The 72,089-nt window shown below is 39.6% G+C and overlaps 3 protein-coding genes across 3 annotated transcripts; 2 read left to right on the top strand and 1 right to left on the bottom strand.

The window, feature by feature from the left end:
- Positions 1–17,064: 17,064 nt before the first annotated feature.
- Positions 17,065–20,321, bottom strand: srek1ip1 (SREK1-interacting protein 1). Its single transcript, XM_083911108.1, has 5 exons — positions 20,204–20,321; positions 19,763–19,810; positions 19,402–19,548; positions 18,320–18,395; positions 17,065–18,112 (listed from the first exon to the last, which is right to left on the bottom strand). The coding sequence occupies exons 1-5, from the start codon at positions 20,214–20,216 to the stop codon at positions 17,881–17,883; spliced, it is 516 nt and encodes a 171-aa protein (XP_083767234.1). The 5' UTR covers positions 20,217–20,321; the 3' UTR covers positions 17,065–17,880.
- A 14,514-nt stretch (positions 20,322–34,835) lies between these two features.
- On the top strand, positions 34,836–45,104 carry alpi.1 (alkaline phosphatase, intestinal, tandem duplicate 1; the record flags this gene model as incomplete). The annotated part of the gene is made up of 11 exons (XM_083911299.1): positions 34,836–34,977; positions 35,682–35,807; positions 37,714–37,829; positions 38,791–38,965; positions 40,789–40,961; positions 41,229–41,363; positions 41,453–41,528; positions 42,626–42,760; positions 43,047–43,238; positions 43,556–43,672; positions 44,830–45,104. Exons 1-11 carry the CDS (start codon positions 34,884–34,886, stop codon positions 45,102–45,104), a joined length of 1,614 nt encoding a protein of 537 aa, XP_083767425.1. The 5' UTR covers positions 34,836–34,883.
- Positions 45,105–48,584: 3,480 nt separating this feature from the next.
- alpi.2 (alkaline phosphatase, intestinal, tandem duplicate 2) lies at positions 48,585–54,949 on the top strand (the record flags this gene model as incomplete). Its single annotated transcript, XM_083911435.1, has 11 exons — positions 48,585–48,660; positions 49,186–49,302; positions 50,722–50,837; positions 51,241–51,415; positions 51,905–52,077; positions 52,266–52,391; positions 52,491–52,560; positions 52,905–53,043; positions 53,211–53,401; positions 53,526–53,636; positions 54,678–54,949. 11 exons carry the CDS (start codon positions 48,585–48,587, stop codon positions 54,947–54,949), a joined length of 1,566 nt encoding a protein of 521 aa, XP_083767561.1.
- Positions 54,950–72,089: the final 17,140 nt, after the last annotated feature.

Genomic DNA, 72,089 nt, shown 5'->3' on the forward strand with positions numbered 1-72,089 from the left:
ATCCCTGGTCATCTTTAGATTTTTGTCTTAAATGCTACTGCCAGTAGTTGGATGAGGAAAGAGGTCAAGCCCAAAGGATAGAGGGTAACGCCCAAAACACACCGAGCAGTGGCGCTGTGTGGCAGGCGGCAAGCTGCCATGCAATGTCTCTGAAAACCTGCGGTGTGACCTGCTTTCTGCGGTGAAGTGTAGCCAAACTAAAAGTTGGGGATAGTTTTAATTAATAAGATTTTTTTTTTAAACAGCTTTTCAAGCCTTGATTATATAGAACAGGCAGGAAATGGGGTGAGAGAGAGAGGGGGGGAGACATGTAGCAAAGGGCCGCGGGTTAGACTCGGACCTGCGGCCCTTTGCTGCCTCAAGGCTCTTCAGCCTCTTTACATGGGGCGAATGCTCTAACCACTGTGACACCGGCCGCCCCCTAGTTTAACTTTTTTATCACAAAATGCGGTCAGATAATATCTTCAGCTAATCAGTCCTGTGACTCCTGTCATATGTTGACCTATGTTTACAAAAAATTTCTTCCTGCTTGAAATGAACACACCTCTCAGCTGCAGAAAACTTTAATTATTGCGACAAGCAGCATCCACCATTTGGTATGTTTTTTTTGTAAGGATTCATAATAGGGTTAAAAGGAGGAGAGAGTTTATGTCCACAAAAAAACAAGAATGTAACAAAGCATTATATTCCTATGCAAGTAAAATGACAGACATACTTTGACTTTCCCAAAGCCTTAAATATCTCTTACATTACAGAACTACTGCTGATATAATTGTTCACTTTCCCAGGGCAGTAATGGAAAAGCCTTTGTTCTTTGGCAGTTAAGATGGAAAGCTTGACAGATGTTGACTTCATGATGAACACAGAGGCCTCAGGTGAATGAGAACAAGGGGTGGAAGTTGTAGTGTTGGTGCAGGCTTGCAAGAGGATCATCCAGCACCATATGAGGTTTCTTTAACAGTAGGAGATAATTACATTTGCCTTATCAAGAAGAAGCTCTCCTGCATAGCACATGGGGATGTCAATCAAGTTAATTGTGACCTTTTAACTTTGCAAGCCTAAAGTTGGAGCAAAAAATGCCTGCTATTTCCTCTACAGATGCTACTACTGCCTTCATTTCTCATAAAAGATGCTAACTAGAAATGGCACATCCACCATTCATTGACCAAAAAGTAGTATGACATATGGCAGAGTTTGGTTCCCATAGGACTAGTGGATCTTGGCTAGAAAATAAACACATACATTTCATATTTGTGATGCCAGCAGACTTTCTCAATGCCTCCTATACAGCTATTAGGTCTTCTGTTGACAAAATGTGTAATCTGTAACTGTAACTGTAGGCATGTGTAGCAGGGGGTACTAGATTTCACTGACAAACAATCACACAATATACAGTATATGGCAGCTTAGTATTGGCAAACTTCAGTAGTTCTTGTATGGATCTATGATTCTTTTAAAATAAAGCTCCCTTTAAAAGGTTTAGGGAGCGTGGGAGAGACTGATGCAATTAACTCATCCCGAGTGCACAGATGCTTTAATGAACAAGCCTGTTACTGTTTGGAAACCAAAAATCATGGAGCACCCATCCAGGAAAGGTAATTAAAGATCATAACCTGGTGCTTTGTTAATAACTCCTGCCCATTAAAAAAAAATGGAAGGGGAAAGGGGGGCTCTTTGTACTCCAGCCCAGATGCTTGTGAAAAGATGTTGACCCAACTACAGTCACTACAGTCTGGGCCAAAGTAGGGTTTTACTTGGAGTTTTACATTCACAAGCATTTTAAAAAACGCAATTGGTGATGTAAGTATGTTGCATTTCTGAGCCTATGTTGTTGTTTTATTGTTTTAAACGTCAATATATCTACCAAAATTTGATTCCCATGCACTTGCCTTAGGTTTATACCATTGAGTAGATTTCCTCTAAAAGTGTGTACTGCAATCTCATTCTTACCAACCCATGTATATGACTATTGTAGCTGTCTATATCATGACTATAAATGGCTTTAGCTATCTGTCGCCTCTTAATTTCATAATGAAATTATATTTAGCTACATGTGATGAGAGTTCAGTTTTTAAAGCTTAGTCAACTTAAATGATCTGACCAACCCAGTGTGTCATGGTAGAAGCCAGTGGTGTTTTGCTTTGAGGTTATCTTATCCACTGAAGTGGGAAATGACATACCTCCTCTTTAGGTTTAACAACTGATGGTTGACTGTAATGGTATATAGGATTATTTGTTAATCATCCTTGCTTTGAAAACGATTTTTAAATTGAATTTGTGCATTTGACATTGATGTTATGTCACAGAGAAACAGTCCACCTCTTCCTTCCTTTTGATGAAGTCATTGTTTGGGGATTTTAGTTGATGTTGACATTGTAATGTTCCTTAGTCTCTGTCTGTCCTTCTATCAGTCGCAATTTCCTCAAACATGACTCAGCTGTCTTTGTTCCAAATGGGCAGATCACAAGTTTTGCTATCTAAGGCTCAAGCTCTACCTTGACCCATCACATCCCACACCCTGCAGCACCATAACAATTGTTGTGGGAGGGAGAAATGAAGATGAGCTTCCTTTCTATATCTTTCAGTCCTTGAGCGGGAACAGAAGTAGTGTAAAGTAGAGTTTTTGATGTGAATTTTCTGCTAATGTCAGAGAGAACATTCTGGGCAGATAGTAAGGACTCTTTTATTAAGGTGTATACAGTTGAAAAATGTCAGATGACGTATTTAATATAAAATTGAATGAGTTCATAAGACTTCCTGAACTAAGGGCTTATTGGAGTGCAACATTAGCATCAATAAGACCAAATCCACCAGATTTTCTTTCAGATTCCATCAAATAAAAAAGCACATTTGTATATAAAAAAAAATAACAAACAAACTACATAAACTAAACTACATTTGGACTTCTTTTAGATATTGAAACAATTTACTTAAACCACCTGAAATATATTTAATCACCTTAAATAGATGAAGTTTTGGGTTTGGGTATATTCACATTCATTTTGGAATCTTTACATTTGACAAGTGCTAGTGAAGTTTTGACATTATTGCTTGTCAAGCCTACTTGAAGGTGTTGCACAGCTCTGTCCACAATAACTCAGAATAACAATGATGATTTCAGAAGTGGGGCGTCTTTGTCTCAACAGTGAACACCATTCTGTCATTACTGATCAGTTCTTCATGCCCCCTGTTTGAACTTTTTTAGATAATAGGTCACATTAGTACCCACCACCTTAACCGAGATCAGAGATTCTGTCACAAGGTAACCAAGTAATGCAGGGTTTTAATTTGTCTGGTCTTGCCAAAGGGAAATGATTCCCTCACCCAACTGCTTTGAAATCTACTTCAATCTATCAAACTGGGGGTCCAAAGGAAACAGGTTTGAACTTTTGATTCAAGTGCCCCTCACTGAGTACAGAATTCTCTTTAAAGTATGAGTTGGCAGCATGACTCCTGAAGATCAAACCGTAGCTGTTGCAAAAATAGTGACATCATCAATTTGAAATTGTTTAAACTGATTTGGGGAAGAAAGGAATAGGGAAAAGCTCAAGGTTGACTGCTTTGGTTTCCAATTACCGTGACCTTTTCCAAACACTGACGTCTCAAAAGATGAATCAACAATATATTCTGCGTTTGGATAAACCTCCACCCAAAATATAATTCAGTTACTGTGTTGTTGTTTTGTTACTTTTTTTGTCATCCAATGTGGCCTAAAGGGCAAACATCAAGCTGAGCAGGAATAGAGTGTGTAGGAGTGTGTCCATTCTGGCAGTGGCACTCAGGCTCAGACATCCAGCACAATGACAGTGCAGCAGGACATTTGGATTTGCATCACACATTTGGACACACACACACACACACACACACACACACACACACACACACACACACACACACACACACACACACACACACACACACAAACACAGAAGCCATCCATTAACCCAGTCCTATTATTCAACCTTGCCTCCCCCCTTTTCTCCAATTTCTCACGCTTTCTTGTAATGTGGCGCAGTTCCTGATTTTATGGGGACAGTACCAGAATGGAGACAGAGAATTACTTCAGCTCATATTGTTAAGCAAACATTACATAAACGACAGCTGCCGCACACAAAAAACAAATAACTGAAAATGTAAATGCAGTTGATAAAGCCTGTGGGGGAAAAACTTAAAGCTGCTACTTCACATTACAAATTGAGGGTATCCACTTGTGATCACTATGAATGAATCGAAGTCTCAGTACATTTACGTTGTATTTGTGAATAAAATGAGAATTTTCCAAATGACTTCAAACTTTTTTTGTACAATTGTTGAAGAAATTACTTTCATAATTACCATTTAATTTGATCACTAACTCAAATGTAATGATACACATACACAATTTTGTTATTTGCTTAGATTTATTTATTTTTTGTCATGTATGTGACAGATTTCAGTTGTGATGTCCAATTACACCAAACTCTTTTGGGAATATTTAGTCAAATCAACATAAAATACTGAAATATAGAGCAGTAAGGACATAAAATGAAATTACATTGCAGATTTCAGATCCCGAGCCATCAGCAATACACACAGCATTATCCAAAAGTGACAGGTTATGTAACAGTCAATGAGAATCAAATGAAAAATGATCGGACATTGAGTAAAAACTATGCTGGATTCGCAGGGAGAGAAAAGCAGGCTGTATTTTTAACTACTGCATTACGCACTACCCCCATTTATATAATTGCCATAGCCGGAGCAGAGAATGACATGCCCCTCTCCAGGCCATGGCCAATCTCCTGTACAGATCAATCAAAGCAATTCAACTCTGGCCCTTTCAGCAACAGGCCACCCCTGGACTGATGAATGACCTTGGCTACAGTATACCTCCTTGCAGGCACATACACATACCTGTAGCTGCCCACCCACCTTCCAAATGTATAGCAGTTAAATGAGCCTGGTAGAGAAATATACATAATCTGTAGCTGTTGCTAAACTCAATACAAGTCCATTTGGTGGGTTCTTTTATCCGTTGCATGAGCAACCCTGATGGGAAATGTACCCCTGAACCCTAAACGCTGAAGATATTGAAATTCTTAACTCTAGCATACACACACATTTCAATAAACCCTCCAGAACTTGTCAGAACAGCAATATCACTCAAGATCCTCTATCAAAGACTACAACAACAACAAAAAAAAATCTTTCAGGAACATCCTAAATGACTCTCACGCCCCTTGTCTTTTGGACAATTTAACAACTTGCTCTCATCTTCTCTATGTCTCTGTTTCACTTTGATTCCGCAGAGCAGTAGCCATGATTTTTTCAAAGTTTCTTTTAAGTAGGACTACTTGGATTTTGGATTTCATTTAATCAGTTCCTTATTCAGTTACGTTTGTACATTTCATTCCCAACAGAAAGTTCAAAATATTGCGTCAAATCATTCTCCAGATGTCCAGAAACAATTTAGTTATTGTTTGTTGGTCCAAATGTAATCCAAACATACTGACTAAAACTCAAAAATCAGAAAATGAAAATACCCACAATTTATTGTATAGAATAATAATATTCTCGATGCCTAAAATACACATCCTTATATCTTCAATGTATCTATATAAACAGACCCCCCCCCCAAAGATTCATTCAATTGTTTTTTTTATGTGACATATATATATATATATATATATATATATATATATATATATTCCCCCTCTGCACAGTGTTTCAGGGAATCAGATACTTTTGTTATTCTTTTCCCTCAATTTTCCTGACAGGTGAGACATGAAGTGGAAAAATTCAGGAGCTGAATCATTTGAAGGTTTTTTGGTTCACGTTCAATTCACAGTGGTTTCCCCTTTAACCACCACAGAGAAAGAACAAACATGACACTTGGCAGCTGAAAGTGGATATTTTTAATCAGTAAAAGCTTAACACAAATGAGACAAGGGCTTCATGTTTTCATGAAATTCATGAACTGTTACCAGTAAACCTCTAATTACTCCTTGAAGAAATATTGTCCACGCTCTACTGGGACTAAAACTGGATCAATCCCATTTGGCAACAGGGTGGTCAATTTTATGAGATATAAGTCTCACTACGTTTTTTTTTAGTAGGGGTGGAAATCTTCAATGTTACAGTTATAGCAAAAAAAGTAGAAGTCAACGTATTCATCAAAATTATTACTTGACTAAGAGTACAGAAATATTTACTAAAAAATGACAGGAGTACTGAGTAAGAAACGAAAAAAGGGTATTAAAGAACACAGGGGAAAAAAACACCAGCACACTACTGACATTTCACAAGTCTTTTATTTGATGTTCATATGACTTTAATTATTTCAACCACGGATGGTGTCCAAGTAAAGTTAAAGAAGTGTACACCTGTATGTATTTGCAATGAAATGACAAGTCGTCGTCTCCGGATTAGATAACCTACCACGTGTACACTAGATTAAATATAGGTGTGTTCAACTGTCCAACCCGACCCCTGGTCAAAACATTATCAGTCATATCCACATGAAATAAAAGCAGTTTGTCTTTTTTTTTTTTCATGTCCGTAACTTGGTCTCTACTTTTCTGTCTCTCTTCATCAGGCTAAATCACTGAGCATGACAAGGTAATGCACACTATAAGCTTTAATATTTACAATAAAACAGAGAGCAGGAGTAGGCTTTAGTAGTAGTTTTAAAGCATAATATGTTCTTAAAATTATTAGCAACATACCTACTGCCCTTTGTCAGCACAGTTCTCTGATGTACTCACATCAGACAAGTTTTCACAACCAGAGCTTGCTGCTCTGTGCACTGTTAATTCCTCTGAGGTTAACGTTATTCCTGCTGTAGCTTCAGCCACTTTGAACACATTCATGTGGAGGTAGCGGCTGCTGTAGGATAACAGAGCGCTAGCAGACCTGGGACCAGCTGACCAGCTGCCTCTTAATTATATTATATAAATTATAATATTGTACACCTTACAAACCTTATGCCCTTTACTCCACTTACAACAAGCACATAAAAGCTTATGATGCTAGAAAGGAACATATCAACAACTGTTTTTACAATTTTATGATTTTCAAAGATTCCAAAGCCCCATGCTAAACTGAAAGGGTATTTAGGGTTTTTTGACTCCAGTTTGACATATACTGTGGTTGGTCCATAAAGCATTTTCATTTTAAATAAACTGCAAGCCTTTTTTCTTATGCCCTGAAGTGTTCACATTACACCATTCTAACCTATACTGTAAGTATATCTTTGTACTATTTCGTTAGTCATTTACTTATGATACCATAAATTTCTTTGCCGGCAATAGAGAACCATTTCCTAAGCACCAAAATTGCTTTTTCAAATATTGGAGTTGGATCAAGTTTTCATTTTTGTCATAAATCATGTGTGGATCTCCATCATGTTGAACCTGGAAGCAGAACTTCATGAAGTCAGTTGAACTATCGCTCTAGCACTTTCACCCCATCACTCTACATATATCACTCAGTGAGTATTTCTTTATCATGTGCTCTCTCGCTCTAGTCTTTCATGTTTTTTTCTTCCAGCTCTCTTTATTATCTCTTTCTCTCTCACTCTCCTTTTCCCTTTCTCACTGTTGCTGTGAACTGCCTTTCCCATGCGATGCAGGCGGGGTTATATCCAGACCCAAGAGAGAATTACTGAGAAAACATCTCTGGTTACCACAGTCTCTATGCTCCTTACCCATTTTTACAACTGGTCTGTTTGAAGTCATGAATGAAAAATGACAATACTCTAGCTCTGACCTAAAACAGGTTGGTGAGTGCTATTCACTGGCAATTAGAAACCTCACACAAGTGTGACATGCAAGTGGTGGGCTACATTCATTCTTCCTGCTTCTTATTTCTGTAATCAAAAGCCTCAGTCAAGGCTATGCAAAAGCTCTCAAGAAAGTGCTTAAGCCTTCCAAGTAGCTATCCTAGAGCAGATAGGCAAATTGACTATTTCATGAAAATTGGATTGTTGAACATGAGCACACCACACCTAAAACAAGCAGTTATTTTAACCCTTGATGATTATCTTTGCCTACTTAACCTTTCCAAACCATAGCTGTGTACGACCACAACAATATTTGATTTAATCTATGTACCTTCGTCTTAATGGACTTCTATGAAAAACTATGCTAAAAAATGGGGCTTTTTTAATTGTCAATGTTTGGGACATTTAAAAAAAACTGATTTACCATTTAATGTTTTTTTCAAAATAGAATATTGTGAGTCAGACATGAAAAATCCAGTTTACACTAGCCATTCTATTTTAAATGGTCTTTGTTATCAAATTTGTTTGCACATAGGCCTATTTTTCCAGGAGAGATCAGCAATCTTCTTTTACTACTTAACATTATAATTTAATCAGTACCTAATTCATTTTAAGGCTTGTTACATTATGGTATGATAGTATTTGGATACTTCCACCGCCGAGGGAGCTGCAGTAGTCTAGAAGATGACAAGAGACTGGACCAAAACCTATTATGTTGCCTTCTGAATGAGAAATGGATGTATCCTCCTGATGTTGTGGAGCATGAATCTGCAGGAGCAGATTGTTGCAGCTATATGAGGAAGGTGGAGGTGTGAAAGGGAAGGTAGAGAAGGAGATGAGGAGTTAGGGAAAATAGAAGCAGGGGAGAAGGGAAGAGAAGATAGAAAAAGAAAATTTAATTTAAAAGAGCTTTTATCCGCGGATAAGACAGCAGAAAAAGAGGAGAGAAGAGATTGGTAGGCAAAAAGGTGTTTAGGGCACTTGGATTTTAATCATGTGTTATCATGTGTTTTAGCCACCTGCAGGGGGGTTCTGTCAGCATGCACCAAGTATAGACAACTATAGGGTTGGGGGGGGGGGGGCTTCAAGCAAAGGTTGTGGCAGATAGGGACAGAATTGGACAGAGGGAGGTTTGACAGTTAAGGAGAGGTGGAGAGAGACATAGAGAGAAGGGTATTCATTGTATTGCTTGTATCGATTTTGATATTCAACTATGAGCTGCTTGTTCAAAGGTCAACAATGAACTTTCAACCTCAACCTTTAAGCCCACATGGAGGAAAAGATGACAGGGACTTCGACACAGTGCGAGCTGTCAGTACGTAGACAGATAACACACTGCCATCAGAGCTGACAGTTTGGGTCTGTTTGACTGGCTCCGGCTTCAGGCCGCCAAAACTATAACTCCATCCAACCTGTGGGGCTCTGTGAGTTGGCCATGCGCCCAAGGAGCTCTGCTGCACTGTCGCCTCCTGTCTGAAGACATGTAGGCCTATGGCTGAATCTCTCTGACTTGTTGCATGACTCTCTTTGACCTTGACCTGCTCGTCAACCTCAGGTGGGAGCTATTTAGTCACCGAAGAGTGTCAGCCTAGCGCATACATGAGCACAAGCTGTGATGGTGAGCTGGGTGAGGCCAGTTCCAGAATTTCGCAATGAGGAAGAAAGGATAGACGTGCTTCCAGGCATGTCTGAGTTTTTTTTTGTTTAACTTTCTATGTGGGAAAACCATCTTAAACAAAATATTAATCATAGCAGAGTAGTTTTTAAATACTTTAAAACGTGTTTGGAGGAGGACTTTAACACATTCCATGACAACTGAGTAAACTCCACCTGCTAAGGAAGATCATGTGACATGGTTGAATACACCAGAGCAGCTACTAAATGGATCATGTGGCAAGATTGTTTTCTCATCAGCTATTACTAGCTTGTAGATGGTGCAGGGTGGACGGAAACTGCAGGTCTGACCACAATGTTGGCCCAGCCTTGGTTCTGGGCTTATATGGCTTTGCATTAATAACTGTATGTTCCAGTTTTCCCTTAAAGCCATATAAAGAGACTGACTTTGGTGCTCTTTTCTGACAGTTGACAGAGGAAGACCCCTGAAGTTGAGGATAAGCCAGCTTTCTCTGTGTGAACCACAAGGATATTCCAACAGAGCTGCTGTCTGTGATATTGCAAAGGGGAAATAAGTGATTAGCCCAGAATATGTCTCTTAATTCCTAGAATATTAAGCTGCATTGATGTTTAGAATTGAAAGCTAAGCTCATCACAGACCTGAATTATCCTTTGAATAAAACGTTAGAAAACAACCAAACGCTAAAACACACCCACACAGGACTTACTTTTCTCCCACTGCCTAATAGGCTTTCCTCCTCCTCTTCTTTGCATTGCCATCTCCTCTTTTTCTTTTTTCCAGTTTTACAAACACATACACACCCGACCACCTAGACAATCACAGACGTCTGCTCATTTTGCCTTGGGAACTTTTGGCAGTTTATGGGCCAGATACCGCACTTTAGAAGAAACAATTTGGTATAGTCATGAAAGAGCAGATCATTAAACGCTTCCACACAATGTAGACATCACAAGAGAGCTATACCTTGAGGTAAATGGTCAGCTCATATCTTTTTTTCATTTATGAATATTGCTCTTAAGAAACAGTAATGATTTTGTATCACTGAGAGTTTGTATGAAGTGTACACTTTGCAAAAGGCAAAAAGAGATCAGTACTAACATCATGTATGTGTCTACATTTCTTTTTACCGATGACATTCTTCTTCCATTAATAAAGAAAACGTTATCTGAGCTATAGAGAAATTCTCGGGGTAACAAAGTTAAGTTGGGCTGACTGTTGGGTTCTAACATCTAACACCACCAGAGGGCACTCTGCTGGTGAGAATTTAAAAGTTGAAGTTCTAACTTGTCTCACTTTGCTTTTACTCAGATGTGTTCCCTCAACATCCTAAACATTTGTGTATACATAACATTTCTCACTTCATTTTATATTTTCATTTTGTTAACCTAAGAATGAGGTCAACAGCAATTCCCCAAAAAGTGTATATATGTAAGGGGTACAACTCCGCATTACTGACTACATCTTCAAGCAATATACATTTAGTGCAGAAGTGGCCTTGACATATATACAAGCTTATACAAGCTACTGGTTAAAATCTGCAAAATGTCCATTATCAAGTTGGTAGAACATTGAGACAAGAGAGTTTCTGGTTCCCTGTACCAGCTGGGAAACGAGTAGCATGCTCTACACACCTATAACTGATAGTGAAGGTGCTTTTAAGCAGGGCACTGAACCTGCCTGAATCTGCTCCAGATTCTCCGGTGAGCTCCCACGCCAGAAAAGAATGGAATATGTCAAGAAAACCGTAACCTCTGTTAATATTTTCCAATATGTAAAAGTAGACCATGATGTGCTGAGAACATATATATGATGTATTCTTTGTAAAAACATTTGAACGACTGTCCATCAGTTAATACTAAACTAGGACTAAGCACCTTCAACATCACTTGAAGCAACCAACAGACTGTGAAAACATTGTCAACATCTGTCCAAAATAATGTGACTACAGCTGTGCCGGTTTTCGTCTTATTATGAAGTTTTCCATCAAAAGAAAACAAGAAAAAAATTAGAGCCGATGCTAGTGACAATGTAAGAGGACACAAAAATAACCATCTCAATCATGTTCAAGCCATCATGTGCCCCGCTGGATCTGTTTGATGTCTCTTTCAAACAAAGGGACAGAAACCCCCCACAGAACAGAACAAAGGCACACGATACTTTCCATATAAATGAGGAGTGGAAAGAACACTAAAACCAGAGTAAAAGTGAGCAGATGTGCCCCAGCACAGGGATGACACCATGTCATTCGTCTTTGAAAAACCCACATGTGTCTGATGTTGGGGACATGTAAAAAGTCTACCGTCATTCGAGGAGCAGAGAGGAAAAGGCTCTGTGGTGCTGAAGCTGTTGGGTGGGTGGTATTTATTTATTTATTTTCTGTTGGTGCACTGTCAGCAGTGCCACTCCTGCCACCTTCTGGACCTCGGTGGGACGGATGCATCGGGTCAGAAAAGGAGGAAGAAGTAAACACCATGCGTGTATTACAAAAGACCACATCCAATACATGCAAATTACATTTGTTTTAAATACAAGATGAATTTGGTCTTCTTGGTGCTGAGATGCATGACTACAGCCTGAATGACACTTTTTCACAAACTTTTTTTTTCTTAAAGCTTCCATGTAAGGGGAAATAAAATATAAGATAAGGATTAAAAGGGAATAAAGGTGGTGTGGTGGTTAGCACTGTCACCTCACTGCAAGAGGGTTCCTGGTTCGATTCCAGGCTGGGGCCCATCTGTGTGGAGTTTGCATGTTCTCCCAGTGTCTGCATGGGTTCTCTCTGGGTTCTCTGGTGTCCCCTAAATTGCCCGTAGGTGTGAATGTGAATGTGAATGGTGTCTGTCTCTGTCTGTCTCTGTCTGTCTCTATATGCCCTTCCATAGAGTCACGCCCAATGTCAGCTGGGATCGGCTCCAGCCCCCTGCGACCCTGTTAGGGAGAAATGGTTGGAGATGTTGGATGATGACGGATGGGGAATACAGAGGAATGAAAAATGGTTAGCGAGGCTGCAAGTTTGCGATGGATGTTGTGCACATGGGTACAGGTGTATTTGGACTGGGAAGGTTTTGTTATTGCATTTCAAGTTGAAAGCTTTCATACATTCGTACAAAGTGAGTAACAAATCAAAAATATAATATAAGGTCACCTAGAGTACTACGATGAATACCATAGCTGCCATTAAAAATGGAAGGTGCAGAGCCAAAATAATTTCATCAAAGAAAAGTCAGATAAAATCCATTTGGAGAGGCTCAGACTGTTATGGTCATGTAAATATTTAGAAATATGTTATGGGAAATAACACACTGGAAATATTCTGGCTTCTGGCACACAGTGAGTAACTGATTTTGCTCTGATCTGTTACATGTTTTGTTTCAAAATAAAGTCCCCTCTCTGCATTGTTTTGAATTCCTTGCCATGATGACCACCGAGTACATAGTACTTTAAGAAAGAAGTGGGAACTCAGCAGAAAGTTTATGGTGCTTAAAAAAGCAATTAAACAAAACATTAGCTGGTTCATCAAGCTGGTTCAAAAGCGACCACCACCTTCAGCTCCATCCTCTAAGGAGATTTTTAAAGCATAAATATGTAAAAAGAAATGTACACATCAGAGACGTCAAGATTATTCACATAACTGTTTTTTTTTCCTTGAGGTTTAAAAATCATTACATCAATAACCCTAACTATTAATACACTGAACTTCCTCGAGCTATATAAAAAGAGGGAAGAAACGCTGGGTCTTACAGCAGAATTGATTCCCAATCTCATCAAGACTAATCTGGAAAACTGTGGTTAAATAAAATGATTTAGAGATGAGAAGAAAAGCATCAGAAGGATGCATGACTTAGAGGATCAAGGCCTACGCATCCTGGGTTCTGACTGACCCATATTCCAGAGCCAGGAAACTTGTCTTCACCACCACCACCTCCACAGGCTGCCGGTCCAACACAGGTTAGCCGTAGAGGGCCTACTGATCGTGATCCAATGCGACCCTGTGCTAATTCCCTGGTGAAAGCCACCCAGTCAGTCCAGAGATGCCTCAAAACCTCAAGGTTTATATGAACTAGATCCACTCTGAATGGGAACCCAGGCCGGTAATAACAGACCTCAGGAAAAAAAAAAGGTTTTCAACCAAGGAGAGAGCGGTGAACTCACCCTGTTCGCCCCCTCGTTTTCTTTCCCTGCAGGTTTTGGGAGAGTGTTGAACATGCTTCCTGTAAATCGATGTAGTATTTATTACAGCCTCCGTTTTTGATGGCTGGGGTCATGTAGCCTGCTGTCTATTTATCCTAGAGGTCAGGTACTACATCAGGCCTGGTTTCAGGGCCAGGAGAGGAAGGGAAGAACGAAATCTAAGATGCAGGAACTAAATTGTTAGCAAATGTATAGCCTCCAACTTGCCCCTTGGCCCTGGTGCATTTTCAAGTGCTCTGCTCATCATGCTCCAAGATGCGGGGACGGCTTGCCTCTGAAATAATATTTCAACAGTGGTTACAGACGCAAAACCGGCGCCATCTCTCAGCTTGGGTTGTTCCCACCAAAGTGCAGCATAAGGGATTTTCATTTTATTTCTGGGAATATGTTATGCTTTGCTGTGTAGTGGTGGTGGCCTTAAGGTTAAGAGAAAGAGGCTCAGGAGCAAAAGGCTGTAGGTTTGAATTCCCAGGCTGAATGATCTCTATCCTCCTTCAACAGTTATAGCACTGAGGTGCCTTTGAGCCTAGCGTTTAACTGTATCTCCGCTGGAGCTGTGCACTGGCTTCAGCAGGAGACTGTGGTTGTACTGGGACGCTCCCAGGTTGGATGAATGTAAGTGTGTGAATGTGAAGCAGGGCGTTGCTGGAAAAAAAAGAGCATGTGAGCTCAAATCCCCAAGAAAGGTTAAAAACAGACACCAGAGGCTACCGGGCTGCCCAAACAAGCCTGAAATTGAGCTACTAAGGTTATATAAACAAATTGAAAAACACACACCTAATGCTAATGAGAGTTCATTCACCCCTAGCGAGTCATTCTGGTCAGCCATTTTGTAAAAAAAAAGAATTCGCCTAAGTTTGAGATCAGTGCTTCAAAGATGTGTACAGAGAGGTTGAATCGCCATTCTACTGCAGCTAAACTCTCTAAAAGATTACTTCGACCATCTTATTTTCATTTAAATGGCTCAGTGGAGTCCCATTTGCTTGTTGCTTTCCTACAGCCCAACAGGCTCAATAAAAGCCAATGAGCTGAGGAAAACAGGAAAACCTAACAGCATATGGTTTGCTCAGTATGGCTGCACATGGCAGCACTCCTTCTACCTCATTTGCTCCTCTGTATCGAGTTGTCCTCTTACCATCTGGACAATTATGAAGTTTCTCACTCCAAGTTTTTGCCAACACTTTACTACAGCCTTGATCAAGTGTATTAATACGCATATGCACAGCATTAATATGTTAAATAGCAGGCGTTTAATAGTACTGGTATTTCAGGACGAAAGTAATGAATGTTCAGTCAACAAATGTATAATTCAAAACCATTTTTTTAATTAGAATTACCTTTTTATCTTAATCTTGACAGTACTTTTTGATCGCTCAGTGATCACACTATCTGCCTGTTTGTAACGTTCTTTATCCTGGAAAGAAGGTAAAACATGTCATGTTAAAGGAGTTATTTTGACAATTTAGTAAATGTACATATTCACCCTCTTGCCGAGAGCTAGATAAGAAGGTTGAAACCACTTTTACGTCTATGAAATATGAAGCAATTTGACTATTTATTTACAATACAGGCGCAGTGACCTACGAGACGAAGGTTACATGGCATCGTCACAGTGATGACAACACCAAGAAATAGTCCAGTACATAACTCCCTGTAAAACAACAACTTCTCTCCAAAAAAACAATTTCCTTTGAGGAGTTTTCTCAGACATGGCCAGTCACTTAGTGAGGACTCAAGGTGTGAAGTGAATTCCAGGAAGATTTTTTTTTATCGACTACTTGACTGTGTCTGTGAGCTGTCAGGAGGGGCTTGAATGTTGATGTTTCTTTGACAAATTTGGTGAATCTGCCCTCTGGACCTCAAAAAAAGATAACCTGTCATAATGCCAGGCTCTGATCGACAGCCATGCAGGTAGCTGTCAGGTTGTTGCAGATGTTTAAAAAAGATATCCCCTTCCCCAGGGCAAAGTGAAATTAATGGTGCTATTGTAAACATCTGTCACGCAGCCCAGATCGAACAAAACACAAGGACTTCCAAAGATCCTTGGTTTGTAATACCTGTTAGGTTCTGGAAGGATGGAAGCAATTATTAATGTAGATTGATGCCTGCCTGCCTGTGGGCCACCATGGTACCTGCAACAAGCAGTCATGAAAGAAGTATTCAGATCTGTCAGATCTAAATACCATAGTCAAAAAATTCAAGTAAAAGTCCTGAATTCAAAATGTTACTCAAGTAGAATTTCATAATTACGTAAGTATTATCAGCAAAATTAAATTAAAGCATTAAAAGTAAAAGTACTCATTATGCAGAATGGCTCCTTTCAAAGTTTTTTTACAGAATGATCACCATGTTTTTGTTTTTTATCACTTAGGAATACATGTAAGAGTCAATCTGGAGCTAATTTTAGATACTTTACTGGTTAGAGATTAAAAGTATAGTACTGCATCATATCATGTGTTTTTTATGTAAGCTGTAACTTCTAACAAGGGTCAAATAAATGTAGTGGAGTAAAAAGTACATTATTTCCCTACGAAATGTAACGGAGTAGAGTAAAGAAGCATAAAATGGAGATACTCAAGTAAAGTACAGGGACTTCAGTACAGTACTTAAGTAAATGTATTTATTATCACCCCCACCACTGGCTACAAGCAGTTGTGCCCGCAGAGGAGATGGTCCAGCCCCAGCCTCCTGTTGATGGTTTGTCCTCCCTGGTTCCCCCTGACCTGCTCTGCCTTTATAGCCTTGCATCTCCCCAGTGCTGACACTCTGAAAACGGTGTATACTGTAGTCAAAAAGCCCTTTGACTTAATTGAAAAGGATGTGTTTATAAATTGTTTGTGTTCTGCATCTAAATATGATTGAGTGTTTTTTTGACATGTTTATGCATGTGTCATTAAGTATCTTTGCCATGTGTTCGTGGATTGGCTCTCCTCTGTGAGGAGATGATATACTCGGCAGCTTCTGTCTTCTCATTATTTGGCAATTCAAACAAGTGTGAGGAAGTTTTGCAAAACTCCTGTAACTCTGTCTTTCTTTCTGTTTGTGTTAGTGTGAAACCCATAATCTGCACTAACACCAACATTTAAATGGACAAGAAAGCATTTGACACGAGAGACAGGATACATTCAGATTAAATGTTTTCTGCTGCATACGATAGCAGCTGATGTATATTTGACTCAGCAACTCATTCTCCTGTCATTTATGATTCTTAGATTTTTTTTTTTAATTGTCCTGCTGCTCTCATTTAAGGCATGTTGCTGCCCTCTACAGGAAATAATTATATCTGCTCTATTCCAATTTAAGATTTCAGCAAATATCTCTGACACCATAATGAGGACTTTTATGACTATTTTCTGCCATGTCACATTGTATTTATGTCATAGTAAATCATTTTTAAATAAATTTAAAGACAGATACAATGAGACAGTAGAGTTACAAATATATATTTTATTACAATAAAAGAACACTTAATGGGGAGGACCAAAAAGAACTGAAGCAATGGTACATTGTGCATAGGAAATAAACAAAGCTGTATATAAAGGCTCAGTTAATGACAGTTCCCAGAATCTACACACATCAGTGTTTTTGGAATTAACTTTTGAAATGTCCTGATGATTTTCAACAATACAAGATGTGGGAGGTTAAATGATAAGTCATTCTTTGACAATAATCATATAAACAGAAGCCACATTGCTTTACCAGGAACCTTCAGAGTTTTGTTGTATTATTAGGTCATCCAGGCAAAAGTACAGTACAAATTTAAGCAATTATTAACTTAAAGATCACAACTATTTTTGTCTACAGATATGAGGCAGTAGGTCAACTGCAATGGACTGATTATTGTCAATACTGGCTGATACATGAGCCATAAGTATTAATAATTGTTACAGTTCAATCAGGTTTAGCATTCACATTTGTCCTTTTAAAAAAAGTGTTGGGGTACAATTTAAAAGAAGTATTGAAGCAACAAAGTGTATTCAAAAAAAATAAAAAAAGAACAGCACCCGGAGACTCATTGCTTTTCCCTGAACTACATTTCTTGATTGGATTAAAAGCCTCAAAATGCTTCAGAGAACCCTAAACACATTATTGTAATATGCATGATGGTATAAAACTGTTATCTGCAGTGTGCTATGCATTCTGCGTTTTTTTTTACACCAATTAATCATTTGAATCCTTGCCTCAGTAATGGACATGTATGGAACAAGATAAGCTGCCTTATTCCCAAAATGTCTGTAACTTTCCACGGACTGGAGAATAAATATAAAGGACCTACACACACAGGTCAGTTGTTTCAGTCACTGTCTGAGGATTCATTGGAGCTTGAGGAAGAGGATGATGATGAGGATTCTTCTTTCCTCTTCTTCTGTCTCCTCTTCTGATGCGTCCCGTGTTCCCTTTTGTTCTTTTTACTTTTCTTCTTCTGGCTTTTCACTTTCTTTTTCTTCCTCCCCTCCTCTTCCTCAGAGGAGGACTTGCTGCGTTTCTTTTTCTTCTTTGTGTTCTCATCACTCGACGAGTTGGATCTGTACAGTAGAGAAAAAACATGGACTCACTGAAATGTCATAAATATGTTAAATGAGCAATTAAGGCAAACACATCTTAGATATCTGAACCCCGTTTTACTTTGTTGCTTGAAATATTGATTTTTACTGGTATCTGAGTTTTAGAATAATACTCCTCTACAATAAACATACAATAAACGTACAAAACCATTAAAAAAAAAAAAGTACCTCTTTCTTGACTTCCTGTCGCTGCCTTTCTTCTGTTTGCGTCTCTCTTTTCTATCATTGCTATCATCATGGGAACCTACACAGATTTGTAGACATAACAGTCAGGGTATGCTGATCAAAGTAAAAAGTCAAGTAGCACAACATGTGTAAAATCTGAAGAACTCTAAAACTAGCAAAAATTAGACATCCGTCACTTGCACTTCTGGGTCTACTGCTGCCGCTCATCTATGTGCAATCCTCAAAATCTGTCTGATGAGCTTGACCGAATTTACCTTTTGAAGAAACACTATGAAACACCCAGCTTAGCCTAAATGACAAAATAAGGCTGCGTTAAAGGAGAACATCCCATCCCCACTAACTGTCCACTCATTGATTTACCATATTTTCCCAAATGAAAGTCTGGTGTTGTCTAACTCTGCCCAAGAGTTACAAACTTAAGAGCAAACACTGTATCATGTAACAGCACTCATGAGAAAGTTTGTCTGGCCGGTCAGCCAGTGCTTGGTTTTGGTTTAACTTGATCCCAAACGTTCTCATTTTACAGCTACACAGTACACTGAAATATGTTTCTGAAAACACTTTGTGTGAAATAGGCAATGCAGTAACATAATCTTGATAAGTGACAGTGAATGAAGCACTGTGACTCGGGAAATATCCAGTCAGTCAGTGCCTCGCCAGAGCACAGTGACATTCCAGCGAACTCCTTTAAGGAATAACTCAGTGTGTATTTGTGTGCATAACCTGAGAGACCAAAAAAATATATGCTGAGATAGGTTTTGCTGTCATTTTTGCCTGCGCTGTCCAGCTGTCCCCCCTCTGTCTTGGACACACACACACACACACACACACAGACGGACGCACATGGACACACAGACACACACACACAGTATGAAGTTACTTAGCAGTAACATTGTGAATGCAGCAGTGCAGTGTGTATTCAGTTTATTTGTTGCGGAATAAATGCTACAAATCCTCATGCCAAGTGATCATGTCTTGCTTGCTATCTACTAATTAAAGTTAAGGTGAACCAGCCAGCCTCAGTGTAATGACGGAAAAAAAAGCTTAAGATGATAATTTTATACCTCTGCTTCGTCCTAGCTTCTCATTTCGTTGAGTTCCAGGTGTGTCATCTTCACTCTCCTCACTGCTGGTGCTGCTTACATCCAGAACGATGTCTTTCTGGGGGTCAACTCTGACAAAGTTTCGGCACTCAAAGGTTAAATGGCCGGCTGAAAAAATGAACGTCAAACAGAGAATGGATGAAAAACTTTGACACGGCAAACTTCCATCTGCTAAAAAGGAAATATACATTTGTGTTCAGTAATTATTGCTCAATTTAACAAGCCCACATGTATACATACATATATTATATTACATAATGTTACACATGAAATACCCATCCTTTAACTTGCGTTGGGGCTTGTGTGTGAAAGCTTTACTTACGATATCCACATTTCTTGCACCCAGCTCTGATGTTGTCCTTATTAGGACCTGAGAGATAATAAGTGTTTGAAGTGAGTTACTGTAACGTTATACATGCACGCATAATTGTTCAATAACATTAAGTCAAAATAATAATGATAATAATAAAATGCATTAGCTACTGCAGCTACAAAGTATATTTTGTTTATATTTTTGTAAGTATATATTAAGTATGTTGAACAGTTCCTCGTGTAATTTGGAAGATAACGTAAATCATTGCATGGCAGCTTATTAAAACCTTGTTTGGTCGGTTAGGCTAACGTTAAGGTTAGCGCAACTTTGTTAAACCATACCGTTACTATAAAAGCCATTGGATTCCCCTAGTAAACTCCATGAGTCATAAATATAATAAATAAATGTAAACTTATATAGGCCTACGTGAAAATAAAATATCATACCGACCTGGGGCAGCCATTGTGCTTTCCACAATAAAGCCGAAAACCTGTTAAGAGCGCGAATCCGCCAAATCCAACGACTCTTCCGGGGTCTTCACTCAAAATAACGTCGGTCAAAAACATTGGTCTCCAAACTAAGCGGTTCCGGGTTCCGGTCTTTGTGGCTTGTGAAGCAAATTGTTGGCGCATTACCGCCACCTCCTGGACTGGAGTTTGGAGCAGTAGGCTGTATTGCACTGTTCCATGGTTCCACCCTCCTCTTTCCCATCCTCCTTCTTCCATTCAGTCTTCGCTTAATAATGACTTTGATTTCAGTATTTGTTCCTCCAAAAACAGCAAATACATTTTAAGCCAGCTTTTAAGTGCTGAAAAAACATCAGTCAACAACTAAATCACACTATGCCTGAAAGCCACAGTTTTGAATATCTGCCCTTATCCGGTATACGGTTTAACTAACTTGTATTACTTGTTGGTGTATTCCCAATGCTGAGAACAAATGAAAATTGATTTGTTCCTCCTGAGAATTGCCCAGATCCTTGTTTAGTTCAACTTCAGGTTCTTTATTGCTGTGTCAGTGTGTCATTGGCAATGAAAATCTTAGAAAATCTCAGGTTCTCTACAACAATGCTCATTAAATATGTATACATAATTAACCATGCAAGTAAGACATCTGAATCCAATACAAGTTCAAATATAGGCCCAGTGATAAAATAAACACATGTACAATATAAAATAAATTAATATCCTGAATAATTCCATCCATAATGTTACTCTATTAAAATATGCCAAGGAATCTTCAGAGACAATGCCCCATGCGTGATTGCTTTCCCAGTAAAGCCAGTTGTGGTTTTTGTCAGACGTTGATTGAAGGCAGCCAGACTGGCAGATGGGAAATATCAGCAGATGCAGAGCCGCCAGACATGCTCTCATCATTATGTCTGTGAGTGTGTGACACACGCACACGCACACGCACACGCACACGCACACACACACACACACACACACACACACACACACACACACACACACACACACACACACACACACACACACACACACACACACACACACACACACACACACACACACACACACACACACATACACACACACACACACACACTCTTTTGATTATGCCATCTGCCTCAGTGACCATTCTGCCAAATTTAATACTGTAATTCACATTATTTACATTATAAACTGACATTTTAACAGTTGGTGGTACCTAATCAGATGATGCCTCATGATAAGTTGCTTCACAGCTCTGAAGTCCCACTCAGCCAAAGGACTTTGATCACTGCACCTCACCTTGTTGGTCTTGTAGTCACCTCTTGCTTAAACACATGACAATACTCTCTTCTCTCTTATCCATTATGATTGGTGCTTCCTCTGCCTGACCAATCATCGCTTGCACAATTATGGAATGTCCTAAAATTTGAATCCCTTGAGACAGATACATTGAAGTTGTTATGGCTGTTATATTAGTTATATTGTAGTAGTGATTGTGTCTTTCGGTCAAAACACAGCAATTGTACGGTTTCCCTTTTACATATTCTTACAGTGAAACACTGTCTCATCTGGAAATTTATCAGCACTATCCAGCTTATGCAAAGCTTTTCTCTGGGCTTTTCAAACAGACTTACTCATATCTAACTGTTAAGAAATAGATTATTTAACAAAGCTAAGATACAGTTCAAAAGGAGGGTGCTTTATCTCTGTGTCAGTTTATTGCCTCAGGTGAGAGATTAAAACAAAGAGTGGGTTAGAAAGGTTGTTAGAAACCTGTGCAGCTGAAACTAGAGAGACTAGTGCAGGAATTCAACTAGTTTTTTAAACTCTTTTTAAACAGACTTCAATGCTGTAGAGAAAGGTTAAATTCACTTTTTCGCCACTGGAAGGTGCAAAGAACATTTAGCAGCAAGACCCCGAGAGACAACCTGCTTGCTGCCTGCGAACAATTTATTTACTATTAGTTGAGTGGAAAGCTGCAGCTGCTGTGGCAGTATAGAGAATTAAAGCAGAGTAAAATGACACAATACCACATGTGTGTCCAGGAATGTGAGGTTCAAATCCAAGACAGAAAACTGCATAACAGACACTCACCAGTTAATACAATTTAGAATTACATAAGTCATTGGTCTGTCTACAAGAAATACCACCAGTCCGCTGGCAATTCATTTACTGTATATATCATATTACAGTACATTTACTTTAAATTAGTCCGTCTCAGAGTAATCTGAAATTGTTATTCCAGATGCCTTTTTACAAGTAGTGCTTTCACTCACACATGTCTCTGTTTAATATGACCATTCCTCTTAAAAACAATGCTTGAACTCATTCATCTTCAAAGCATTATTGCATTGCATGTCTTAGTCTGTCATCCAATTGTAAATTAAGGGTACCAAAAAAGCAGATATATGACAGAGAAGCACATGGATCGGAGTTCATCTTTGACAATCTCTCTTTCGGTTACCGTGCTTCGATAACTCCAACTCTGGATAAGCAGTTATTTTTATGAAGTGATTTTACTGACCTAGTTGTAACACTTATAATTCAGTTAGTTGTAAACAACACTTTTTTAATTTATAAAGAAATAATGAGTCAATTCTTCTTATGGACTGATTCATAACATTTTTTACACATTTTAATCTCTCTGATCCTCTGATTTGAAGTGAGCAAACCAAAGTTAACTGGACAACCTGCTAATCTTGCTCAGGGATCCAAGTCCCAGGCTTATATTTAGAATTACTTTCAACAAGAAAACCCACAAATTAATGATTTTACATCTGTATTTCACACTATTTAAATTAATATGATCACAGTAAAAATAAATTAGGCCTTTAAGGACAGCCTTATTGGAAGCTGCTGACAGTCTGGTTCACAATCTTGTCTAAATTTCTGCACAGATCATAAAAAAGCTCCCTGACAAAGATAACACTGTGGTAAAACATTCCTCAGTTGCTATGCTACTGATATTTTTCTTTATTCCTTACCTGAGCCCCACTTCACATTGTCTGTCTTTCGCTTTGCCTTCTGCTAAGGTCGTATTTCATGAAAAAACAATAAAAACAAAGGAGATTTGTGTAAATGTAAAGTCCTTAATTACATTACATTACACTGAATTCATTTATTTTTGTTGTTTTTATCCATATTAACTTCCAATAAATGTATTAAACCATGAGGATAGATTCAAGAGATAGAGAGGTCTTTTTAATTGATTCATGGACCAAGATGCAGTCTGCACTGATGAGTTTTTATGTTATGTAGGATTCTGCTGTCCTGATGTCAGTAGGGAGCTTGTTTCACCATCGTGGAGGCCCTGGACAGTCGGGATTTTATTGAATGGTAGCTGGGCCTCTCTTGAGGGAGTGAAGTAGCAGCAAGTTGTTTGGCAGTAACAGAGTATGAATGCCAATAAATCTCCAGTAAGAATCAATCCTGTATTTGCTAGAACATTTCTGACCATGTATCTAAGAGTTTGCTAAACACATTGAAACATTATTTATATAGGCCAAGTCCTGAATCAGATTTCCAGGTGTTTTTTAATTTTAAATTTGTTTCAGTTGAAATGTTTTCAGTAGAAATGCAGTTTTTTTTATTGGGCTTGGGCCTAAAACTGCTGCCATATTCATGCTCAGGTCAGGTTTTGTGGACTAATTAAAGCTCTTATATTTGTCGTGCAAAGACTTCCTCTTTTTCTCTGTAGCCTCTGAGAGTCACTAAACAATTGAAATAGGGGTTGTTGTTTTTTTGAAACCATGGTGCAACAAACCAAACTCAACTTTTTAAAATTTGATTGGGGGAGACAATTGAGAATGAGATACTTCCATCTAGTTTCTGGGAATTTGTCTTGACTGAAGTTGGATTTTAAAGTTGCGCATCCAAAACATTTCCAGTAACACTAGTTACTGCATGAGCCTGACGGACAGAAACTCTTCCTCTGGGACAACAAGCCCTTACTCAGTTACACAACTACGGAGATGAGACACTGATGTTGTTGAACAAGAAACTCAACTTAAAAATGTTTAAATACAATCAACAAAATGACTAATGTGTAAATGTGCAGAAATCTTGATGATGGTTGGAGTTTTTTTCTTTGATGGGATTTGTGAAATAACCATGGCCCTTACACACAAAGGTCAGCTCAATGGTAAATGGTTTTAGAAGAAGAAGAAGAAGAAGAAGAAGAAGAAGAAGAAGAAGAAGAAGAAGAAGAAGAAGAAGAAGAAGAAGAAGAAGAAGAAGAAGAAGAAGAAGAAGAAGAAGAATTCCTTTATTTGTCCCTCAATGGGGAAATTCAATTCAATTTTCACTCTATTTTTTCATTTCATTTCATTCATTCATTTCATTTTAATAAAATGTTGGTAATGTGTTCATGAGAAAAGTTGAAAAAAACAATTGAAACAATCTGTACTCCACTGGGATCCTCCACAGTCAGTTCGATTTATAATGCGTGTCCTTGTTTGACAGCTTTAGCTTGCATTCATTGTCATTTATTCATCTGTTTGCCACAAACACACGTCAAAGACACAGCTTCAAACAGTGGCCTCACACAAAGTACTCTAGTGGTGCCTTGAACCTTTTTCCCAGCCTGAATGTTGTTGTCACCGACTTGCATGTTAACCCAACAAGCATCTGGAGATTTGGGCTGGGTGGCAGCAGGATGTTTAGGTATCAGGGACATTTTCCCACAGAAAAAAACAGGGTTTTATGACCAAGATGTTGAAACCTTTTGTGTTCACTCATCTACATCAATTGACTAATTTCCCACTACATAGTGGGGCTCGACTCGACTCTACTTGTCTCGCTCTTCTGTGGTTTTCTGTGAGAAAAAGTATATAGTAACTGGTGCCTGGTACTTTTTTAGTACCATCTCAGACGAAGTTCCAGTTCTTAAAGGTAAATTCAGAAGACTGCAGGCCACTGATTGTTCAGAGATTCATCAGTACTGTGACATGGAACACCCTGTACATGTACCAGAATTCAATGAGTGTTTTGTTGAAGATTATGTCACAGCAGTTTCACACAGTGGGGGGCGATCAGTTTAGAATTCCACCTACACTGAGTGAGATTCTATCTGCAGTTAGAAACAAAAAGAGAAATACTTTGGCAAAAAAAGTGATTCAAGTCAAATGGAGCAGAGCAGAGCCATACCATACCATACAGTGGGAACATGGCATAAGAGTCTACAGAAATGCTAGTGGCTCTGTAAGGCTATACGTACGCACAGAGGTGCTTCAAGCTAAATAATAAAACTTCTTAGTTTAGCATATTAACATTTGATAATAAGCACTAAATATGAACTACAGCTAAGAATGGTGGGAATGTCATTCATTTTGCAGGTATAAACCAATATATTTGACTAAATTTGTCCTGATGATGGTGTTGGATGAAAAGTTTATTGATTACCATAGTTATTGCAGAATCAGAATCAGAATCAGAAAACCTTTAATGTCCCGCAGACGGGGAAATTCTTTTGTTACAGCAGCAACAGAGTATGACAAAATAAGATAAAAAATAGCAAAAATAAACAATAAAGTTAAATTTAAAAAAGGAAGAAATGGAAAATAGACATATATACATATGGACATGATATAGTGTAGTTGTTCTTGTTTTGTTTGTTTTGTAATAATGTGATATGGAGTGAATAAATATGATTAAATAAGTCCAAATAGTGCAAAAAGCCGAAATGACCTTGGTACAGGCATATTGCACAGTGCAGGGTACAGGGTACAGGGTACAGGATGAGGTCAATAGTCTAATGGGAGCAGTGCTGATTGTAAAGTCTGACAGCAGCAGGAAGGAAGGACCTGCAGTACCTCTCCTACCTCTCCTTCGTAGGGTGTATCAGTCTGTTGCTGAAGGAGCTGCCCAGTGCTGTTAGAGTGACCTGCAGGGGGTGGGACTCCTGTACCAGCAGGGATGACAGCTTGTCCAGCATCCTGCTCTCTCCCACCACCTGCACTGAGTCCGCAGGGCGTCCCAGGATGGAGCCGGCCTTCTTGATAAGTTTATCAAGTCTCCTCCTGTCTGCTGCCGACATGCTGCTGCTCCAGCAGACAACTCCATAGAAAATGGCAGATGCCACCACAGAGTCATAGAAGGAGGTCAGGAGTGCCCCTTGCACTCCAAAGGACCTGAGCTTCCTCAGAAGGTACACTCTGCTCTGAGCTTTCTCATATGTTGCTGCAGTGTGGTCAGACCAGTCCAGTTTATTGTTCAGGTGAACTCCCAGGTACTTGTAAGATGTCACCATCTCAATGTCCGTTCCACGGATGTTCACCTGTGTGCAGGGTTGTTTGTGCCTGCGGAAATCCACCACCAGCTCTTTGGTCTTCCCGGCGTTGAGCTGGAGGTGGTTCCAGTCCACAAAGTCCTGAATAAGTTCTCTGTAGGCTCCATCGTCACCGTCCCTGATCAGGCCGACGATAGCAGAGTCGTCAGAGAACTTTTGAAGATGGCAGTGAGGGGATTGGTGGTAGAAATCTGCGGTGTACAGGGTGAACAGGAAAGGAGCCAGGACTGTTCCCTGTGGGGCCCCTGTACTGAAGATAATTGTGTCGGACACGTAGTCCCGAGTCCTCACATACTGTGGCCGGTTAGTAAGGTAATCCAGGATCCAGGATGTGAGGTGCTGGTTCACCCCTGCCAGCTCCAGCTTGTCCCCCAGAAGTGCAGGCTGGATGGTGTTAAAGGCACTGGAGAAATCAAACAACATGATCCTCACAGTGTTTCCAGCCTTCTCCAGGTGAGACAGTGATCTGTCCAGGAGGAAGATGATGGCGTCATCCACTCCGATGCCGGGTTGGTAGGCGAACTGGAGAGGGTCCAAAAAAGGGCCCACCAGCTGGCGGAGATGGATGAGGACCAGACGCTCCAGGGTCTTCATCAGGTGTGAAGTGAGAGCAACTGGTCTGTAGCTGTTGAAGTCTTTTGGGTGAGGGATCTTTGGTACAGGTACCACGCATGAGGTTTTCCACAGCAGTGGCACTTTTCCCAGCTTCAGGCTCATGTTAAATATGTGCTCTACAATCCTGCACAGCTGGTCTGCACAGGACTTGAGGAGCCTGGAGCTGATCCCATCTGGACCCGTAGCCTTCTTCACCTTCATCTTCCTCAGCTCATTCCTCACCTGGAGAGACGAGAGGGACAAAGTGGAGCAGGGGGGCTGAGTGTCGTGTATGGGGGGTCAGGGGGGGGGGGGCGTTGGGGGGAGTCTGTGGCATGAGAGTCGTGGAGAGGGAGGTAGAGGTGATAACGGGACAGTGAGTGTTGTGTATGGGGGGAGGCTGAATGTCATGGGGGGCGGTGGGGGGAGTCTGTGGCATGAGAGCCGTGGAGAGAGAGGTAAAGGTGTTAACGGGGCAATAAACAGGAGGGATGGTGGGGGGCAGCAGAGATGGCTGGGCCTGGGGAGGGGTGTGTGTCTGATCAAACCTGTTGAAAAACAGGTTCATGTTGTTCACCCACGTCTGATCCCCCTCAGCCTGGGAGCCTGGTGTCCTCTGCCCTGAGATAGTTTTTAGGCTTTTCCAGACTCCCCTGACGTTTCTCTGCTCTCTTAGAAGTCTTTGTGTGATCCGTGGGTGAAGTTGCAACATTTTTCATTTGGTTCAGTTAGCGTCCACGCTTCACTTTGTTAAGTTAAAACATTGACTAAAACAGTCTCTCATCTATTTGGACAGAATATCTTAGAGAGACTTGCTGACACTTCCTTCAGCAGCTGGACCATATTGATCTGAGACAGCCAGTTATTGAGCATTTAATCCTTTAAATGAGATGAGTGAGTGGTACTGAAGGAGAAGGCAGGCTCTGAGAGAGAGAGAGAGAGAGAGAGAGAGAGAGAGAGAGAGAGAGAGAGAGAGAGAGAGAGAGAGAGATTATGATGCGCTGTCCCTGTTACCCAGACGACAAGCAAGGTGGTCATAAAAAGTTATGGATTGGAAAGTTGCAAATTATGTACGAGGTTGAATTCATTTAAATTGCAGGCTAGGAAATGAGACCCACATTTCAGACGGACCAGAGTTCAGTTGTTTGGTCTACCACTACCCCAAACCAACTGGACTATCCAACAAAAAAGGCTTCAGTGTGCTTTCACATCTTAGCTGTTTTGTCAGCTGTTTTGATCAGGTGTGAAAGCACCCTCAGGATGCTGAGCCGTTTGGTTCCTTAACCAAACCCTGGAGTGTTTTGTCCAATAGTTAGTATTGGAGTTTGGGGTGTGAAAGCTAGTTACTGCTCAAACACTGGTGTGGATCAAACAAATGGGAAATGCAACTATAACACCTAAATTTCACCACTGTGAAAGCACCCTGAGTAGCATTTATTCTGGAACAGTGAATGTTGAGACTTTTTCACTTAACATTTATGTTGCAATTTGGTAGCTTGCTCATTTATGGTGAAAATACAAGTGGGGACTGTGCCAGAGACAAAGAATAAATGTGACTGTTGGTGCATTGCATACAGGTCACTGATGAAGGTCATAGTTTACTTAAAACCAAGAATAACACATCTACAGTGCATGCAGTCCCCTGGGTGGTCCAGAGTGGTACTCAAGAAATGTAAACCCCATGCCTTATTGGTAATCCATGCATGAGTATGTGATCTGCACACGTAGATTGTAAATGTAAATTAATACCACCAAACCAACTCAATGAAAGAAGCAGTCCATCTCACAGCAGTTCTTCTTACGCTGCTAACAGGCTCTGTCTGGTCAGCACCTGGCGGACACTTAGGACGCTGTGGAGGATGTTTTTGGACAGACGCCTGCCTAGGAAAATAAACCTAAGCTCGACCTCAAGCGCCAGTCATGGAGTCTCCCAGCCTCACCACCTAACACAATGTTCCTCCCATAAGCATGAGCATCATGCCTGGGTGGCCATGAAGGAAGAGGGAAATCTTGCTGGCCTCCTTTTAGAAGGGAAAACAAAAGCTTTGAGGAAGAAGAGCAAAACTCTGATTTTTTGTTGTTCCAACACAGAAAATGGACTCCCAATACTTTTTTAAAATCAACATTCATCTTCTCACCTTCATTCACTTTGACTCAAAATAAAAGCTGCTTTGGGAAATCTTTTAACACGTTATTCTTTGACAACTGCTGGGCTATTTTACTTGTGTTTCTCCCTGGTTTTGTCCAAGGTCTTGCCAGGTGAGGCAAACGGCAGCTGGAATCGATTTGTATTGAATGATACATCTGTGTGCAGTGGTACGGGGCATGGTTGCTCTCCCCTCACCCACTCTATCCCCCCAACTCAGTTCCCCCCTCTAGTCTCTCTCTCTCTCCCTGTCTAGGCTCTTTCACTATCTCTCTAGGCTCTTTGTCTCTCTCTCTCTCTCTCTCTCTCTCTCTCTCTCTCTCTCTCTCTCTCTCTCTCTCTCTCTTTCTCTCTGTGCATGTTTGATGGCTTCTGTAATGAGGGCTCTTTGATGTGGGGGAGATCTAGGGTAAGCAGAGTGCTTAGTTGAGTGGGAGGCGAGGAATGTGAGGCAGGTACACCACGGTTGTGTGTGTCGATTGAAACTACCATCTTTTTCCATCCGTTTTATCAAGTTTATTTTCACGTGCCTGTCTTTGTAATGTACAGCATCTACAGTAGACATTTACTTCCCTACATTCCTTAAACCCTTTTGTACCACTTTGACTCCACTCAAACCAATTCAGACATTTCCTGCAGCAAACTACAAAGCTAACCTGTGTGAGCTGCTGACAGACATGTGTCCACAGAGGACGGAGAGAGAAAAAATACTTTGATTTGATGCCTTGTGGATGACAGGCAGCAGAGGGAGGAAAATGGGCCCGCTCTCGGATTTGATGACGCAAAATGGTAAAAAGGTGAGTGCTGCTGGTGGTGCAGATACTGTAAGTGTGTGTGTGTGTGTGTGTGTGTGTGTGCATGTGCGCGCGCGTGTGTGTGTGTCTAAATAAGTGTGTTTCCCCTTCCTCCACTGTCTCTGCCTCAAACAATATAAGCAAGGCAAGGCTACAAAATGGTAGTAGTGGAAGGACCATTTTTTCCCCATCAGTCATTTGTTACTTGGATACCTTGAGAAACTTCACCCATCATTGTTGCAAAAGGAGGTATAAGAAGTAAAATGTAATCCCCAGTCATTTGGTCACCCAAGACAACAGGAGAGAGGGAAGAGGAGCAAGAAAAGCAAAGTGGAGAGAACCGTTTCTGATAGCTGAAGAGGCTTTTAAGGCTCAGAGGCTAGATGATACTGTTGATAAGTTTACTTCTCCTCACTGGATGTGACCGAGCAGGTGAGTCAGAATTTTATATTTGTGATGTTGCTGAGATAGCGAGGAAAAAGGCGAAGGTTAGCTGATAAACAACCATTAGCAAGTATTTAATGTGGTCACCCTGGGCTCTTCAGTGACCACATCTTATCTTCTTCAATGCTCTCAGTAAAACTGGAACTATAAGCTTAGTTAACACAAACACACACACTCACACTCACACACACACACACACACACACACACACACACACACACACACACACACACACACACACACACACACACACACACACACACACACACACACACACACACACACACACACACACACACAAACACACAGACATGAGCACACACACACAGACATGAGCACACACATGCAGACATGGACACAGAAACACACACTGTAGCTTAATTAGGATAAACTCCATATTTCCTTTATGAGTCCAATTAAAAATTAAGAGGAGCCATTTCTCAAAGCCGTTAGACTGTTTGATGTTGAGGTAGCAATTTCTTGACGTATATCTGTTGTGAGTCGTTGAGTCAGGTCGTGGGTCTCTCTGCACTTCACTTGTAATTGTCCCCCATTTGAGTTGCATGTCAATAGTAAAACATTTTATGACCGGCCGTCCAACTGTTCTGAGATGGGATCTCAGTCACCAGCGCTTCGCATAAAAAAGGGTTACATCATTTATAGTACTGCTTTAAATCGATCTAGATATATTCTTCATCTGTTTTGTGGATGTCACTCTACCAGTGTGTGTTTGAGCAGGGTCATATTTGTTATGACGCCAAAATAGATCACAGACATAATTGCAGACTCAGTTTAATTGTTCCACCATTGCTGTCTCTGTTTTTATTCTCTTAAAGACCTTGCAGTCTGTCTGTCTCCTCAGTCTTTTTTTTTTCTTGATGTCTGACTCACACCCTTCAATAAGGTACCATCTCAAGCATCTAGAACTTTTGCCATCAATATTCTTGGTCCACTCTCTCTCTCTCTTTCTCTTTCTCATATCTTTATGTCAAATATTCATTTTAAAAGCCACCTTTTAAAAGCCAGTAAAAAAGGATTTAGATTTTTCTTTGAAATCATGGCTGTGTGGTCTGGCACTAGCCACATGTATATGCTCGCTTTGACAACCTGAACCTACTGTAAACAGCTCCCTCCATGAGTTGTAATCTAGATGCAAAAATCTGGCTAAGTACTGTAATTTACAGAATCTATAGGTCAAAGGAGCCTGGCAGATGGAGAGGAAGCAGAGCAGAGGGGAGTACAACATTTGTAATTTACTTTTAGAGGAGTCTGACTCCGGATCCAGATGCTGGAGTGTGTGTGTGTGTGTGTGTGTGTGTGTGTGTGTGTGTGTGTGTGTGTGTGTGTGCGCGTAAAGAGGCATGTAACTGTAAACCAGTGTGGAAAATTGTGTATACATATCAACCATACAAGGCAACCCCTGAAATAAACGTTTTCATAGAAACTCAGGAATCCCAAGGCACTTGGATGTTCTTCCATTTTGTGAGGACTTTTCTTCTTATTATTATTATGCTTTTTTATTAGATAGACAGACAGATAGCTGCACAACACCAAGGAGGTTGCGTTTACATGGTCAATGTCCTAAACCCTATTGGTAGGGGGTGTATGTTATTTTATTTTATAATAAACTCATGGTTTTAGTGTTATGTGTTTCATTTGTGCTGAGAAGACCGGTTCTTTTAAGTGCACCGACTCTTTGCACCAACTCATCTCATAAACAGGATTAGAGTATGTGTATGTGATCTGCACACGTAGATTGTAAATGTAAATTAATACCACCAAACCAACTCAATGAAAGAAGCAGTCCATCTCACAGCAGTTCTTCTTACGCTGCTAACAGACTTTTCTTCTTATTATTATTATGCTTTTTTATTAGATAGACAGACAGATAGCTGCACAACACCAAGGAGGTTGCGTTTACATGGTCAATGTCCTAAACCCTATTGGTAGGGGGTGTATGTTATTTTATTTTATAATAAACTCATGGTTTTAGTGTTATGTGTTTCATTTGTGCTGAGAAGACCGGTTCTTTTAAGTGCACCGACTCTTTGCACCAACTCATCTCATAAACAGGATTAGAGTTGGTCTGTTGGTCACCATTTGTTACTTTAAACTTTTTTTCTCATATGGGCTTTTCATTTAGTTGAATTTGAATTCAACAGTTGAATTTGAATCATCTCAGAAAAGCAAACTTTCGACAGAGCACACAACAGCAAAAAAGATATAGAAAGATGGAGCGCAGGCACAGTTACCTACCACAGTGAAATATTCACCTTTCGAAAGAGACAGCTACAGTATATGAAGCGATAGATATCTTAGATTTGAAACAAATAAAATACTGTTATAGCAACAGTTAGTATTAGTCCTCATTATAGGTTATGGTTATTCTTTACCAGGCTGGATCCTATATATTTGTGAGATTCGTGAGAAGGTGCCCTTTTTTGGTCGAGTAGAACAGGAAATCAGTTTGAAATCAGTCCCCCAGTTTCTTCTGCATCATGATCTCAATAATGTACACAAGTCACCATCTGCTATACTATTAATATCCCATATAGGCTACACTTTCACTCCATCAGAAGCCAGGACTGTATTTATACCAGTAGATATCGCCCAAGCCTGCAGCATGCAATTTATTTTAATGGATCTGTTACGACTAGCCATGACTATTTTGCTTTTGGGATTAAAAACATGATATGTTTTTGCTGTCAACAGGAAAGATATCTACACCTTGGAGGTCGGTAGGTGTTAGCCTCCAAATGTAAAGGAGTGCTTGTAATTGGATGTAGCCTATAACCTATGAATATAAGTTCAAAAGTATGGCTATAATTTCATAGTGAATGTTGCATGTCATAAATTGATTATATTACTGAAATTAATGTAGCTATTAATTTCTATTAGGATTCAATTTCTTAAACTGTTATTATGCCTGATTTTTTACACTAGTCTACCAAATTCCCAGGAGTTCACTGCCTCCCCACAAGCATTCAAGCTTCCCATATAATCAGCCAACAAAAGCTACTAAGCACCTGTTGGTGGATGGTTGATCCAAGCTGAGACCTAAAACAGCCACATGGTGTTTACACTTGTCTTGCAGGAAACAACTTTCCCAACATAAGATAGACTTTCTCTCAGGGACAAACGCTTAACAATTGGACAGGCAGACATGCCTCCACAAGATTTTCCTGCTCTCGCACATTGCCGCTGGTATTTCCAGTTCATGTGGTGTGGGCAGCATCATGTGAGGCCTCTTTACCCAGATTGCTGCTATGATTTTATTGCAGTCCTGATTAGGCACATGTGACTAACTGCATACCCCTGTTGGCAACGGCTGAGCGGTTGGCTGAAAGCAGAGGTCTTCCAAAGCTCTGAATTGTAACAAGATTCAGCCTTGTGGGTTCACAAGGCAAGACCCGTTCCTCTGGATTTGATTCTTATGTGGAACAAAGTTGGCCCAACTCACTTCATTTCACACATTAACCGTTTTGTTTGCATAGAAGAGACATTTTCATTCTGCAGGCGGTCTCCACTACCTCACAGAAGAAAAATGCTAACCCTGCTTTATTTCCCACGGAAAAAAAAACAGCCAAGAAGACTTGGTAAGAGAGGGAAAATATTGGGGTATTTTAAATGTAAAAAATTCAGATTGTGTGTGTGTGTGTGTGTGTGTGTATGTGTGTGTGTGTGTGTGTGTGTGTGTGTGTGTGTGTGTGTATGGGGATGGGGGTATGATCATCTTCCTGACATGAAAGGCAGTGTACATTAAGACTCAATCATGGTATTTTCAAGAATAGCTTGGACCTCGTTCACTTTCTACCCTTGGACAATTTTTCCAGAGGATGGGGGAGAAGAAATGGAAAAAAGGCGCAGCTATGATTTGTATCGTGATGGATGCCAACACAAATTGGGTAACCATTTTTCTCTCTCTCTGTTAGAGGCTGCTGCATAAAAAAGACCCATTATACATTTACCACATCAAAGGACCATTCAAATTTCTATATACTTCAGAATGGGACAGCCAGGGAAAAGACGGAGAACTACATTAGAGCAACCTTTTAAAACAATAAAATGGAGGCGATGCATTTTCAGGAATCAAAGTGAGAGGGGCTGTGATGCTACATGAGTCTTGTGTGGTCCCAGCCCCCCCCCCCCCCCCCCCCCTCTCTTTCTTTCTTTCTATCTCTCTCCCCTGGCTCTTCCTCTTCTCTCACATTTTCTCTTCCCTCTTGTGTAGCTCTAAGCCTATGAGCTGGCTTGGGCACTTCTTTACTACACACCCAGCAGGGCTTTAAAAAGGCAGGGCCGGAGGTCTTAGCAGCCACACACCCTCTCTGCCTGTGCCTCTTTTGGTCTCGGTGAGTTGCTCTGAAAGCAGGCTGTGTCAACCTCTCCAACCTCCAGGTTGCTCGGATTAGAGATGCAGACGCCACACAGTAGGGCCCCCAGTGTCCTACTCATCCTTCTGGGCCCCATTCTGTTGGCAGTGGGCAGGGCCGCTATGGAGAGCCAAGGTGAGGGGATGACAGACTTATTATTGCTGCCTGCGGTTGGGATATTAGTAGCACTGTGGGCAGACAAATGGACATGGAGAGGGAGTCAAGCAGGTAACCTCAACCTGGAAAAGGGTGAGTGTGTGAGGACAGACTGTGCCTGAGAACTGTGTTGGTTCATGAGCACAAACTCGGCGGTGTAGGTCTAATGGACAGTCTGTGTAAATATAGATGCACAAAAGCTTGTGTAAGTGTAGTTTTGCCTGTATCTACCTGTTTATTTAAAACGCGGAATGGGCTGTTTGTTTACCTGTTTTTTTTTTAACGTTCCTGTTAGATCCCCTTCACTGTACTTGACTCTCAGTGGGCATGAAGGGACAGAAATCAATGTGTCTTCTTGGCTGTTTCTAGTTATTTTATTTTATTTTTTTTATTTTGACGCCGAGAGAAACCTCCTCTCTTTTCTAACCCAAGGCTAAATTTCATTCAAAGTGTCAGAAAAAAGCAGCGAGAGCATGCACCCTAAGACAGACTTGAATTCACCCGACGCGTCTCTGTACTGGAGAGTTACTATTCCATGCACATAAACACCATACACTCACACGTTTTAAGCGGTCAATATCACACACATATCCAATCCTCTACCTTCAACATCACTGAAATCGCCTCATATCCATCCCCTCCCTATCTTATTCTCCATTTATGTGTGTGTTACCACGGAGCAGCGCTGTATGAACTTGAGAGAGAACCAGCCTATTGGGATGCTCAGGCCAGGGCAACACTGGATGCTGCGCTGAAACTCCGCCCTCGGGAGCACCAGGCTAAGAACATGATCCTGTTCCTCGGCGACGGTAGGTCACGTTATCATTATTGAATCGATTCCAGCAAACATTCAAGACAGACTCGCTTGTGGTTGAAGTTTAATAAGGTTGCCACTTTCAGCCTCAATGACAAGCTTCATATTCAATGCAAGACAATGCTCAAGTGTGTTCAGTTCAGGAAGTGTTTGCTGTGGTCAGAATGGATTGAGGGAAAGTGGCTTGGACAGCGAACTGTGACTGAGGAAGTGGTAGCTCAGGCGTGTCTAGATTTGTGAGAGCTTATGGGCAAGTGGTCATAATAAAACTTTGGACAGCTTTTCATTTGTTGAAATGCTTTAAAATGAATTACATTTACGTGCAAATGACAAGAAAACTCCTGGAGTTGTCGTGTGAGTAATGACTGTACGGAAAGCCATTAATTTCTTAGAGAGGAACAGTTCAAATGTCATCTCCTATAAGCCAACGCTGGTTCCCTTTAACCATGAAAGTGATTTTTCTCTAACCATAGCCAAGTAGTTAAAGCTGCACTAAAAGACATGTTTATTTTCTCAATCGATCAAAGGACAAAGTTTAATGGGAAATATTGCTCATGTTGCAAGGCACTAACTTTTGCAAACTGCACGTATTTTGTTGTTTAAAGTAGGATGACATGTTGAACTTTGCGGTGTACTTTTGCATTTTTGGCCTCACAAAACATTTGCAAAGTTGTTGTTGTTTTTCATTTAGATAGTTTATATTGTGTATTTTTTACATCCATGTTTTCTTCTTCGTCACTGCCATTGTAGGCACATTGCTTCAGTTGTTCATCAGCTGAATAGCATGAAACAAACTGCAGGATGTGACTTATGCCACCTGTGTGCTTGTGCATGTATGTCCTCATGCATGCATGATTCAAACAAAATGGGGACCTGCGCATAGCATTACTAGTGGGCAACAACTTCACAGGGTATCTTTGAGGAGGCAGGGCGTTGCTGTCACACTGAAGATCCACTCACCGTCTGGCATTCAGTGAATGTACCATCGACTGAAGCGATGACTATTGCCAGTTGGGAAAACTTTCCATCTGGATCGGATTTGATTGGACCATTTTTCACATTAATTGTCACTGGTGTGGTATCTTTACAACTGGTGAGGCATGCAATCCTTCTTTTTGAAAGGGGAGCTGTTTAAAGGTGCAGAGATTTAAGAGTGTTTTTCCTGTTAACTACTAGAATATGTGCTTTAAATCAGACCTAGTCACATTTCTGGGTGGTCGAGGCTGATCTCTCAAGTAATGCCCAGAGCATGTTTCCAGTTATATGAGTATGATGTTAAAGGGAGAGTTAAGTGCATCACTGTGACATGGGATTCGTAAAGTATGGTAGGCAAAGTCAGGGGTGAAATCCAATAGTGGACCACAGGAAGAGATAAAACAGGTCCCTTAATCATTAAAAAAAGAAAAAAAAATATATATACTGTATTTTTTATGCAATATATGCATAAGATATTGACAAAGCAGCATCTTTAAGTATATTTATATATATATTATGTTCCAATAATGGTCGGAATACTTGCCTAGAAGAGTCAGTGTTGATTTGGTTTGAAAATGTGGTTCTCCTAAAAAACCACTGCCTCAAATGCTTTGTCCATTTTTGGATTTATTTGATGTTAATGGCCTTGACATGCTTTTACTTTTGTTTACATAAGTACTAGTTTATTTTTTTCTACTTCAGGCTAACAGTTACAGTCTGAAATATTTTAAGCAAACACATCCTACACATTATAATTATTTTGGTCTGGATTTTTGAAATGTTCACAATCTGGACAGAGGACAATATCTTGGATCAGAAAAGCCAAAACTTCAGATAGTATTAACACAGTCAGAATGAAGATTCCCCAAGCGTTGTTTCTTTAATATGTCCATATCGGTGACTTCACCTGTAATTCATTGTCTCAGGGATGGGTGTGTCCACGGTGTCGGCAGCTCGAATCCTGCGAGGTCAGATGGAGGGCGGATCAGGGGAAGAGACAATGCTGGCCATGGATACTTTCCCATATGTGGCCCTGTCAAAGGTGAAAGCACCACACTGTTGACCTGTAGCACATCAGTCATTATTATTCAACAAGTGATCAAGGTGTCGATTACAATAACATTTTTTTTTGTAATTTAAAAGAGCCATGAGAGAGTGTACTTTTCGGATGAGTACATTTTTCTTTTACCACATGCAAAATTAAAAAAAGGCCTAAATTGTTTAATTTTACATAAATATTAGTTTCTGCATTGGAAGGTGTTATTTTATCATTTTGATATGAATATACATATTCATCATTCACCAGTAAATACCTGTAAATATCCCTGTCTTAATTACATGTTTACATCTCAAATAGCACTTAACAGTCATTTCCTCAAAAACATTTAATTTATATTAGCTAATTTGTAAGTTTAAGGGGAAAAGGGACAGTAATTGCATCTTGCCTCGTAACATCCTGCTTCAACTTAAGCACTCAAATCTTTGTGTGAAAAAACCAACACTTTAACTGAAAATGCAGACAATGGTAGAAACAGTAAAACAGATAAAAGTTAGATTTAGTTTCATAGCCAAGTATAATCCCTCAATGTTTGTAACTTAAAGCTAAAGTAGGTAACTTTCTAAGAAAATATGTATTTTTCATGTTTGCCAAAACTTTCACAATATCCTGACAGCACTACTGTATGAAACAGACAGTTTCTGAAAAAGTCATGTAGCCGACCTCTGCATCGAGCTGCTGCTCACTCTCACGATTGGCCTAAAATAACCTATTAGATACCCAATATGGCGCTGTAACTTCTCCTCTTAACCGCAGGATATAGTGACAATTTCAGCAAATTTGGAAAAAATGTATTTTGCATTGAGAGATAGCGACTTTAGCTTTTGCTTCAGCTTGAAGAGTGAATGAGTATTCTGTGTTTTTGTCGTCTCTGTGTTCTAGCGTATAGAAATAGAGACTAATATTATTTTTTTAATGTAATGGTGTTTGTGCTTCTACTCGACAGACCTACAGTGTGGATAAGCAGGTAGCTGACAGTGCTAGTACGGCTACAGCCTACCATTGTGGGGTGAAGGCCAACGCTAAGACAGTGGGACTCAGCGCTAATGCAGTGGCCTACGAGTGTAACACCACCTTTGGTAACGAGGTCTACTCAGTACTACGGCGCGCTAAAGCACAAGGTAAAGAAATAAACTGGCTTGGCAACGTGTAGTCGGTGTGCTGTGTACTGTCAAGGTCGGCTCATTTGAATTACATTCTTATCTCAAAGTATGCAATGACCATATCTGCCAATAAATAAAACATGAGGAATAAAACAATCATCTGATAAGCATATTCCTTGCTACTTGAGCATCACCAGCTATAGTTCAATGTTCAGAATATGTCTTTAAGAGATCTTTTTGCATTGGCCTGTATTCACTATTTATCATGTAAATCATATATACATGGTATATCATTTGTGTGCAACTGTCCGTGTCAAGGCATGTTTAGGATTCATGTGTGTTATGCTATGCCATGCTTAGCATTATGTTTGCTATGCTCTTATGCATCTTTGTGCCACTATATCAGTACACGGCATGGTATAGTACCATAGATACAGAAGTCATAATACCTGGATATCAATGTAATTGTATGTAAAAGGTTCTGTATTATTTCCCTTACAGCAATTCTTACCATTCTGGCATTTTTACACTTTTCTTTTGTAATCTTAAAATGCTCCTAATAAATGTATGGCACACTAAAATGTAAAAGAGATCCATCCGGTGTTAAAACTCATCAATATTCAATTCTAATATATTAGGCAGGGGGAAGATGGTGGGACTTTGGAGGGAGGCGGAGTTGTTCATGTTTAAATTTTTAAGTGCTGTGCAACATGTCAGAGAGGTAAGATTTGCTTTAAAGACAAAATGCCATAAGGTTGTAATTATACAAAGTTTCTAGGAAGCAGTTCTTTGAGGAGGCAGTTGTTAAAGTTAACCTTAAAAGTTGGAGCCAAAAAAAAACTAAATTCTGGCAGTTTCACAACATACTACAATCTCAGCAACACTACAAAATGTAATGTATTTAAAGAGCAGTAATCGCAGTGAGCAAGCTATCCTGGAGAGCAATACGTTATATAGTTAACTGGAACTTCTCTTACCTCTTCCACTGGGCTTCATTACTTAGCCAGGAAAGACTGCAGGATTGTGGCTACACCCTTTAGGAGCTGAGCCAGGGTCATTATTTCTTCCTACAGAGTAACTCTATTTCTAAGAACATTTGGAATAGGTAAACCAATGTACATAATTGAGGTCCCGTTGTTCCATAGTCTTCAAAGTCAGTGTGGGTTGGTGGGGGGCAGAAGCTAAACGCATTTTAGCCACTAAAAAAAGGCCAGCTTAAAGAAATCAACATCAGTTTAAGTGTAAACTTTATTTAACGTTATATATTTAATATTTTCATCACTTTACCTTTGCTGTCAGATAGCCCTGTTTACATGAACACAGGTGAAACTGTGGCAGTTATATCACTCTCTTCAAAGCCACCAGACTCTATTGACAAATAAACGTAATTTTACCTTACAGAACAAGGGAGTTGCTGGATTATAAACAAACTCATAAAGGTAGCGATAAACCAGCAACTTTCATGTTCTGCAAGTTGCAATTATTGTTTTTATCAATGAGTGTGGCGGCTTTGACCAGAAAATAGATAACGCCTTTGGTTCCCCCTGCCTTAACTTAGACAGGGTTGTTTGATGGCAAGGTAAAGCTGTGGAAATATTCTAAATATAGCACACAGGTTAGGTGGGCCGTCATGAGTTGGGCTGATGGCCACAGCTGTACATTGCTTGGCTTCCATGCCTGTCCTCCTGCCTGCTTCTCCAAACTGGGATATGCCAACCACCATCTACTGTAGGAAATACACTGACTATGGATCGGTACTACATACACCCTCACTTCGGAAAATCCAAACTCTCCCTTTAACAGTTGTACCTATGATTTGGGTGGGTCTCTTCTTCATCTAGGTAAATCAGTTGGTGTTGTGACAACCACCCGTGTCCAGCATGCCTCCCCTGCTGCTGCTTATGCCCACTCCGTCAGCCGCAGTTGGTACAGTGACGCAGATCTTCCTTCCAGTGCCCGCCGGCAAGGCTGCATCGACATTGCAACCCAACTGGTCACCAATGTTGATATTGATGTATGTAAAAACAATTCCATGACAATCCACATTTTAATTTTCCATCTTGATCATCAGGATGACATTACTGATTACTGGTTTGAATTCTAGCAGTATAATCAAATAAGTATTTGCACATGAGAAGTAAGGTGAAATAAGTCCAGAACCTGGTAAATTAGGACATTAGAAATTCTGTATTACCAGCGCTCTATTGTTAGGGTAGTATTATTCTATATAATGACCATCTTATGCTGCAAAATATGAGATCCTGTCTGGTGTCCTTTTAAGGTGATTCTGGGGGGAGGGAGGATGTATATGACACCAAAAGGCACCCCAGACCCCGAGTACCCTACCTCCAACTCTCGCAAGGGAGATCGCAAGGACAAGAGGAACCTCATTGACGTGTGGATGAAGGCTAAACCAGTAGGACTGTCTGACATTGCTTTTGGATATTTCCATATATTTTAAGATATGATGTCACAGATCCAATTTACCTCTGGTTTGTTTTTCAGAACAAGAAGTCACACTATGTTTGGCACAGGAAGGAATTTGATGAGATAAATGTTAAAGCTACTGACCGGCTCATGGGTGGGTAAAGATATATTAACACAGGCACAGAAAATACCCTAAACGTAATACATAACACACACACACACACACACACACACACACATACACACACACACACACACACAATGCTACCCAGGTGTTGACAGATAAACTTCTTATCTAAGTAACGAAACCCTCTCAATGACTCAGAAACAAGAGGATTCCAGGAAAATCAACTTGTTACGTAGGTAGTTAACTGACAGCCAGTTCCCAGCTCAGTGCGTAATTTTACGCACGCAGACATTCAGTACTGGTCAAAAAAAAACCTGAAAACAACAGCAGTCTGCTTTTGATATTAAAAATATGGTTAATTTTGCTGAACTTTCACTTTGTAACATGGCGTATCAGGCGTTTCATTCAGCATGGCTTTCTCACCCTCAAAACAAGCCTCAAAGTTTAACTCGTATTTAGGATTTACTTTCTCCTAAGCAGAAGATTAACTCCTACGTAGGAGATAAAAAACTTTTGGCCAAAAATGCCCAAGAAAAACGACCCTACCTTCACAGCCATGCAAAAGTAGTCATCACGACACACTATAAATTAAGTTTGCCGGTATATATTCTCCCCTGACTACATCGATAAATACAAAAGGGCTTGTTCCTTGCTGTGTGGTGTTGAATACAGATGCACCAGAATTATTAACATCTTGCAGAGTTATATTGCTTTCATGTATGTGTTGCAAATTGATGTGCACTATCTGTAATCTTTATTACATATAAAAGTGCTCCTACATGCTTCCTTCTACAGCAACAGTTAAGATTTAATCTTTAATTATTAATGATTGGCTCATGCATTTGATCAATGGAATGGCTTATCTGAACATTTTCAATGTCTAAGCAAAACTAGTGATATCAGCTTTTCAAAAATAGAAATGCAGTAATTCGTGATTGATTCATGATTTTAGAAACAGCTTAGATTTGAACTTAGAATGGGAGCAAGTCTTCATCCATGATTTCTCTCACAATCATTAAGCTCTTTAAGAATGCAGCATCACCACCATACAGTGCCAAAGTACTTTGTTTTTCTTTGGTGTGTTTTTTTTTTTTTTAATTCTTACATCTTTTCTTTGTTTACAGGTCTGTTTGAGCCAAAGGACATGCGTTTTGAAGTTTTCCGGAACAGCACACGTGACCCCTCCATTGTGGAAATGACAGAGAAGGCCATACAAATCCTCAGCAAGAATCCCAAGGGGTACTTCCTGTTTGTGGAAGATGAGTACTATATCAGCAGTCTAATATACAATCTCATCAAGGTTGTCATTATGAGAATTACGATGTATTCTCATGGTGAATCAAAGAACAGGCTTATATGGATGTTAATGAAAAACAGGGAATTCATTCTTTTTTTTAGTGGAAATTACCAACCAGCACTCAACGCTTATTCTGGAAGAAAGGCGGTGATGTACAACTCAGGTTGTCCAACTCAGATGCAGCGAGGTGTACAACTCCGATATTTTATGTCAAGTGTAATTAATTTGTTTTGTGCTTGTTTGTTTAGGAGGGAGAATTGATCATGGCCACCATGACGGCATTGCGAAACTGGCACTGACAGAAGCTGTGATGTTCGACCGAGCCATTGAACGTGCAGCTGAGCTAACCAGGGAATCCGATACTCTCACTGTGGTCACTGCTGACCACTCCCACGTCTTTACCTTTGGTGGTAACACACCTCGAGGGAATCCCATCTTTGGTATGGTTAAAAGCACAAATAGAGTCCTCTTAAAATTGGCATGAAAATTAGTAATAAGAGTACAAGAGGAGAAAAAGTAGAATAAGTCGATCTGGATTTGGATCGGAAAATAGTAGCACTAGCCTAGAATGATTTCTACATTTATTTATGCAGGTGATAACATAATATTTAAGATCCTTTTAAGCTTTCAACTTGCAAGTTGAAAACTTAAAATGTGTATTTTTTATGAGTCTGTGCCGGTCTGTGCTTGTTTACCTTTCTATGAAAAGAAACTGTGACCGATGTATTATCACTCACTCTGATTTTTTGTCATTCAGGTCTGGCACCAAAGAAAGCCGATGACAAAATGCCTTTCACCAGCATCCTGTACGCCAACGGCCCCGGTTATGTCCATATAAATGGAACCAGAGGGAACATCACAATGGTGGATTACTGTAAGTACAAACTTATGTCTTTCAGATGTGGCACTCGTCTGTGCTGATGTGTGTACAAACAGTGTAAACTGATGTGGTTATAGCTGACTCATGCCTGTGCTTTTCTATGGAAAGCAAAGATGTAATATGATGTTCAAGGAATTCACTGTGCTGTCTTCTGTTCTAAGATATTTGTATTTCTTTGTGGAACACTGAAGAGCAATGTTCCAGTTCCTCCCCCTCTTGTTCTGCACCATTCGCTTTAACCATTGCATGAGGTGGAAATACCTCTATTTAGGGATGAATTACCTTTTTAAACCTTAATTTATGTCCTTTTGATGGACTGGCGTCAGTAGTTATGTCTCAAAAGTGCACACTCAACACATCTAGAACCTTAAGCAAACATGCAATTACAAGCAATACATTTATAAACGTTATCTATCCATGTGAAGAAATATGAAGCATTGTAAAAGTAAGCCTCTATATTCTGGTTAAGACTATGAGGCCAAAACACTATTGCAACATTTCTGAAAATAAGTAGAGGTATGATTAGCAAAATATAATAAAGGTTTCAACAGATTTTTTTGCATCATTCAATCCACAATACTGAAAAAATAATGCTTTATCTGGAGTGCACCAAACACCACACTCATTTTGCGTCATAACTTCAGCAACACTATAGTATCCTACTTGTTTTCCAGTTTTGTATGTTTGTTTTGGGGAAGAAAAAAATATGGCATCCGTCAGTGGAAAGGTCAGGCAGTGAATGCCATAATGTCATCAAAAGTACTTAAATTACCTTCTGGGTTTGGAAAAGGTTGTAATTAAATATAATTAGGTAAATTACAGAAGAATTGCAAAACCATTTTATGTGCCACACTCACAACAACATCTATGAGATGAATGTAATCTTGGTCCTCTCTGGAGTGGGTGGTATTTTAATTGACAGACAAATTAAATGTGCTGTTAGCAAACAGTGATATTATGATGTCTTAGTCATTAGTCTACTGGGGTTGCGGGTGACAGTCACAGTGAAGAATGAAGTTAATCTAGACTGACATCTTGGTTAGTTTATGGTTGACATTGCCTGTAAAAGCATCTGTTTGGTATTAACAGTTGATGATCCAAGCAAAGAGTTGCCTGTGTGTGGTTACATTCTGAACTCGTTTGTCTCATAGATGATGAGGAGTACATGCAGCAGACTGCTGTCCCATTGGATGCTGAGACGCACGGCGGGGAGGATGTGGCCATCTATGCTAAAGGCCCGATGGCTCACCTGTTCCATGGGGTGAAAGAGCAAAACTACGTTGCACACGTCATGGCCTATGCTGCCTGCTTAGAGCCCTACACAGACTGCCCCCCTCACCCCCACAGCCACACCTTGAGTGGGTGTGTGAACACAAATTCAAGCTTCCTAATCGGCCTTCTTTGCCTCTTCTGGTTACTCAGATGACCCCCCAAACACACACACACACACACACACACACACACACACACACACACACACACACACACACACACACACACACACACACACACACACACACACACACACACACACACACACACACACACACACACACACTTATGCAGACATACACTTAAAGCACTAAACATTCATAGAGTGCATACATACACACACACACACTCACTGTACTGTATGCACACAGGCGGGTAAGTCAGAATGCAGGGATAAACATTAGTGTGTGTATGTGTGTGTGTGTGTGTGCTCATGTCTGTGTGTTTGTGTGTGTGTGTGTGTGTAGGAATATACTCACATACATCCTGATCACACAGTCTACTGTACATTCACATGAGCTTGTAACCTTGACTGCATCCAAAATGCAGGCTTAAAACATGCATATAGTAGCTCTCATTGAACAGGCAGGCATTGCAGGCTAGACAATCATGAGTTCACATGCAAGCAGCTCTTTAAGAAACACTCCATAAGGATGTTTTCAAACATGCACTTGCATCATGACTACTAACTTGCACTTACTAGTTATTTCATTAGTTAGTTAGATTTTTAGCCATTTTCCTAAATGCAAACTCTGTTAGCACTCTGCTTGCTCAGAGCTATAAAACATTTGTTGTAATATATTATGTATACATTCATCTGAGGCTTCACCCAGAAAAACTTGAAACAAACAAGCAGACTGAGGGCTCAGTGCTCAGCTCGTGGACATTTACACACAGCTGTTGATGTACATAACCGTCACTTTCCGGATGGAATAAGGACTTCATGACGCTAACAGAAACCTGAACTACGAGCCATTGTGTCATGCCAAGTTGCCACACCGACGGGCCTTACAAGAACTATTAACGATGCTGTACCTCTTTAAGGAGTGAAATATAAATATGTAGTTTCTAAGTTTCTTTTTTTAATCAAGTTTGTATCTTGACCTCATTGGTTCCAAATGGCAATCTGTTTTCTGTCAGCTTACTTGATATGTTATCTATTTGAATTGTACATGAATGTATTTTGTAAACAAATATTTTGTCAATGTATTTTTATACTGTGTTTTTGCAGTTGTTACGTAAATGAGGATACAAAAGTTCCTTTTTTCTTCGGGAGTCCCAATTCATTGGACAGCAATTATGTTAACTCTTTATGGGACCTTTATACCGCTTTTCCACTGCATGCTCAAATTGACTTCCACTTTTTTGGTTTTCCATAAGAAAACTGGAACTTATTTTTGTACCACCTTGGTCAAGGTGAGCCTATGCTAAAAGGTAGGGTTAAAGCACTGCAGACCACTGACTGGTCAGAATCATCGCTATTGCCACACAAGACTTCTTGCACAAACCCAAAATGTTTAAATAGTCAGGCTACTGTATAGAATCCACAATATTTATATTAATCCAAACTGGCATTCAAATATATGGGATTCCTCAAAACTACAAGTACAAATGTTTGGTTACCGAGTGTCACGTTCATGTTATTGCAGTTTTTGGCAGATCACTATGGCGAACGACTGAGATTCAACTGAGGGGATACTATCCTCAAAAGTAATGGTACCAAAGAAGTCACCAAGAAGAGCTTTCAAGCTTTCAAGATTATTTTTCAAAGCAACTGGTATTTAGGAAATGTTTTGGAAAATGGTTTGATGATTTCTATAGAAATATATATTTAGCATATATTTAAGAAATAGGCTTGGCACAATTAGGTCTAATGTAAGCATGAAAAAGGGCAAGTATTTGACCCCTAGGCTTTAATCAATGTATATATTTTACGCAATGAATCAATTCAACCGAAGTATATACCATGCAAGCACACATGGATGGTTTCCAGTACCCAAATACATTGGAGATTTTGGAAATACAACAACTTGCAAATATATACATACACATATACATATGAACATGAAACTATTTAATCCATAGGGTAATCAGGTAACTATAGTAGCAAGAGAATAAGCAACAGAGGAGTTTAGTGCATTTTTACAGCAATTCATACGCTTAAGGGACACTACAATCTTACAGCTCATAAAACGAGCACCCCTGTGACCTCTTGTAACATTGCCGTGATGTAACAACAGCAGAGAACACATTCCCATTTAAAGCAAATTTCCTATTGACCTTTTAGAAAAGTCAAGGTCATCTAACATAACAGTCGTAGAACGGTAGTATCCAACAAGCTGTGTCCATCTTGTGCTCATTGTCATATACTTTATGATTTTGTTGTGGATTAATGTAAGTTCGTCCAAAGCACCTTCAGCAATCTTTTGCTGTTATTTTTCCAAATGCTGATACAGACAAAAATATGACCATGTAATGGTCTGTCTGAACCACAACTCCAGTCAGAGTGAGAGTGCTGTGGATATATTTTAACCCCACTGCTGAAATTTATTTTGACAGATGTACAGTTGGACCCACTTTTACACGCAGATACATGTGTTATCAATTAATTATGCCACAAATTCTCATAAATGGTTGTTTTCCTAGAAAACTGAATGAAATGAAACAGAAGTTGGGTGAATTCTAGCCTGTTTAAAAGAGACCTGTAGAGATTTGTACAACTGCAATGTAATGTTTAATAATACACAGTACTATAAAAAACTGTAACAATCACTACCATTACATGATGATTAGTGGTGGTAATATTGAGAAAAGCTACTTCTCGTTAACGTTCTACATAAAGTGTTCTGTAAACTGTGTTTGTACCTGCTACCTGGAACTGATAAACTAAAAATCTAAAAGATAATGGATTTATTAGATTACAGTTTAGATTAATGATTATCAAACCTCCCGTCCTTTGGTCTTCTCACCACTCCCCAAACCAACCTGAAGGCTTTAAGTACAGGCCACACCCTCCAGAACTGTCTCCGACGGAAATCTGCAATGCCACATACATGGACATCTTCAAAAAAAAAAATCCTGAAAAACCACCCATTCACCTATATGGACTCAATCCTGATACATTGCAACCGCCCTTGAAAGGCGTCCTAAAAATCCAAGCTAATACAAAAATTATGATTATTTCTTCCTAGGTACGTTTTGTTTTGTTGTGTCATTTTACATTTATTGCACTGTCAAATAAATAGAGAATTGTGAGCAAAGCTACTTAAGATAATATTTGTTTAGGAAAAAAATGGTCAGATCTTTTACATTATCTGCCCACACCATACGTTCAGATCATTCTTTTCTAATTTGCGATCCATGTCAATATACTATCATGTGAAACAACTCAGGGAACTACTGTATATAAACACCTGTTACATGCCACATCAACCACACACATACTGGATACCTACAATGTGCTGTGTGTGGTGTGTGTGTGTGTGTGTGTGTGTGTGTGTGTGTGTGTGTGTGTGTGTGTGTGTAACCTGTGCCTCACGTTGAAAGACTTCTCCATTGTGCCCTTTGCTCCTTGGCTGCAGCTATAAAGTGAGGAGCACTCCTTTACTTTTTAAAATCACATATAGTCAACACCATGGCCAGCGAATTTAAATTAATTTTTGCCGGATTGATAATTTTCATTTCAGTGCAGTGGACTTTTTCTTTTTCAGGTAAGGATCTGTTTCATATTGCTACTGTTGGAAAAGAAAAAATAGGTATTAGCACACAAATGCTTACTTTCAGATGTCACATTGGACTTATACAACTGGATTTCAAGGACAACACAGGGGGACACTTCCTTACTACTACTTACTCGGTACACAAACACATCACCTTTTATTTCAACGAAGACAAAGGTGACAGTAAAATATTGGCAATAGTGCTAGTTATATTATTTGTTGATTTTTCTGTATAAAAGATCTAAAACTAAATGCAAATTTCGTTCATCTTCATGGCTTCTTTGCCTCATAAGATTATTCCGTCATCATGAGAAAATTCCCTATCCTTTATGATTTTACTTATTTTATTCCTTATTTTTAATGGCAGTGATGTAAGAATTGAGTTTAATGTTATTGCAAGTCACAGAAAATAAAATCTTCACCTACATCATATAGATTCAAAATGTTTAAGCACATTTAATTTAGCCACTTCTGATAATGAATGACACTATCATATTGTCTTTTTCTTGCTTACAGAGGAAGAGCTCCATGCCAGCTATTGGAACAACAAAGGGAGACAGGCTCTAAACACTGCCCTGAATGTTCAGCCTAATCTTCACCAAGCCAAGAACATCATCCTCTTCCTGGGGGACGGTGAGTCTTCTCCTAGCATTTATGAGGTCTCTTTGATTTGTGAATCATGTTCCCTTTCTGTTCAGTTAATTTGTCTATGTGAGAAGAAGCCATTGTAGCTTGAAAGTGTGATTCTCATTGTTACCGTGGTGTAATTCACCAACGGAGAGAGAGAATGCAATGCAACCAAAATGCATGTGACCTCAAGCATGAGTTTCTGAGGTAGACGGAGATTAATGGTGACATCTGATCACCAGGAGTTATACTGCTTGGAGAGCCAAGCATAACAAAATGCACTGAGGGTAAACCACAGACTACACTGTATTTGTAGCTGTTTCAACGTGTCCTTAACTGATCTGAACACCAGAAAAGGTAAACCAGCAAAGAGTTAGAAAAATGCCCGTGCATAGCTAATGTTTTAGAAATTGGTTGCCTATTGTTTCAATTCCCCTTGATTTAACATCTCTAAACTGATATTATGAGTAGTTACCAGACTATTCTACGTGAATGTAAACTGAACAATTACACAAAAAATGGAGCACTGAAATTCCCCCACTATATTTAGGGCAAAAGAAAAAAGAAAACTAATTTTAGATCCCAAGTTAGGAATCCAAACAAGACGATATTTCCTGATATAAGAGTTGTACATTGGCCATGACCCAGCGCCAGACACAGTCACTACTTTCCCTTAATTCTATCCAGGAGCAGTAACTAGTAACTCCACTGCACAAATTAAATATTTATAGATCAATTATGGATTTATGGTAAGAGCAGGCTCCACCCCACCTCATAACATATCTGCTGATAGAAGCACATTTAAGATTTTATCAGTGTTTAGGATTGATCAGTTACATTTAATCACCCCATAAATTATATGTTTATGAACACATTCTTGAAAACTGTACCTTCATGAGGAAAAATGACGATTCTACCTGAAACATTAGCAGATGAATAATAGTATTAGTATTCACCATTTTTTTTTTGTTGAAATCCAATATATTTAAGATTTCCAAATGCATATTAATCTAATGGTCAACTCAAAAATATGACCTCCGGGAACAACATAGAGTCTGAGAAAAATAGGTAATTTGTTTAGCAGATGTAGTTCCAAACACAAAATTCGGGTGCAGGATGGAATTTAACTAATGCTCCATCCAACCTGAATCTGTAATTTGCAGTGAAAAATTGCACAAGCGCTGGCAAGGAATGTTGAACAAGTTTTCATGAAAAAGTTTGTGGAGGAGAAAAAATGCGTAATAATGCTACATTTGCTTTGCACATTCTCCACCGTTTGAGATTGTAAATAACTCAGATGTCTTTCACCACATTTTAAACTCTCACATCAGCTGAGCCTTATGAAGTTCAAGGAGCACAATGGCAGTGTTGTGCCTGCCTGCCCTGTGTTATCTAACACTCAGGTGTGTTTCCACCTGCTTCTAGGTATGGGGGTACCGACAGTGACCGCTGCCCGGATCCTCAAAGGCCAGATGGCAGGACATTCTGGAGAGGAGACCAGTCTGGTTATGGATACCTTCCCTTACCTGGCGCTGTCTAAGGTCAGCTCACTCAACATTCAGACTGCTACATAGCAATGTGTACTTAAACTCTCTGAATGAGGATAGGATGCATGCATGCAAAAAAAAACAACATGTTTATATAAGGATAAGGATTATTGTCAAGCAAGGAAACACATACGGATTTAGGCAGTTACTTCAGTTCAGGTTAGAGCTAGTGGTAAAAATGGAAACACAGGTTTGGAGCCTTGGAAATGACAGGTGTTTTATTGCACATACAATAATGTACAGTATAACATGTATTAATGATCATAAACTCGAGAGTGTATTGCTTTTGAGTTGAGGGTACATAACGATGCAAGTAACTGTGGACAAGAACACCTGCTAAATGCCTGAGTTGATAAATGTTCATGTTAATGTGTGTGAATGTATTTGACTCCTGCAGACTTATAATGTGGACCAGCAGATGCCAGACAGCGCTGGCACTGCTACAGCTTACTTATGTGGTGTGAAGGCCAACTACGGCACCCTGGGTGTCACTGCCGCAACCCCGAGGGGTAACTGTAGTGCTTCCTATGGGAACAAAGTCACATCAATACTGCACCGCGCCAAGAAAGCAGGTAAACAAACAGCTTTATGTTTACTGGTTTCATTTGGACTTCTTTAGAGTCCTTATTGATGTTTTATATATATCAAAACAGATCAGTATTAATTTGTTCATCTTATTATGTTTTGCTTATTCGTACATAATGCTGACATAAAGCCACTGTCACACAACTGTTTGTATACCTAACCTTGAATGTAATTTAAGAGCACAATAAAATCTTAGAAAAAATACGATTTGCAGTAGAGTTGACAGTGTGGACATTGACTCTCTTCTTAAATACAAAATTAGATTATCAAACAGGAATGTGTATATTGTCTACAAAACATTGAATTGAAATACTTTGCATCTGCAATGGATCATCTAATGTGGTTGAAAACAAATTTCAGTATTTTTGGTGTTTAGGTTTTTATTAACTTTATGTCTCAAAAGTGTATTTATCCATGTCAATATATACAGTATAACAGATGTCCACATTATGATCACATTGCCCTGTGTGTTTCAGGAAAGTCTGTGGGAATTGTAACTACAACCAGAGTGCAGCATGCTTCTCCTGCGGCAAACTATGCTCACAGTGCCGACCGAAGCTGGTATTCGGACTCCGACCTCCCCACTGAGGCGATCCAAAATGGCTGCCGTGACGTTGCTTTCCAGCTAATCCATAACACAGAGATAAATGTAAGCCTCACACAGTTTCTGAATATGGGCTGTGTGCATATGAGCGTTTTGATACTTTCAGTGTTTATATAGCACCTCAACTTGCTTTACAAAAATTATGTGGTGTCTCATTTTTTTACAATATGGGAAATATTAAAATATATAGAGTAATAATTTTATCTAAACTGTCATTGTGCCTCTTGACCTAGGTCATTCTTGGTGGCGGTCGTCAGTATATGTTTCCAAGAATAAGTCAAGACCCAGAGTATGCAAGTAATACGGGAGACCGGGATGATGGAAAAAATCTGGTTGCAGAATGGTTAAAGAACAAAAAGGTAAATGATTTTAGAAGAGTGCTCATCAGGTTTGAGTGTGTGAATGAAAAGTTCACAATCCCTGCGAAAAAAATATTTATTTTTATTTGTTGCCAACAGAATGCTAAATATGTTTGGAACAAAGCTGAGCTTGATGCTGTCAATCCTGCACATACAGACTTCTTGATGGGTAAGAAGATCAATGAACCATTCAATACACGTCAAATAAAACCAATAAATGTCTTATATGTCAGTGACTTTGTTTCATATTGCTGTTGTGTGTTGATCAGGTATTTCATGATAATGAAACCCTGTGTGTCAATGAGATTACATGTATGAATAAAGGTTAAAAAAAAGCACATGTATCTTATTTTTTACCGCCTAAAGTTATTTGCAATTTAAAGCCAAAACATAAGTATTTTTTTCTTATGTTTCATTTTTGCAGAAAAACTCAGATTGCATAATTAGTGCCAGCTCTATTCAAAAAGGGGCTCATGTTTCTTAATTATTGCTGCCTGCTGTTTCTGCATTTAGGTCTCTTTGAGCCCAAAGACTGCCGCTACGAGTTGGAGCGTGATCCGTCCATGGACCCCTCCCTTACAGAGATGATGGAGAAAGCAATTAAGATTCTCAGCAAAAACCCAAAGGGATTTTACCTCTTTGTGGAAGATAAGTGCAATTGCTTTCTGACTGTACATATTTTCTAGACAGCAAGCAACCACTTAACCCTGAAACCACCAGTGTAACTGTCCCTCCACACCATAAATTAACTTAAATTCTGAATGACTTATATGAGGGATATTTTGCTTATTTGTCAGTTACTTTCTTTTGGACTTTAAGTGGGAGAATTGACCATGGTCACCACGGAGGGAGGGCCAAAAGAGCTCTCTACGAGGCTGTTGAGTTTGACCGGGCGATTGGGCGAGCAGCTGAACTCACCAGTGAGCTGGACACCCTGTCGGTGGTCACTGCTGACCACTCCCATGTCTTTGCCTTTGGAGGACACTCTGCCAGAGGAAACTCTGTTTTAGGTACAGTTAAATGCACTCTTTGAATCTGATAAGAGCAGAGCTGAGGGAGGTTTTATGATAGAAAGTCAACATCATCTGATGTTTGAACAAACCTCTGGATAACAATTTGCCCTGTCATTTACAGGGGTGTCTCGCTCACTAGCTGAAGACAACAAGCACTACACCACTGCTGTGTATGGAAATGGACCAGGATACCGCAGTGGAATTCGTCCAGATATGAATGAGACCATTTCATGTACGTGTGTATTGATAATCCTTCTAGTGAAGACAGAGTAATTTAGTAGCTCCATCTTGTGGTGTAATAGCGTACCTACTATATGGCTCAAAAAAAGAAATTAATCTAGGTGTTGAGTGTGACACAAATGACACAATGAAGACGAATAACCACCATCTGCTCACTTGTTTTTAGAGTGGGCAGAAATGGTTATGTTTCCAAATGTTGATTATTTTTAAAGGAAAGCAATTAACTCTCACCTCCATCAATTGGATCATTATTTATGAAATGTACCAAATATTGTTTGTCTGCAATGAGTATGTAGTATTTTGTAAAAGAGCTTTCTAAATTAAATTATAATACATTAATTGCAAAAACAGGTTGATATATGAAGGGGAGCTGATGTTTTCATAGATACCCCCCCCAAAAAAACAGAAAACAAAAAAACAAACAAACAAACAAACAAAAAAACAGAACTCTAATACTAAAATAACTAGTATTATATTACAATCAGAGAAGAAGCTGGAGTGAGACGTAGAAATAAGGCAGCCCATCCAAAAATTGGTGCAATATACTTTATTTTAATGTAAGGTACTGTCTACATTATGTCATGACTCCCAACATAATGCAATGATGCAATATCTCTCCAATGAATACTACAACGATAAAACTTATTATATAACATTTTTGTTGATACTGTGTCAAAGTCCTGACTCTGTTGTTTGCCATTTAGCTGTACTAGATTGATCATATTGTCATCCCCAATGCAATTTCAGTCTAAAACAACTGGACTTGTCTAGGAAGACGTTTCACCTCTCATCCAATAGGCTTCCTCAGTTCATGTACGCAACTGACCAGGCTGGGACTGGTCCGGATGAGAGGTGAAACGTCTTCCTAGACAAATAACCAAGTCCAGTTGCTTTTGACTGAAAATGCTTTGGGGATAACGATGACCTGGACAAATGAGAACATTCACAGGCTTATCACATTGTCATATTGCAATTTGTGCCAGAAAACCCTGTTATAGGTAATAATGCTTCTCTGCCCTTCTTTCTTCCTTAGCGGATGATAATTACCGTCAGCAGGCCCCTGTCCCTCTTAATTCAGAGACCCACGGTATAGAGGATGTAGCAATCTTTGCCAAAGGTCCCATGTCACATCTTTTCCACGGGGTCCAGGAGCAGAGCTACATAGCTCATGTCATGGCTTATGCAGGCTGCCTGGAGCCCTACGAGAACTGCAAACTGCCAGAGCCCAACAACGCTGGATTCATCCAACCCAGCCTGCTGCTCCTCCTCATGGGCCTCCTTCTTCTCTCCCTCTGCTCTGTCTGATGTGACAGCCCTTGGAATAAGTGAACAGGGCTATCTGACATTTCCGTTGAAAAATGAATTCATCATCACACTGCATTTTCTGTGTGTAATTCAAGACCTGTATAGCTGCACAAATTTGAGATTAGTACCATTTTAAGTAATTTATTTTTGTTCAGATAACCCTGTTGTGAAAAGCATTAGTTTTATTATTACTGCATAGAGCTATAATTTTAACACTCCACTGAGTTTATTTATATGGATAGGTGGTTGTATTTTTGAATGTATATATATTCAATAAAGGTGTGCCTTTCTCATGTTATTAGAGGGGGAAAAAATAAAAACATATGTTGTATGTTTCATGATGTCTTTCCTTGTCCGACAGCCTAATCCTCTCATCGCAATCATCCTTGAAAGAGTACCTTTCCATTGTTCTGTCTTACGGAAGCCCTGAACGTTCATACACAACATACATTTTATTTCCTCTGTTTTTAATGTATGACCCATTTGGGCTTCTGTCCTGTCTCTATTAAGGCCTCTATTTCACATTTATTTAACCTACACATTTACACATAGTCACAATCTATATTGTAAAATGTTAGCAGTCAATTTACCCTCCTTAAGACCTACATTTGTGTATGTTAAAAATATTTAGGACAAGGTAATAGCGTCCAATGAAATATTTATTTAGTGGAATCCATTATATAGCAAAAGAAGACACATCTAAATAAGTGACGACGAGTACCTCGCTTAATAAATTAACATCTCACCTGATTGGGTGGAATTAAAGCATTGTCCAATCAGAGACATTGAAGGGCGGGACATCCGCCTGCTTCCGCATAGGGGGAGGGTTTGTGAGCTTGGAGGGAATTTCAACCATACTCGTGCTGCTCCTCGAAAACAAATAGTACGTGGATAAACAAGATTTTTATAACAATAACGGCACATCTCTTCGAGTATTTAATGGACACAACTAACGATAACACACACCAACTAACTATATAAAAACACAGTTTAATTCGTGAAAGGCTGTCAGTCGCTATTATCTTCGCTAACTTAGCTAGCTTCGGTTAAAGGTTATCCATTAGCTTGCTGTACGGGTCTCGGCTATAATGAGCTGTTTCGGAGGATGCTGATATACGGCCACGGGTCATTTATAAACGGATAACGTCGGTCATCATGGAGCGAAAGGCGAGGAGGCTCGAAAGTCAACTGTGTAAAGCAGTGCACGATGGAGAACCAAGGTTTGGATGCCCAGCCTCCTCTCTGTGTTTTGTCTGGACATGTCTTTTGTTGATAAGATGCGACACATCTGTGACAGACACTGGTGTACGTAGTTAGCCATCTTGCACGATGTCAAAAGTTATTTTCCTGATGCAACACTAGAAGTTACTTAAACAGAGCAGGAATTAATGAATGAAACTTTTTTAAATGGAAACCTCTTTTCCTGTTCGATTATCATTGTTTTAGAATTGTTTATCAAATGTCAATGGGCATTAGAGAGCTCCTTGTGACTTTTCCGGTTTCCCTTATTTAGTTAAATTTATGTATGATAACTGAGTAAGACTTTAGTTCGGTAAGATAGAGGGCATCCTGTGTTTTACAGAATTAGAAACGCCTGATAATTATATTCTCACCAGCAGCTATCAATTTTGGTCATGCGTTTCTCGAAACGTTGGTCATTATTATGAACAATACACATTGAACAAACATTAACAGTCGGGAAATCCCTCCCCCCTCTCCCAACCAACAATCCCCTCGGAGGAAAATAAATAAGTCGGTAAAAAAAAAACAAGTATAAAATAAAAAACATATGACAGTAAAAAAAATAACATAAATAAATTAAAAAACACAACATTAAGAACATTAAATGGACACAAAAAATGGGATAATAATAACAACAATACAATAATAACAATATAAGCAATAACATAACAATAAAAATGCTAATAATGATGATGATAATAATTAATGACAATAATAATAATTATTATAATGAGATTGTTCAAAGCAGATTTATAAAACTTGGTCACCTTCCTATGATTTCCCCTCGATTCATAACCATTGTATTCAAGCCAATCTGCAGTGGTATTGCTAACTCAAGGTCAAGGTAATTACATGTTTGGCTTGCAACAAACAGAAATTGATTAGTTTGCGTTTCTTTGCATTTACTGGGAAATCATCAGGGTATATGTGTAATAAACACATTTTAGCTTCAATGGGAAAAACGATATCTGTCAATTTAGAAGTCAGCCCCAGAACCTCTTTCCAGAATACCTGGAGTTTTCGGCATTCCCACATACAATGATAGAGAGTGCCAATTTATTCAGTGCACTTACTACATATATCAGGGATCTCAGGATTCAAATTATGTAACTTAACCGGATTAATATAAGTCCTTAGCAACCACTTATACGGCAGCAGTTTAAATCGGTATTTATAGTTTGAGTTTGGGTTTGGGCGTGAAGACATGCCTTCTCCCAGTCTTCTAATTTGGTGATGCTTTTAATGTCTGGGTATATTGACAGAAAAAGTTATCCAGATAATACCCCCTACATATTAACCACTGTGGTGAGATTCTTCAGTATTTCTTTTTCAAACACAGGAAACTATTGCTATACAACATTTTGCAGAACGTTGTCATCCGTCACCAGATTCAGTAGGAATAGTAGTCGATAGCGAAACAAAAGTAAGGTAGCCTATGGAACAAATACTGAGATGAGTGCTATTTTGATAATTTGTTTGCTCCATTTTACGAGTAAAATGTGTAGTTTTAACAGACTTTAGGCAATTTCCCTTATAAAAATATAACACAACACATACTGTATTAACCAAGTTCTGCTTTTTTGGCATGTAAAATTATACTAAATGGTAAAAAATGTCACAACTGATGGTGCAAATAATCACATACAAGAGATCCGTCAGATTGTGACAGATCTATCTTCCTTGGCAGTTCTGTGCAGCTGCTTCTTTCACAAGGTGCGTGCCCTGACCTGGTGGGTAGTAAAGGAGTGGCTGCAATACACTTGGCTGCGGGTGAAGAGACTGAGAAAAGCACGCGCTGCTTGAAACTGTTGCTGCAACATGGAGCAGACCCCAATATCAGGTATGGTTAACTTAAAGACACAGTGGAAAGATAATTGTTTAATAGTTTTCCTCTTTTTATTTTCTATCTGTATAACTACAGAACTAATTAGATTTCGAAGTTACTGTAAAATGTCGTTTGATCGCAGCATCAATACATGTATAGGGTTGTTTTTATAGATTTTTGAGAAATCTTTCACATATTTTTACATCACATTACACCTATAGTAACTTTCTGTTATTCTCAATATTAAATATTTGCATTTAGAAATATGTTAAAATATAGACACAAGACACTATCAGAATTCTTTGAGCGTAACGATAATGTCGCCCAATATTTTGTTAAGTTGTCTTTTCTTGTATTTCTCTCAGGTCATCAGACGGCCTGACTCCTCTTCATATTGCTGCACTGTGGGGATGTTATCAAAATCTGAAGCTACTCTTGATGAATGGAGGGAACCCACACATTAAAGATGATGTAAGAATTGTTTTTTAAGCAGTATTAATCATTTTCCATAAGTGCTGCCACACCCGAGCTTTAACAGGATTAAGAGCTTTCAATGTTTGCTTCACATTTGCTGTCTTCTAAATCTATTTAGGAAGGAAATACGCCAGGGCAGCTTGCTAAGCAACAGGAGAATCGGAAATGTGCCCAGCTCCTTCAGGAGTACCAGTCCAGCTCAGTAGACACAGAGGAGGACGACATACCTCAATTCCAATACTGTAAGAAAGTTTCTTTGAAACGTTTGTTTTGTTCGGGGCTGCTTAAAATTTTGATCTGAAAAATACCACATGAATGCAAAGTTTATTTTTATACCGTTTGTTATTTCATAACCTGAAAACTTGAAGTAAATATATGGTATGTAGTGTGGCATGACGACAAAGTATATTACAGTAATATTTATTTAGCCAGTCAAGAGTTCATCATACTTGGCTAAAGCAGATTTTTGTCACCTCAGCAGATTCAATAGGACTAGTAGTCCATGGTGATGCAAAAGTAATGTAGCCTATGGAACAAAAAATTATATCAGTGCTATTTTGATAAAATAGTTTGCTCAATTTTGCGAATAAAATATTGTAGTTTTAGCTTAGAAACATAAAAGGTGTGAGACAATTTCCCCTTAAAAAACAACACACATATAATCAATTTTGGGCATTTTTTTATTGGCAAGTAAAATGCATGGTAAATGGTAAACAATATCACAAACGATAGTGCTAATCACATTATCACATTGTGTCTAATGAAAGAACAGTTCAACAGTCGACACAAACCCTCTGAGGTTTCTGTGAACAGCTCACAGAAAAAAATCGTTAGCACCTCGCGTAGTTCTCCATTTGTTTTGTTGCGGGTGCATATACCCATCTGAAGGTTGCGTACAAATTATTTTCTTAATTATTTACCTTTTGTAGGAACGGTGTCAATTTACAGTATGTCTCTTTTTATTCCACAGCTGTGTTGTCAGACCAAACCAACACGTCCAGCTATTCTGAATCAGAGTATGGCTTCAGTTCCCATTCTTCTATGATAAGTGACTTTGGTGAAGCACCATTGAGCAGCACAAGGCGCTCATCATTTTTCAACCTTCCGAACATTAATGGAAGGCCAAATTGCAGAGGGATATCACACAACAGACTTTCTGATATGGATGCTAACAGGCTTCACTGCCAGGACTGGAACAGTGCATCCTCACATTGGCCATTTGAAGGTCCTTCCATATTATCGAGCACACGCATGTCTGCAGCAGGACCTGCCGCTGCAATGCCAATTCTTAAGGAGGATGATTTATCTACTGAGGATGGTGTGTTCCCATCCAATGCAAATGAACATGTTGCTACAACTGAAGGCAGAATCTCCCCCTCCAGAACAGACACTCTCCCAGCATTTCCCTCCAGGCGGACGAGTCGTAAGAGTGTGAGCTTCAGAGATGTAGATGAATATTTCCCTGTTTTTAGTCCTGAATCTCCCAAACAGCAGCCTGGAGTTGATGGCAGCCAGTGCACTGACACCTTACCTTTTGACATGTCTGAGTACTCTGACTTCTTGCATTCAGACCGCGTGGCCACTGTTTTGCATAAGCAGGGCATCGACGTAACATCGCCGGATCACGTTTATGTTTTTTGCAGGGAGAGCAGCGAGAGCACAGAGGAGGACATGGAGAAAACGATCATCAGTCATTTCGCTTTGGAAGAGAGCAATGATGAACGGGATGTCGAACATGCAAAAGAGGCTCAGGTGAATATACCAGGCCGTCCGCATGTTGGCAGCAGTAGCAGTGGGACTGTTAGTAGTCATTATAGTAGCTGTGACAGCGACCATTACACCAGCGCTCTGGATTTGTCCGTACATCCCAGACATATTTTACTCACAGAGGTAAAGGAGCTTTCTCACTGGGCTGAATCTGACAAAAATATTCATATTTCTACAGACTCTGAATGTAGATTGACAAGGCCAGATCGGAATCATCCACCGGTTCAGACAGAACCCCAGATGGATTCAAAACCTGAAACTAAAGAACATGTACCAGGTATGCATGATGAACTGCTGCTGCCTGAAATAAAACACCCATTCAATGATGCGTTTGAGGCTTGTAGTGGTCCTGCTGTGGACACTTCAAGTGAACATGGTGTTGAGCAGCCAGTCGCAGACACCTCATTGAATGATGCAGCAGAGGAATTACAGGACAACTTTAACCTTCCTTTCACACCAAGTCCTTTTGTAACAGGCAGGACTCGCTCGAGGACGAGTCGCTGCTCACTGAGAACAAGCAAAACCCCTGAGAGCCTTCTCTTCACGTCTTCTCTGTTTGACGAGACGCTCCCCACACCTGTTCGAACACGCCGCCAGACACCCCGATCTCAGAGCAGTGACGACTTTTACAGTTCAGCACGTGCCCCTTTTTATGCACCATGCTCTTCAGGAAATAGCACAGGAAGAGACTCCTTGCGTTCTGACTGCCTGGATACACAGTTCAGCACCCTCAGAGCTGGTTCAAGTGTAGGCAATAGCCAAGATGACACTCTCATCCTCGCTAAGGGCGTAATTGACTCTTCTGAATCGCAGACTTTGTCTGACACAGTTGTACTGGAGGGAAACCAGGACTCTTCAGTGGATGCTTATGAAAGAAACCTTGCAGAGATTATACTGGCCATGCAAGGCCATGATCTTGCTGAAGGCAGGGATTTTCTGACTGACGATCTGACAAGTACAGATGAGGCAGCGACAAAGAGAAACATAAATTATGCTCCTGGTAAGGACAAAGTAGATGACCTAAAAAAGGAAGATGTCTGTGTCACAGAGGACTGTAGCTCAGACTCTGTCTCGTCTTCATCCAGCTCCACCTATTTTTCCCCAAGGAGGTCCAGGGAAGACTCTGACCTACCTTGCACTCCAGGCAACAGATGCACCCCCAGGTACAGCATGAGCCGACTGTCAAACCGCCGCAGACCACAGCACCTGGCTAACCTGTCTTACACCCCCGGAGGGCGTCCACTCATCCAGGATCTGGACGAACCGGTGGAGTACCTCTACACCGATTCGGAACAGGGCCACAAGCTGATCGAGACCCACGTCCCCCCTACAGTTAACACCTCGCTCAGCTGCAGCATGAGTACCAGCAGCAGCAGCGAGGAGACCATCGTCTATGACTGGCGCACCATGCACACTGACATTATGACAGGAGGAAAGGAGAACCACAAGCCCCAGATGGTGCTACAGAAGGAAGAAAATGACGAGGACAGTCTGTTGTCACAGACAAAAGGGCTGACTGATAGGGAGTTGAGATTAAGGCTAGTAGAGCTTGGGGAGAGCCCGGGGCCTATTAGTGGCCGCACCAGGCCCACCTACATGCGAAGGCTGTGCCGGCTGTTGCAGGAGTCAAACACCCAAACACCACAGCCCCAGGAGCAGTTGGACCAGCCACAAACAGGTAACACTTTTTTGATTTCTGTTGTCCTAACTAGTATTTCTATATGTGTGGTTAGGATTATGAGCGATTCTGAGATGAGATGGGGAGTGTGTGAGGAAATTAATGGAATATAAAAATGTGTCTTTTTAAAATATAGTGTATATAATACATTCATAATAATGTTGCTTTTAAATGGAAGTTTTTCTCATGTGAAGTAGTGAAATAGTATTGGCCTTGGTTGTAAAAATCATTCTTCTAACAAAGCATAAAAATGAAAAATGAGTGGATTAGTTAAAAGCACTGAACAAGTGCGGCATATTAAAACACTTATTTATCTTATCAACCCTGTCACTGACACAGCAAGTCGCTTTCTTTTGTTGTCTTATTTTATTTCTGTAGATTTAAACTATAGTCCAGAATTGTGCAGAGCCCTGCGGACCTTCAAGCTGCCTGACTGCCAGGCTGATGAGCAGGCTTTGTGTCAGCAGTTTGACCAACCAGATCAAAACAGGAAGTGGAGGGAGGGAATCATCAAGTCCAGTTTCAACTACCTGCTACTCGACCCAAGGTCTGCCGTCTCTCAATATGTGTTTTGATGCTTTCTTTGGGGAAATGTTGCAAGCTCTCCGAGGAAAGATGATATGGACCGCACAAAAACGTTCCTAATGTGACGAGATGTTGCTTATTATGAAAATAAATTAAACAAACTACTACCATATTTTGTCCCATAATTGGAGAAATTAGCTAGTTTTGTTGGTTATCATTTATAAATGTCACTTGGATGATCAAAAAAAGTTGAATAATCAGACGGTGTCTCAGTTTGGAGAGTGGTATAAACTCATCTCCATATGCATGTTTTCTTATTAGGCTCTATTATCATTTAGAATGTAAACAGAGATAAAACTACACTAAACAAACAATTTGCAAAAGCATCAGTATTAACTCTATCTTTAACATTAGGCATTAACCACTGCATTTTTGTAATAGATAATAGATAAACACCTTACAACCCCACAGTATAATTAACTGGATCTTTGTTTTTCTTCTCTGCCAGAGTAACAAAAAACCTCCCATTCCGCAGTCACACCATGACTCCACAGGAGTGTTTCCAGACATTTATCCACGCTATAATTTATGTGGGCAAAGGAAAACGCTCCCGTCCCTACAGCCACCTGTATGAAGCTTTAGAGTACTTCAAAGGAGACAAGACCTCCAAGGTAAGTCTGCACACACCGATCAGTCTAATTAAATATAAATAAATGAGTTGTAAAATATTTGTGTAAAACATTGTTCCTTTCTTCTCTGTGTGACAGAAATTATGCCCCAAAGTGCAGCACATCCTTCAGGTGTGGAACGCCGGCCAGGGCGTCATCTCTCTGCATTGTTTCCAGAATGTCATTCCAGTCGAGGCTTATACAAGAGAGGCCTGTATGGTGGATGCCATCGGTGAGTACAGTTATCTCCATTAAGTGGCAAACAGTCGGTGTATTTATATGCACATCAGTAACCGGAAAATGGTCTTTCCCAGGTTAAGGTATTAATTGGATGATTGAAATTCCCCACGTATACATGATAGGGGGGGTTAAAAGGGAAAATGACGGAACAAATCTACCTTCGGTATTGTAGGTGGTGCTCCGCCAACATACAGCTGGTCGGAATACGGCTTCACACGCAGACGCGAAATCCGATAGTAACCTCGAAAGGCTGTTTCAGGGCTCCAGATTAACTTTTTTCACTACGAGCACTGTGGCCCCAACTGAAAATCTTAGGGGTACACACGGTAAATCAATAATATCAATAATAATTATGTTTTCTTTACAGCGAGGTTGATTTTAGCAGAGAGCTGTGGTGGTGCTGAGGTGTCTTTGCATAGTACTTGTGTTAGCTGCGGTGTAGCCTACACTACTCGCTGAGGTAAAGTATAACTATATATATATATGGGGGGGGGGCTCACCGTCTAAAAGGGCCCCGCCCTGCGCCTATGAACATACAGGGACTGTCCCACAGAGAGCGAGATAAGATGCGGTGGGACGACCATCACATGCCCATCTCACAGAACAGATACGTTTCCATTTTATCAAGTAGATCACTCCCGAGTTTTCTCCTGCTGTATATGTGTTTTAAACATATGAACCGTATCTACACTGACTGATCAGATCAGTCTGCGTGTGTCACCTCATTAGCTGCGCTGGGCGGAGGAATAAAAGTCAATTCATTTCTCCCCATAGAGCTGACATGAAACTATTTTGGTTTAGTAAATTTCTGCTGGCACTCTGCTCTGGAGCTGCAGACAGAAGGCAGAGACATATGGAGGCTTTGGGTCTAGCAGGTGGGGACACTGAGCCTTTAAAAAAAACTTTGGGAGCTCACGGGTTATGTATTTGTGTTATGGTGCTGATGGCACTATCTTCTTACAGGGCTTATATATTGTTCCTGTCTTATCTGTCACTCTGTTGCTGTTTAGCCACTTACATATTGATATGGTGACTGAATTTTACATCTGGTCACACATGCGACCAGATGTAAAATTCAGTCGTTGTTGTGGTTGTAAAGAGAAACATGAATTTTCCAAAGGATACCAAATTACCCACATTTTATTGGTTAAATCCATGTGAAAAGAATATGCTCATCTATTGTGTGAGTGTTATTAATGTATCCTTTTAAAGGTTCTGTTAATGGCTATGTGGCATGTCTTGACTTGTTTTCTTTTTGAAAGTTTGCAAATGTGAAATCATACTTATAATCTCAAGAATGCCCTTGACATGTTATTTAATTGAATTTAAAATTTATAGTTTTTGATAGACTGCATTTTTTACTCTCCCACATTTTTGACATTGCACTATATTAGGCATTTCTGTTAATGTTTCACAAGGAAAATCCATAAATGAAAAACTAAGAGAACATTTATGTCATGCCAGTCCAGCATGTTGATAACTTTATTAATTCTCCCTTTATCTCAGGGTTAAAGATGCTCACCAATAAGAAGCGAGGGGATTTTTATGGCGTGGTGTCCAACTGGCAGATGAAGAAGAAACAGGAACTAGGTGTCCACCTGCTCTACCGGGCCATGCAGATCTTCCTGGCCGAGGGTGAGAGGCAGCTCAGACCAGCAGACATCAGACAGCAGTGATCCCCAAAGGAGGGGGGTATGAACAGCAAAATGCCAACACACAAAAGGGGGAATACCACTTCTTCAGGGTACAAAGCAATCCTCCTTTGAACAATTTTGCACTCAAAAGTTGGGTGAAGTCTACAACATCAAGATCGCTTTAGCTTTTAGCCGCCATTTAATTCTTTCTGCTTTAAATGAACTCTGATCTCCCCATCCCCCAGCAATATGCAATTTATGAGACTGCAGAAGTTGCACTAATGACTTATTCAAGTTCATCCAAAATCTATTCCAATGCATTTCAGTATAATCCAATTAGCTGCTACGTTGCACATAAATGAATGCATAATGTCTTGAAAAATATTTTTGATGGAAAAAAACTTCCTTTATTTACAAAGGAAGTTTGGTAAATGATCACATAATTTTTATAGTGTTTTAAAAAAGATATGATGGTAAGTTTAGCAGAAGCTGGTAAGTGGCACTGCGCATGATAGGTCTCATGGATAAATCATCAATGAAGTGTATCGTTTTAGAAACTTAATGTGCAAAATATGGTATTTTTTTACATGACTGGATTTTCATTTTTGTTTCTTGTGCTGCCTTTGTTAAAAAAAAAAACGACATGATAGCATCCAATAGATATAGGTGTAAATTGATATGTAGAAATCAGATGCGTAAGTTTGTTGGTCGTACATCAGCACTCACAATGTTCAGATGGGTAGCTAAGTTTTTAGCAGAACGAGTTTCTGTGCAGCTTATATTTGGTGTCATAATATACATACACGTCTTAGCTCATGAAATCAATGAAAAAGGGATCTGTATCTGTCAAATAAATCCCAAAATTGAAGTCACTTTTTTTCTTGAAAATTTGTCTCAATCTCATCAACATGCTTCAAAATCTTTCATTCTCTTCTCAGGGTAATAAACTTGATCAGTTATCTGGAAGCTGTGCATATTTTTTTATTTCACACAAACTGCATACGAACCATGGAAATGTAATTTCGTATTGTACAAATATGCACAAAATCAAAAGCATGAGGTTATATTGAGTAAAACGCCTGATCTGGGGAATTTACTTTTAATTAGAAAATTAATTTCATCAAACTCATTACCTAAGATAATGAAAGTATTAGACCATTAATAATACAATAATTAGGTGTATCAGTATCAGTTTTCTAAGTTCTTTAGTTCCCAAAAAGTAAAGCCCCTTCACTGTGAGCTGTTTAATGTGTTTTCTTGGTTGTTTGTCAAAAAATGAATTTTGTAGTCATACATGTAACAATTTCTGCATAGATGTAATTAAGTGATCCCTTAACATTATTCTAATACTGTAACTGCTGTATTTTCTCGCCCCATTACTTGGCATTTATGTTTTTTCAGTAAAAAGAAAAATGCATAAACCTGAACTTATCATGTCCTGTTCTGTGGTGTCCCTCTGGTGGACAAAGAAAGTAATTCATTGTGTTCCTCAATCTGGAATTCTTGTCATGAAACTGTTTTTTTGTCCACAATTCATTTAAAATCATGCTTGGTGTCCATTTCGTGGAGAGCTGAATGGTGTTTTTATGTGTGTTTTAGGTGTTTTTAATATATGTAAATCAGTCAGAAACAGTCTGTACACATGTTTAGCATTTTTCTAACAATGGCTTCAGTTGCCTCTATCCTACAAAAAACAATTAGGCCTTCATTGTTCTATACAGCCTTTGCTTTGCAAGAATGAGTAGATTGTTTTTCTTGTTTAAATGATGCATGGCTAATTTAGGAACAATGGTTTTCAATTACTGTTAGCGTGACTCTTTCAGTTTCATAATGCTTGGCCAACATTTTCTTACAAGCATCGTGGTTTATACAGTGAATGTCATCTTGTCTAATGTTAGCCGCACGGCTCAGGTGAGACATTACATGACTTAACTGAGCGTTTCACAAGCATTCCACAATTTGGACTCTCAAGATTATGGTCTTAAATGTGCAGATTAATTATTGTGTAAAGTAGGTTAGCCATAAAATAGCAGTATATTTAAAATATTGACAATACTGTACATCTCCAATACTGTATTGCAGAGCTATTTTGCAAAGCTTATAATCACAGTTGACACACGGTGTGTAAATGAAACTAAAAGACCACGTCAATGGGGATTTTCCAGTTGCACCAGTACTGTTCCTCAGTCAAGCAGGGGTTATGATTCAAGCTGCCTATAACTGTTCAGTCTGTTTTTTTACTGAAATACTGTGCATGTACTTTCCAGATGAGATAGGACAGAAGCCGGCAGAAACAAGCATATAACTTTCCTTGCAGACTGTGAAAGTCAGTTAGTACCTAATTATGTTTATGTATAGGTATTTTATCAGCAGATTTTAATCATTCACAGATTAAACCAGACTGCAGTAGCAGGTTAACATGAAGACGCAAACTTTACTGCCACTGCCATTGTTTGTAGTGAGAATACAAATGAGCTAAGCTGACACACACACCATGAAGGGTCACAGTTTCGACATAGTATGCAATATATTTTTCTTGTGAAATGTTTAATGTACTGAAACTGTATACAATGTCTCAAATTGTGTACAATGTCTCAAATTGTATTACGCAAAATGTGTTATCGATTCGGGAAGCTGGATATGCAGCTGGCTCTAGCTAAAATTATTGGATGTGCAATTTATTTACATTACATCTCTCAGCTCAGATTTTAATAGAAATGAAATGCCATTTAATCTTATCATTCAGGAAATACATATTGTATTATTCCATAACAGACTAGTCTACACCGAGGCGCATAAGTGATGTTGATGATTGCGTGTTAAGTCATGAAAGCTTTGTGGAGGTTCTTGTCCTTGTCACTTTGCAAGTTTGTTTAATCTTTAACTGTACTGACTGTTCTGACAGCTTGTGTGTGTGTGTGCATTTCTGTCATAACTACTGTTCTTTTATGTCTGCAATAATCCACAACAAAAATACATTTAGATAAAAAGTTAAAAACCTTGTAAACAAATATGTACAGGACCCCCTGCACTTTAATTTACTGTATATTTATACAGTATATGACATTATTCTCTCATTAAGTAATAATCATGGTTGCCATGGTCCTTGAAAGTTTTGGAAAATATATTTTTTTAATTTATGTTAGACGTGATCACATGTCAAGCCTCTCTATTTAATTGTTGTCTCTGAGCTTATGTAGAGCCTGCTTGTTGTCATCATAAAAATTCTCAGTGTTGTAACAATAATTAACTTTGATCCATGTCTGAAACTATGCAGTGTTGGGTCCTTCAATTTGAGGTAACTGGGCTGAGAAAGTCCTGGAAAAGTACTTGAATTTGATATTTAAGAAGGTGTGGGAACCGTGAATAATTTATATGAAGACATAGAGACTGTGTATGTAAATAAGGCAGCTTGTTTGTGTTTTATTTCATTATTTGAAGTGTGTGAGCGTCCAAAGTAATACTAGATCAAAACCGTCATCAAAAAGTAGCTTGTTCAATAGTCAGTAAGACTTATTATTAGATTTAAGTAAGTATTAGATCAGTGGTGTGCTGCGTTAATATATATCAAGTTTATTTTACTTGTCTGAATGATTTAAGGACAGGCCCCATCCTTCCAAATCTCTCCCAAACCAAAGAAAGACCCAGCACATCATTTAGGGATGAATAGGCAACTTTATTTGGTAAAATATAACAGATTGCATGCAGTATTATAACAAAAACACATGAAAAGCAGTTTATATTTTACTTAGACCCTGTTGAAATGCCAGCCATATACTATCTGTGTTATTTTCCTTTAAAGGTCATTTTCTTTTAAGAACCATCTCTTGCATCTTTTTTTTCCCCTTCTTCCTCTTCTGTAGCCAGGCTTGGGCCCCTACGCCTCAGCAAGTGTGATCAAGATGCAATCTGAGCTGGCTGTCAATTCACACTGCCTGTTGTTGGTGGGAGGCGAAAGGGGGGAGACAGGCAGAGAAGTAATGCCATCATCAGCATATTGTGACGCTATTCCTTGTGACGTTCGGATGAAATCTGGGACACAGTTGCATTCATCGTTCAGTGAGCTCTTCCACACAGTTAAACCCACCGACAGCAATGAATGTTGATTGTGACCTTTGCTGTGGTTTGAAAGCTGAAAGCATTTTCTTTTTGTTTGTTTGTTGGTTTGAGAAGGATGGATGCAGTGCTCTTCCATGTGATCTTTTAAGGTGTCATTGGCCATGTCTGTGTGCAGGTTTCTGCATGTGTTTAACCTCTTTTTCCTTTCTTTTTGTGGAACACTGGAGTGACAAAAGCTGGCCACAGGGTACAATCAACGGTCGATGGTTTTTTCAATTTAGCTGAAACTCACCGACAGCGTTGAATGTTCACTGAGGCGAGCACAGACCTGATGGTGACCAGGAATGACAGTCTGCTTAGAGATGCAGAGGGAGCAAGTCTCCTCTGTGGGCGGAAACTCTACCCCTCTCTCACTTAATCACTCTTCCATTCTCTGAGCTGGAAGGACACTGAAAAAGTCATGAGTGTTTTTGCCATACTTTGATGATGCTATCTTTTCCAGCTAGGCTTATCAGATAGTTACAGTTTAAATAAAGGAATGAATCTGCTTACTTTCATGGTCTTATTTTAGTTACTTAAGATGTCATTAAATTCAATGCATAACACCTGTTGATAAATATATATACATGCATACATCATGAATACCTAATTCTACCCTTTGTCCTCTTTTTCTGCACCTGGTGTTAGCCTTTCACATACTGTATCTGAGGATACAGAAGAGACATGAAAAATGATTTATATGAAGGAACAACATGCTAAGATATATGCATATGTGAAATGCAATTTATTAATAGATTTCTAATATGAATAATGCCTGTCCCCTGTGCATTCCAAAGACAGTGTCAGTGTGTGGGAATACATTTTACTTAACTGCAAGTATCAGTTAGAAGATGGAAGTCATCTTGAAACCCCTGACTCATAGTGGGTTTTAGTAAACACAGCACCTGGGTGGAGGCTGCAGTCAGACGCCACATGCTGTATTGAAGCTCAGTGGCGTGGCCTCTAGAGAGGCACTAGCATGCCTCAAGGGCTTCGTGTTAAGGTGGAGGATGAGGAAGACACTGGGTATGAAACTGTCGACTCACCCAGATCAATAGCGTCTGTTGTTTCTTTCGCTATGATGTGGCACTGTGGCTGAAGATAGGGTGTTTTTTTTTCTTTACCAGTAAACCAGTAAAGAAACTGCCCGCCATCTTGTACGAAGGTTTTATTACATACTGCTGAGTCATTGTTGCTCATCATGAGAAAAATGACAAAAATCAAATGCCACTGAGCTGCTGTAGCAATTAGATACGACTTGACAATAAAACTGTGGCAGTGAGTCAAGATGTGGTCGGATGATAAACTCTGTGCTGGAACTCTTAAAGCAGGATAAGGAGTGAGTAAGAATATGTGGTGGACATCTCATGTCCTGCCAAGTAGTGGTTTCATATTGAAAAACAGAGTTAAAAACAACACTATGATGCCTGTAGCCTTTACTATTAAGCAAAACACAATAACATCTGAAGATTTTGAAAGACTTGAATTTCTACTACATGCCTGACAGCAAAGTGTGCTGCTTGTCTTTTCTCCTTTCAATCACAAGAGCTACTTCTACTTCCTTCTGTATCTCAGGCCCCTGAGCTTGTCGTTTGTGAGCTGAAACATAAGAATAATCATCACTCAAAATACCTCTCTCAAAATCCAGTGTGTTAGCTGTTGACACGTCACCCAAGCTCAGACCAAAAAGCACAGTCCTTGCTGCGAGGGACACCCCTAATCTCGGCCTCTCTCCACTCTCCCGAACAGTGATTTGAGTGACAGTGTTGGAATTGACAGGAGTGGATGAGAAGGAATGTTGCTTTATAAGGTCTTCTTTGGCCGCAGGACGAGGGTGACAGTAGGAAGAAAGATCCGGGACACGCAACTAGAGAAGAAAGGGCCCTGAGCTGACAATGTGGCCCTAATCTGAATGACAAGGTCTGCGCATCAGCCCTCAAACTAGGCTGGGTTGGGTAGATGATGAGGGAGCTGAGAGAGGAAGGAGAAGGGAGAGAGAGAGAAAAAAAAAAAAGAAGAGACAGAGGGGGGAGGGGGGAGAGGGCTGGCAAGGATGTCCTTCCTTCAAACATGTTGGCCTTAATGGCACAGACAGCTTTGACATTTAACCACTGAATCATTTTAAGATAAAAGGATGTGGTAGTTTGTGTAAGGAAAACTGTGACTTGTAAAAATTTCAGGAGGTGTTTTTACTGCTTAATATAAAGCTTTGAAAACGACAAGAAAAAAAAAATTAGGAATAATGGTGATCACAGAACATGTACAATCTGCCTAATGGGTGAAACAACTTCAATTCAAAGGCAGATGGAAAAGAAGAAGAGCAAGTTTGTGAGGGGCAGTTAACTGAGGCTTCAGTTGGGATAATCTGTGCAGGACACATGAGCTGATAGTTCTCCCTTCTTTAGTAGCTACTGTTAAGGTTATCTTGAGAAATAACATACTGTAACTCACAGTTGGTTCAATGAAGCTGTTCAGTAGAAAACTGATAAAACTGTAAGAAGCATCTCCCAAAGGGGAACTACTATGAATATGATACAGGACGCTCCAGATAAAGCACACATATGCTGACTAGATTGTGAATGAAAGAAAGCTGTACAAAAAATTAAAACATCAAAGCTGCACAAAGAAGCGCTGACAATAGCAAACTAGCAGAACAAGTTTGTGTAACAGATACTGTCAAAGTTTAACAAATAGTACTGCAGATGCTGTCAAAACACCTGTGTAATTCCAGATTGACAAATCATATTAGACGTGATTGAATTACTCCTAAAATAACAAAGAACTCGAAATTACAGTAGCGTGTGAATGTGCTGTTCTTTCCTTACTGTCAATTGATACCCTATTAATAACTGAGGTGAAGGGAGACAGGGGAAAATGCGGCCAACCAAAGGTGAGGGCATATTGGGACAGTTTTTGCTACTTTTTGCTTACTCACTGTCCTACCTTACATTAACACAAATCAAGGTATGCAAAAACTAACCTTTGCGTG

This window comes from Echiichthys vipera, assembly GCF_963691815.1.
Source record: "Echiichthys vipera genome assembly, chromosome: 3".
Taxonomy (NCBI): Eukaryota; Metazoa; Chordata; class Actinopteri; order Perciformes; family Trachinidae; genus Echiichthys; species Echiichthys vipera.

Coding starts and splice junctions, on each gene's coding strand:
- srek1ip1 (XM_083911108.1), bottom strand. Junction 19,549..19,762: donor GTGCAAGAAATGTGGATATC/GTAAGTAAAGCT, acceptor TCATTTTTTCAG/CCGGCCATTTAACCTTTGAG. Junction 18,396..19,401: donor GAAGCTAGGACGAAGCAGAG/GTATAAAATTAT, acceptor AAATCTGTGTAG/GTTCCCATGATGATAGCAAT.